Genomic DNA, 72089 nt, shown 5'->3' on the forward strand with positions numbered 1-72089 from the left:
GTCATATTGTGGCTGACCAGACAAACACAAGCTTGGAAGGCTCTACCACAGGTAAGGCACACATTGTCCATATGAACATTTGGAGGGGAAATGTCTCTAAATTTGTGAATCTGATGTTTCTTTTGAGCTGCTGCAAGTCTGCTTTTAGAGCATAGCACCTTCTTTAAGATTCTTCCACCTTTATGCCAGGTGGAACTGTGTCAGTGTCTCTCAGGACACACAATTGATTCGAATATCCTTCTAGGAGACCTTGAGAGTGTCATTATATTGCTTCTTCTGACCTCTCTATGAGTGCTTGTCTTGTGTGAGTTCCCTATAAAACATTATTTTATGCAAATGTACATTTGGCATTCCTGCTACATGACCAGGTCCATCAGAGTTGTGGGCTTTGAAGTAGAGTTTGAATGCCTAGAGGTCCAGCCCAAGAAAAGACTTCAGTGTCTGATCTAGTACCTTATCTTGTTTTGTGATCTTCAAAATCTTCCCAAGACAATTCAAATGGAGCCAATTCAGTTTTCTGACATGGGGCTAGGAGACTGTCCAGGTTTCATTGGCATGTAATAATGAGATCAGCACAAGGCTCTGTAGACCTTCAGTTGGATAGACAGCCTAATATTTCTCTTCCACACTTTCTTTCAGAACCTGCCAAACACTGAGCTAGCTCTGGTAATAAATGCATCAAATTCATCTTCTATGTATACATCTCTGGAAGGTAAGTGAACTCATCCACAATATTCAAAATTTCTCCATTTGCTGTAATTTATGGTTCTACATATGGATGATATGGTGCAGGCTGTGAAGAACCTCTGTTTTCTTGGCATTGATTATCAAGTCCAAATTAGCACAAGGAGCAAAAACTATATTATGTTGCATGTCAGCCTCAGAGATTTCATTGAGTGCACAACTCATGCAAACAAAAACTTATACACCAACTCTCCTCCCACTTTAGTCTTGGTTTGTAGCCTTTTCAAGTTAAAAAATTTACCATCAGTGTGATAAGGCCATTTTAATTCTCATTGAAGGCATCCAACAACATGGATGAAAACATGATAAAAAGCATGGAAGCAGGCACACAACCATGCTTCACTACATTGGTGACTGGGAAAGTGTAAAAGCATCATCCAATATCTAGAAACAATGGAAGCATATCATCATGGAACTAGCATAAAATATTGATGAACTTCTATGGATAAACAGGTTATTACATGATCTTTCAGAAGCCCTCACAACTGACACTATCAAAAGCCTTAGTGATATTGATAAACATTGTGTACAGATCTCTGTTCTACTCCTGACATTTCTACTGGAGCCGTTGAGTAGCAAACACCATATTAATTGTTCCTTTACCTTTTCTGAAGCCACACTGGCACTCTGGTAGATGACTATATTTCAGGTGAAAAATCAACCAATTAAAGAGGATTCTGACAAGAATCTTGCCAGCAATGACTAAGAGAGGAATCACTTTGTGATTGTCTCAGCAAAATATATTTCCTTTTCCAAAAGTTTTTATACATTGTTTTTAGTTTTGACCGTGGGCCAGAATCCCCACTTGCCACTGTAAACAAGCCAGGATTAGTTTGGGTGAAGTAGATAATTTTTATGCCACTTTTCTAGCCCTTTCTTCATGCCAGGAGGTAGGCAGTGGGGTCCTTAAAAAAGTCTGTTCAACCACACCTCAGTAAACAGCACCAAGGGCACTGTTGAATCCCAATGCTGCTTCAATCTGGAAGAAAATCCTATCCTCTGGACCACTTGAGTGTGTAGGGTTGTGACTAAAGTTCCCAGTATGTCTGCTCTTTCTTCTTCATCATTTGCCCATTGCTACAGGATTTTGAGGTAGGTATAAGTCGCAAAATCAATAAATCTGGAAGAGAGATTGAGGCTGACAACTTTGTCAATTTTCATGTGAGGCAAACTGGCAAAACAAAAGTCAAGACATCTGGCAGTGGTTTGGGAAGGTTTGGCGTCTTTGATGTCTAACCTAGCTTTAAGAGCTCCGCAGCCTGTTTCAGTCACTTTCATGGCTATTAGAACACAATCTTCTCATTTGCTCATTCTACCATGTGAATTCTCACTTGTTTCACATACCTAGTCACTGATGGATGTGAGTCCTGTTGGTTACCCTCAACTTGGTTTAGCTTATCTACCAAAATGGTTTACTGAGGCATGGCTGCTGCATATGCTACGGATTCTTGGAGCCACAGGTAAGGACCGAATAAATGGTTGACACCAAAGATAGAAAGCAACACTGAAAAAGGCTTGACAGCCCTCAGACAAGAGACCCTACTCTTCCCTGAACACACATATATGTCAAATGTTTAATAAATGTTTATTGACTGACTGACACTAGCCAATGGGAGAACATGGACAAGCAAAGGAAAAAGATGTTACAAATGAGTTTCCATAACCATTACTAGAGAGACAATGTGCATTAATTATATCACAAGAATTAGCAGTATTTTAGTTTTCCCCAACTCCAGAAGACAAAACATAGCCCTTATTTGTCTACAAAGGCCTGTATCTTCCCCATCATAAAATAAAGCAAATTGCTAGGACAGAAAACAGGTAAAGGGCAGTGAAGAATTATAGGGGCATGAAAAAAAGTCGACAATTAACTAATTAATATAAACTTTATCCAATACTGTCAAATTTAGTACATTTAATCATGAATTTATTCAATTGGAATATATGAATGATATTCTTACATGACGTCCTTAAAGTACTTTTAGGCTCTTGAATCCCATAGGTGTAGGGTAGCAGAAGTAGTTTCCTGATAATTTCATCTCATTATCCTTAGAATTAGTCACCTTGTTTACAATCTGGTGCTGAGTCTTTTCAGATAGCTAGGTTGATCCTTGGTCAAAAGATCCATTTTGACTGCTAGTCCAATACTCAAGCTTTTGAGATTGGCATGACTACCAGGGCTTGCACACCAATTTTATACTCTGAAAATCCAGGACTGCATCTGTGTCACAATGGGACGTTATTGATACTCTTTAGAGTACACTACTGTATGTTACTGTATGACTTAGAAAACTGAATCATTAAGGGTCAAAACATTACCTAATTTGGACATTTATATCTTTGAAAAATGTAGCATTTTGTCATTTTGTTTAAAGAAACAAGCAGTTACATTTCTTCAGGCATAAGAACTCACAAAATTTTCTAGATCTTTTTTTGCTTCCAGAAGAACACAAAGATCATGACCTCCTGGTCCTGACCTCAAGGACCTGTTTTTGGTCTAGTGATATTTGACATTTTTGTCAGCCTTGGATAAAAGTTTAGAAAGTATCCTTATCAAAATATCATAATGTCACTATGACAGGAGGAATATTTATTATACTTTACAGGATCTAAAAGATCCTTGACATATTAGAATATTGAATAAAGTTTATATATTAAGATAAGTTTCCATAGAGATAAATGTAAAATATTACAACAACAAGCAATCAAAACCAAATCATCTTAACAAATAAAATATGGCAGAGGTATGGTTAGATAACAGTTTGTCTAAAATGAGGGAGGGGAAGATGATGGAGTAACAGCAGAGACTCACCAAAGCTCTCCCCCAAACTCCTCCAAATAACCTGTAAAAATGACTCCAAACAAATTCTAGGGCAGCAGAAACCACAAAAGACAGAGTGAAACAAATCTCTAGCCTAAGACAACCTGGAAGGTCAACAGGAAATGTCTGGTGCACAAGACTGAGAGGAGTGCAGTCCAACAAAAAGTGGGCCAACACAGACCCAGCTCCAGCAAACTGGGAGCAGGCCTTGGGGGACCGAATCACTGGAAGCTGTGGTGGTTTTCAGCTTTCTCAACCCACAAACACCAAAGAGAGCTTAGCAGGTTGGTAGGAAAGGGCTCTCTGACTGGTGAGATGGGAGCACAGACTAGCTCTGGTCCCAGTGCAGTTACAGTAGAAGCAGTGGCTCTTTCCAGAGCTCTCAGCTTGCAGAGGGTAAGGGAATGAACAACTGGTCAGAAGGAGATTACAAGGCTCTCTTTCCTAGCACTGAGGCAGGACTCTGTTGCTATGTCTAAACTTGGATCTGGGCTGTAGTCCTGTGTGGCAGTCCTTGGACAAGGAGGACCATCGGCATGACAGAGCTTGAGGTAGCAATGGAGGGGGAACCTTCCTCACGGTTTCAAGGTAAAAAAGAGTGCTTGTGGTCACTCACTGACCAGAGCACAGGACAGGAGAGGAGTAAACACTTATCCTTAGATCTTACCAACTTAGAAGGATTGAAAACTTACAGGTCCCTATAATATCTCTGAAAACAGCTGCATGAAACCCCTGAAACTTGGGACAGTACACCCTCTGGGAAGCAGAGCTTTGCCTTAGCAAAGAGTTAAAAAGTCAAAAAACAGGCTGAAAAAACTGGGAGAACAATGGAAAGTAAAAGAGTCTGTAGAATCTTATTTTGGAAACAAGGAAGATCAAAATATACACTCAGAAAACAACAAAGTCAAAGTTTTTATATCCAAAGCCTCCAACAAAAATATATGAATTGGTCTCAGGCCATGGAAGAGGTCAAAAAGGATTTGGAAAACCAAGTAAGAGAAATAGAGGAAAAATTGGGAAGAGAAATGAGAGTGATGCAAGAAAATCATGAAAAACAAGTCCATGACTTGCTAAAAGAGACCCAAAAAAATACTGAAGAAAATAACACTTTAAAAATAGACTAACCCAAATGGCAAAAGGAGCTCCAAAAAGCCAATGAGGAGAAGAATAACTTGAAAGGCAGAATTAGCCAAATAGAAAAGGATGTCCAAAAGACTACTGAAGAAAATACTACTTTAAAAATTAAAGTGTAGCAAGTGGAAGCTAGTGACTTTATGAGAAATCAAGAAATTATAAAATAGAACCAAAAGAATAAAAAAATGAGGACAATGTGAAATATCTTATTGGAAAAACCACTGACCTGGAAAATAGATCCAGGAGAGATAATTTAAAAATTATTGGACTACCTGAAAGCCATGGTCAAAAAAAGAGCCTAGACATGATCTTTCAAGAAATTATCAAGGAAAACTGCCCTGAAATTCTAGAACCAGAGGGTAAAAAAGAAATAGAAAGAATCCACCCATTGACTCTTGAAAAAGATCCTAACAAGAAAATTCCTAGGAATATTGTCACCTGATTCCAGAGTTGCCAGGTCAAGGAGGAAATACTACAAGCAGCCAGAAAGAAACAATTTGAGTATTGTGGAAACACAATCAGGATAACACAAGATCTAGCAGCTTCTACATTAATGGATTGAAGGGCTTGGAACTTGATGTTCCTGTGATCAAAGGAGCTAGGATTAAAACCAAGAATCACCTACGCAGCAAAACTGAGTATGATGATCCAAGGCAAAATATGAATCTTCAATAAAATAGAGGACTTTCAAGCTTTCTCAATGGAAAGACCAGAGCTGAATAGAAAATTTGGCTTTCAAATACAAGAATCAAGGGAAGCATGAAAAGGTAAACAAGAAAGAGAAGTCATAAGGGACTTACTAAAGTTGAACTGTTTTGTTTACATTTCTACATGGAAAGGTGATATTTGTAATTCATGAGACCTCAGTATTAGGGTAGCTGAAGGTAATATATATAAATATAGATATATAGATATAGATATATACATGTATATCTATTTATCTATATACCTATATCTATATATCTATCTATATCTATATATATATCTACATATCTACACACACACACACACACACACACACACACACACACACACACACATATATAGATGGAGGGCACAGGGTGAGTTGAATATGAAGGGATGATATCTAAAGAAATAAAATAAAATTAAGGGATGAGAGAAGAACATATTCAGTGAGGGAAAAAGGGACAGATAGAATGGGGTAAATTATTGAACATAAAAGTTGGAAGAAAAAACAGTTCTGTTGGGAGGCAAGAAGGGGCAGGTAAGGGGGGATGAGTGAATCTTGCTCTCATCGGATTTGACCTGAGGAGGGAATAACATACACACTCAGTTGGGGATCTTACCCCACAGGAAAGTAGGGGGAAGGGGATAAGAAAATGGAAATGATAGAGGGGAGGAAAGATCAGGGGAGCAGGTAATCAAAAGCAAACACTTTTGAAAAGGGACAGGGTCAAGGGAGAAAATTGAATAAAGGGGGATAGGATAGGAAGGAGCAAAATATAGTTAGTGTTTCACAACATGAGTATTGCAGAAGGCTTTTGCATAATGATACACATGTGGCCTATGTTGAATTGCTTGACTTCTTAGGGAGGGTGGGTGGGGAGGGAAGAGGGGAGAGAATTTGGAACTTAAAGTTTCAAAAGAAGATGTCAAAAAATTTTTTTTTCCATGCAACTAGGAAATAAGATATACAGGCAATTAGGCATAGAAGTTTACCTTGCCCTACAAGAAAGTAAGGGAAGAGGGGATGAGGGGAGTGGGGTGACAGTAGGGAAGTTTGACTGGGGAACAGGGCAATCAGAATATATGCCATATTGGAATGGGGGGGAGGGTAGAAACGGGGAGAAAGTTTGTAATTCAAGCTCTTATGAAAATTAATGCTGAATACTAAAAATACTAAATAAATAAATAATGATTAAAGAAAAAAAGACACTTGCCCCTCTGAAGGAAAGCCATGGACAATCTGCATAGCAAACTAAGAAATCAGAGCTATCACCTTTCCAACAAAGGTCTGTATAGTCAAAACTATATTTTTTCCAGTAGCAATGTATAACTGTTGTTTGGTTGGACTAAAAACTCAGCACTTTAGAATTGATGCTTTCAAATATTGGTACTGGAGAAGACTTTTTAGAGTCCTTTGATCATCAAGAGATGAAATCAGTCAATATTTAAAGAAATTAATTCTGACTATTTACTCAGGGGTCAAATAATGAAGGTGAAGCTTAAATACTTTTTTCCAAATAATGAGAAAACAGAACTCAATGGAAAATACCCTAATGTTGGGAAAGACTGAAGGCAAAAAGGAAAAAAAAAAAGATATCACAGGATGAGATGGATAGATAATGTCATGGAAGCAATAAACATGAGATCGGACAGACTTTGGGAAATAGTGGAGGATAGAAGAGCCTGGTATGCTATGGTCCAAGAGGTCATGAAAAACAACTACAACTAGAGCCAAATTGTGTAGGGTTCCCAAATTCTCTCTTGCAATAGAGAGGGAAAGAAATGTCCTTTGGAAGGGCTTTTCCTATGAATAATTCATTGATTGACAGTTTATGAAGTTTGTGGGTCTCATTATACTTTCAAAAATTGTATATCAAATAACTCACTGAGCCCTGAATTATTCCATCGCTCTTCTTCAACTGCATTTTTCCAAATAAAAAGTGGACATTTTATATTCATTTCCAAATATGTCTGGTTTAAACAGAACCCAAAGGGGGATTGTGATCATGCATTGAGTACTGGTGAAGTATAGCTAAGACTGGCAAAGAGAAAGACATTAAAGATCACAAAGAAAAATAGATTAGGAATGATAGAAATAAATAAAACATTTATTTAAATTGGAAGAGCAACTCATTTTCTTTTTTCACATTATGATTCACAAAATATTTTCCCCTCAGCAATTGTGGAGGATATTTGGCACACCAATATTTTACCCATTTTTCTATGAGAACACTGAGAATCTGAACATTTCCGTGACTTGTCCATGGCAATAAAACTGATAAGTGTTAGGGGCCACATACTAACCTACCCCAGTTCTCTTGGCTTTTAGTACAATGTTCTTTCAACTAATTAAAAAATGTATTTTTTCCTCAAACTCAATATGTACATATATTAGTGTAATCATGAATCATTGTTTGTTCAATGTATAATTAATTTTTACTTTCAAAGTACTATAATTTGGGGAACACAGTCTATATTATGTTAGCAATCAAGGTACTTAAGTTATAAAGCTAATTAAAAGGCTGGTAGGGGAAGGAATTTGGCTAGATGTTAAACTGAGAGGGTATATAAATTACTTCATTTAATGATTCAACATGGTACAGTTAAAAGAGGACTGGATATGTAGTCAGAAGACTGACATTTATAAATTGTCGCTCTTCTTAGTAATATAACATAGGGCCTTTCTAGTCCTCCACTTCCTTATTGCTCAAATGATAAATTTAGACTCAAACTCTATGATCTTCTTGAGTACTAACAGTCTATTGTTTTAAGAATTTAGCTCTAAGTTGGACATAGAAATAGAGAGGTGTATGTATAGATATAGAAATAGACACGTGTATATTACATGTCTACTGTGAAGTTGTATTGGATATGAAAAGTCCAGAATAAAGTATCCCTGCCTTTAAAGAGCACTTAAGGCATTAACATCACTACCATGTCTCCAAAGATAACAAAACTCTCCAGGGTTTTAGAATAATTCTTTCCTCCTAAGACTTGAAATTGTGTTGATTTAGAACCTGAAGTCTAAAAAGGAGAGCATTAAAACAGAAAGCTTTTATGCTAGTGCATACAAAACACTTTTCAAGAAAACAGATTTGTCAATGAAAAACCCTCTCAGTCCTGTGAAGTTCTCCCAAGTGGGATTATAAACACAGAGTATCCTGAAGTTATTTCAAATCATGATGATATTCAGCTTTTAAAATTGGAACCACAATATATTTGGAGTCCAAGCAACTAATATTTAGAAGCTGGAATGTTTGTTTTTCTTGGAATAATTGATTAGTTGGCAGATTGTGAAGTTTAGAGAGAATACACTATGAATTCTTGTATTTCCTAGTGCTGTGCCAAACTCATCATGAGGTTGATTCATTTTCATGTTTATCAACTTGAGAGAGAGATGAGGAAAGTGATTCATCTAAATTGGGGTGGGGGGTAGGGACCTGTGGCCTTAAGGCCAAACGTGGCCCTCTATGTCCTCAAATGTGGCCCTTTGACTGAATCCAAACTTCACAGAACAAGTTTACTCAATAAAAGGATTTTTTCTGTAAAACTTGGATTTAGATAAAAGGTCACACAAAAGGACTTAGAATACCACATGTGGCCTCTAGGCTGCTGGTTCCCCACCTCTGATCTAGAAATCTTTTAATTGGTTTCTCTAAACATGTTTTTCTTCAAATGTTGAAGAATTTGTCAATTACTTGTGCTTCAGAATAATAAGCTGGCACCATGATATTTTAAGCCACAGTTACTCATTAACATTCTGAAATATGTTGTGTACATGTTTCATGAAGATTTATGCAGAGATGATCTAAAAAATGAGGAGAGTTAATATGAAATTCATACCTGGCTTTCAAATGAGGTGAGTCACTTTGAATTTATTTGTTACCTATATATTTCAGTTGTGAAAAATGGTAAATGTCTTGGAATTCCCCAGCATCTGGATAAAAATAAAAAGACAACTTGACCTTGCAGATGATGAGTTACTTGCCCCTGATGTCTATATGGCATTCCATCTGCTTGCTTGTACACAGCATGATATTGCCAACAGGGGGAGCTACAGACAGAAGAAAAATGAGGTGGGTCTTGTTTAGGAGTATAATTTGGCTAAACTGATAATGCATCATATCTTAATGGCCCCTCAGAGTGAATCTAATTGATGATCCACCTTGAATATTCTCTGAGAGGTTCTTTGTATTGGATCAGAGGCAGGCTGGGTGGTTAATCTTGCTTTCCTGCTGCTAATAGAGAAACTGCCATCTGGAGAAGATTTTGGCTACAAGGATATTCTCCATTGTTGGAGCTTCTGTGGAGACCTGAGAAAGTTTCTGATGAGCTAAGAGAAAAAGAGAAAACACTTACATTTGTAAAGTACCAAAAGATCTCAGTACACAAGAACACCAGTAACAATTTTTTTCCACCTACTAAAAGTAAAGAATATTTGCTATGTATTTAAAGGTATCTGGCTATTAAGGGTATGTTTCCATAACAAAACAAAAATGATTCCATTGAAAATAATCATAGACACTATTAAACATTTGGGAGTCTACTTGCCAAAACAAACCCAGTAATTATATGAACACAATTGCAAAACACTTTTCACACAAATAAAGTGAGATCTAAATAATTGGAAAAATATCAGTTGCTCATGGGTAGACCAAGCTAATATAATAAAAATGAAAATACCAAAAAATTATTTTATAGCGCTAGAAAAATAACAACAAATTCATCTGGAAGAACAAAAGGTCTAGCGTGTCAAGAAAAGAAATGCAAAGGAATGTGGCCTAGCCATACCAGATCTAAAACTGTATTATAAAGCAGCAATCATCAAAACTACTTGGTATTGACTAAGAAAAAGAGTGTTGCATCGGTGGAATACGTTAGGTGATCAAGACATAGTGGTCAATTACTACAGTAGTCTATCGTTAGATAAACCCCAAAACTCCAGCTTCTGGGATAAGAACTCATTATTTAACAAAAACTGTTGGGAAAACTGGAAAATAGTATAGCAGAAACTAGGCGTAGAACAACATCTTACACTGTATACCAAGATAAAGTCAAAATGGGTACATGGTATAGACATAAATGGTGAGACTATAAGCAAATTAGGAGAGTAAGGAATAGTTTATCTTTCAGTTCTATGGCGAATGGAAGGATTTATGACCAAACAAGAGATAGAGACCATTACAAAATGCATAATGGATAGTTTAGATTACTTTGAATTGAAAAGTTTTTACACAAAGAAAGCCGTTGCAACCAAGATTAGAAGGGAAGCAGATGTAACAACAATGCTACTTGCAGCTGCTGTGGCTGTGTAAGGCCAATAACATCAGCACACAGGAGGGCCGCTATTTCAGGCGCTTTGATCTGCTTTCCTAAGGAAAGCAACTTCAAGGGGTTAACAATCTTACTTTTATTAAACATACATATACCATTCATTTAGTTCAGAAGGAAAAGCCAGCAACCTGAACTTCAGAGCGAATACAAACAGAAACTACAAACATGCGTTACATAGACTGAGCAAATGACACACACAGAGATCAACAGACAGGCCTCTATCTGTCTCACCAAAGAATTACATAGTTACCAGAGAGAGGGGCACCAACATTTGAGTTTTCAAAGCTGGGGGGCTCTTAACAACAGCTACCCAGAGTCTTTGCTCAAATCACACAACACTCTTCCAGTGAGTGAGAGCCCCAAAACAAAATGTCAACCTAAGATCTTATATTCCCTTCTCAGGGCTAGAGGGCATCACAACCATGGGACTCAAAATCACTCCAGGCTTCTTATTTGCTAAGCAGGTCAAAGACTCTTGATTCAATCAAAGAAAGAAAAGACAACAAAAAGCCCACTTTACTTGCCATTACATTTGAAAGGCAAGACTCATCAAAGGTACTTGATTACTTTAGTTTCTAAAAGAGGAAACAGAAAAGTCCCACCCTAATTACCACAACAGCAGGAAGCTGGGAAACAATTTTTGCAGCCAATGTCTCTGATAAAGGCCTCATTTCTAAAATATATAGAAAAATAAGTCAAATTTTTAAGGATACAAGCCATTCCCCAATCGATAAATGGTTAAAGGATATGAACTTTGAGAGACTTAACTCTTCTCTGCAATGCAATGATCTAAGACAATTCCAAAAGGGTCATGGTGGAAAATTCTATCAACATTCAGAGAAAGAACTATGGAGTCTGAGTACAGATCCAAGCATACTATTTTCTCTTTTTTTTGTTTTTCTTTTTTTTTTGTTTCTTCTTTCTTATGGTTTTTTCCTTTAGTTCTAATTCTTCTTTACAACATGACTAATATGGAAATCTGTCTAATATGAGCATACCTATATAGCCTACATTAGATTGCATGTTGTCTTGGGGAAGGGGGAGTGGAGTGCGGATGAGAAAATTTAGAACTCAAAATCTTATAGAAGTGCATGTTGAAAATTAACAACAAATAAATAAATAAAATAAAAATGAAGCAGAAATTGCATCAAGAGTTGATAATTTACTCATAATACCCCTTCTGGGGTTATTCCCTATAAATTTCACTTATTCTTGGGAGTCGGATCCAAAAAGGGATGACTTCTGTTTTTGGTTCTGTCATAATTCTATGGATTTACACTAACATAGTCACTCACATTTCCCCACTGGTGTGCTTCCATTAAAAATCAGGCAATTCACTTTTAGTAAGAGCACTTTCTAAGATAGTATAGTAAAATATAAATACTCCCCTTAAAAGCCCAGAGCATATATTTCCTTAAATATATACTGATCCATGGGGAGCGTGGGTTCAGACTTAGAATATAATGGTAATGATGTATGTAGCTAGGTAATGATCATGTAGCAGAGCGGTAAGTCACAGCTTCCGATATTGGAAGTCCTTTCTCCTCTTCTAGAATCCACATACAATTACCCTTGTTTACAGTAGTCTCCTCAGATGAGCTTTCAAGGTCTGCACTGTTTTCAAGACCATAATTAGCACTTCTCTCCTTCAGAAGAGGTCATCATTTCTGAAGCTGTCTACTCTGTTAGGAGTCTTTCTCTGTTTCTTTGCATGTCTCCTTGGCATGTCCCTATGATTTTAAATACTCGTTATCTCCTACTATTCTAATAATTATGAAAACAAGGGGATGGTTGGGGGGAGCATGAGGAGTTGCCTTCCACTGGTTTGTTGTCCTCTGCCACAAGAACATGAATCTGTTTGGATAAATCATACCCAAGCATAAAATCCTCATTTCTGTGATTAGAATCCTACACCTTTGAACTAGCAAACTGCTGAACTTCCTTGATGTTCTTATGCATAGGCTCAATGGATGTGCCTGATTATCTCAGCCAATAATTAAAAAAAAATTCCTGTGCCTTTTTGCAATGATCACAATACTATAATCCTCTCAGATTAAGGAGTTATGTGTATATTGTGGTGGAATTGTAAGACGACTACTTAAAATTTACTTTATACTTTGTTATTATGTTCCTGGTCCATTGATTTATGTATTGATTCTGTAACTATACTGATTAAGATGGAGAGGGAAGTCCCTTCCTTACTTTGACTCTATTCTGAGCCCTGCATCCCTCTCTTTTCTAGAGGTATCTCATTTAGTTTGCAATAATGTTAGAAATGAATGAAACCTCCCTTCAGGATTAAATAATTTTGGTTTTATAAATAGGAGTTAGTATAATTAGACAATTTCTTCCATATATCATAGAATACAGTAAAATAAAAGAGCACAGGACTTTTTTCAATTATTGTTTGGCTAAATAGGTGAGACATATAACTATGGGTTGAAGATCTCCTATGCATTTATCATACTCCCACTTGTAATTATTTTTGTTTGTGATTACTTGTCTCATCTGTCTGCTATGTAAGAAGATCCTTGATGAAAAGGACTGTCATTTTTCTACTTTATATCCTTAACATCTAATATGGTGAACTGTGCACAGTAGCTCCTTAATAACTATTTCCTAAATTATATTGAATATTGAATGGCAAAGGGTATCAGCAGCTTCTTACTCTTATCTCTGCCCAGTGTTGTATTTAGTAATATTGTACTAACTGAGACCCAGTTATCATTATGGGCCACATGAAAATGTGAGTAACTGATAGAGGTCAAAAAGAAATATCTAGCTATAGCCTCTTACATTCTTAAATTGGGTACTATCTCTAAATGTTCTGGTCTTCTTTTGGCCCTATGTCTGTCCAACAAAGAATACTTTCATGTGCCATAAAATGCATAAAAATGATATCACAAATAACAAAGGATGAATAGAGTTCATCGAAGCTTCCTAAGCCTAAAAAAGAACAGTAAATTGAATAAAACTACTTGCCTCCAAGTATTTATTCACCAGAGCAATCAACAATGCTAGGTCAGAAAAGAATCTACAGAGAGTTTACTAGTTCTACTAAAACCTCATAAGTACTAATTTTCCAGAGGTAGTGACTTTTATACCTCTGGATACAAGGAATCTAAACCAATAATTCCAGTGTTATTTTCCCTGGTCCAAACAAATCCTGATGATGGTCTGGTAAATGAGCCCAAACTACATAAAAAAATGTGCCATGTGTCTGCAAGTTCCAATTAAATGCCACCAATGCACCACCCTACAACATCCATTGGTAACAACCTGACAGAGAGTAATATTAGTTTTGATGAATAAGCTTCAGTACTTCCCCCAGCCCACCCAATTAGCTTTTCTTCTAATATCCTCATGATTGTTGACTCAGAAGGAAATCTCTTTCAGTAGCTGTATTCTTAACACTTAATTACTGCATGTAGTTCCAGTTTCTTGGGTTAACCAGTTTTGCTATTTTGTATTCCTATTCTCCAGTAACATGGCTGAATTTGGATAACCAGTTAAACAAAAAGAGTAAGACCAAATCTGTTTCTGACCTTTTGGTCCATTTTACTGTCTCTTTTTTCACTTAGAATGATAAAGGAATGAAAATATACCTCTTGACTAATTGGTTAAAATGGACCTCTTATGAGGAATTAATTATTGAAATCTCATTATCCCTTTTTAGGAATTCCTTCTCTGATTCACATAGCTCTAATTTTAAAAATATTCTCATTAGCTTTTTATTATACATTAACTCATTCCTGTACATGACCAGAAAATAAAAAATAGATAAAAGGTTGCATAGTCATGTAGGAGAACTGAAATGTTACTAGTGAATGATTTGTTCTTTTGGTATTGAGGAAATGACAGGAGAACTAGAGAAAGATACCATGTTGGACAATGTACTACTTTTGGATCATGTGGACAAGAACTACAAATGAGGGACAGTTATGAATAGATTCGGATCTATATTAGAGAGAGTATCCACATTATGCAATCATAGATCCACTGACATGTCAGTGTAAACATTTGCTTTGTTTATTTTCCAGGAAAAAAATCATATATTTTAATTTTTTTTCTTTTTTGCAATTTCATGTATTATCTCATTTTATAGTGGGTATCCAAAGCAGGGCAATGAGAAGAGTGAAAGGCAAAAACTTCAGAAGTATTAGATGAAGAAATGTTGAATTTTTAACCTAGAGGAAAGAAAATTTAGGAAGGAAAAGATAGCTGCCTTTAATTATTTGAGGTGTTGTCCTGTAGAAGAGGACTTGACTTGTTCTATTTGGCCCTACAGAGCAGAGCCAGGAGCAAAGGTTGGAACTGAATCTGGAGGAGTATTTAAGTTTGATGTCAGGAATTTCTTAACAATTAGAACTACATGATAGTTGAATAGGCTCCCTCCTGAGTAGTAGATATCCTTTCAATGGACATCATCAAGCAATATCCAGATGACCACATACCATATGTATTGTGAAGGGTGATTATTTTTCAGGTATGAGTTTTAGTAGATTGCCCTCAGGACCCTTTTCAAATTGAGAGTTTATGATTCTGTGATACTGATGGGGAATCCATCAGAGAATTACTCATTTACCCCTATAGAATTTTTGTTGTTTTATCTTTGTTGTATGTGGAAGCAAAAAAAAAAAATGGTCCAAATATTTAATTCACTGAATACTTAGTTCAATATATAAAATTCTGGTGTCCAATAATACAATAAACTCCCCAATAAGAAAGCAAAAGCCTCATCACTGTGGGCATTCAATTAAGAGGGTTATTGTTGAGAACATCAATGGTTCAGATTAAAGTTGGAGTATTTAGCTATCCTAAAGTTCATTTTAAATTTCAGATTTTGCAATAATATTATTCTAAGTTGTAGAAAATTAATATTTTGCTATATCATTTGATAATTAATATTACTTTATATGCCATCCTTTTCCCTATTTTGTCAAAACCCCATCTCTTAGTTTAGCTCAGAAGGAGACCTCTCCCAGTCTGAACTCAGACTTGGTGGAGGAATGTTATCACTGCTATCCCCTAGGGCATCTGTATGTTTACCAGTTTAAATTGGGAACCTAGCTTTTGTTTACACCCACAAACAGAGAACCAGTTTGGGTTAGGCCCTCCCCAGGGGAGGACCGTTTTGTCCTTCATCAGATTTAAGGGTAACTTGGTCCTCAAGGGGAGGCCAAATTGGTGGGAGTGGAGGAACCCTATTGAGATGGTTTTTATTTCTCTAGCCAATATTACTAGAGAAAGCTAGTGTCTCACAAAGCAACTAGCATTCCTTAAGAGTCAGAGAGGAATATAATCATCCACTTCTAAAGGTTAAGCTACTTCCCCAGCTCCAGACTAATCTTATCATTTGGGGATTAGTCCTGCTCTGCTTCCCCTCACCCCCATCATCAAAGTAAAGTGAAGACCTGTGAACTCTTAAAGTACCTCCCCATTAGAAATGTCTACTAATCAGAGTTGCCTTGCCTTTGGCAGGGGAGGTCCAAAGGATGTACTATCAATCCAATCAGAAAAAAAGAAAAAAGACACACCTAGGCTTAAAAGGACCAGTTAGCTCTCACTCTAGTTCTTTGGTCATTGACAGAGGTCATTGGCACAATTTCTTGGTTACTGCTATTGTTGTTCAGTTATATTTCAGTTGCGTCTGACCCTTCATGACCCCATTTGTATTTTCTTGGCAAAGATACTGGAGTAGTTCGCCATTCTTTTCTCCAGCTCATTTTATAGATGAAGAAACTGAGGCAACCAGGTTGAACAACTTACCCAGGGTCACACAGCTAGTAAATATCTCAGGCCACATTTGAATTCCTCAAGATGAGCCCTTCTGACTCCGGACCCTGCACACATGGCTGCCTAAGTAGTACTGCTATTTTAACCAATAAATTGATCATGCTCAAGTAACTGGCTTTTGCTGGGGTGTCCGTGTCACCCATTTACAAACAATTTACAAGTTAATAAATGATATCTTGCTCTGGAGAGCACTGTACTTTAGCATCATTTTAATTTGTTACAAAACTGACATTATGTTTCTGGAAATTTCATTAGCAATCATATTTGTTCTTTTGAATTACACTTGATTCCCAGAATTATAGACTTTTAGAGAAGGTACTCCAATTTCCTCATTTTCCAATGAAGAGATAATACCTGGAGACATTAAATTACTTGCCTGAAGTGACAAAGTTGACCAAGCCAAAACTAGAAGCCAATTCTCTTGTTTCCATTTTCCAGTCTAGTATTCTTTCAAAAGAAATTGTACGCACTTTTACATAAATCCATAGTCCTGCTTATAAACACTGTGCAATTGATTTTCTCACAGATTTGTGAATAAAATTCATAGTGTTTAAATTGTCCTCTATAGAACTATAAAGCAAACTTATATAACTCAAAATGCATCCAGAAATTTTATTTCAAGTGCAGAAATAGAATAATTGGCATAAATATGGATTTCTGGAATATACTGCATGAACAGAAAAAGAAAACATTTCAATTGAATTGAATTTTAACCTAAGGAGAGGACTGTTCTTTCTTTTCCTTCTTCACAGCTTTTTTTTTTTTAATTCTGGCAAAACTGCAACACTGAAAAGTCTTCAAAGCATTTTAAATTTTAGTTTGAGAATGCTTATGTTCTACATCTGAATTTTTCTTTTCTTTATATGAACTGCTCTGAAGTATCAAATTTATTGAGAAGAAATTACAATTACTCATAAAAGAAAAATATATTTTCAAAAATTCCAAGAATGATAATAACTTAAACTACATGTAAAAAGCTTGAAAAAAAGCTTTTACTAAGTGCCCACATAAAAAATTGGTAAAAAGGTAACAGGCAACTTGCAAGAACTTATTATTTTTCAGATCTATTTTTGATGCACTGTTTTAAAAGCAGGATAAGCTTTGCTTCTCTGAATGTGAATGCTGTCTTTAGCATCATTGTCAGATATATTAAAACAAAGTGTTATCTTAGAAAATTAGAGTATGAGATAATGATCATATCAATTGAGAGATTCATTGATAGGGATCTTCAATAGATCTTTTTCCTTACTACTGTCATATTAGTCACAAAAATGATAAAATCAATAATAAAACAACTTAGAATTCTAATTTTGCTAATATACTTGAATTTCAGAAAAAAAATTTCATAGTTCCTGTCTTATGAGACACCATCAAATATGTTTACAATAATAATAGCTTAAAAAAAACTTGGCACCAACTTTAAAAAATAGTATTTCTCCTTTTGATTTCTCATTTAATCAATTCTTCATGTTTTTAATTTAAATTTAATGATTTTGGCAGTCAGGGTCTGTTATGTTTTCCCTTATGACCACGGTATAAGATTTTTAAGTTGAGTAATGTATGGAGTAAGGGGATAGGAAAGTGGTTCTGGAACACAGAAAAGAGCAATTATAGCTGTAACATCTCTGTGTTTCACCTTGGTTTCTAATTTTTTTTTAGAAACTTATCCTAACCAGAAGAGTTAATGAGTCATAGATAAATTATATGATTTTAATAGGGAAAAGCAAAACAAAACACTTATCATAGGCTAATTTAAACTTCATAAATAAAGAACAATTGTGGCAGGAACTTTTTATAATGTTATTAGAATAATCTCAATGAGGGATATGGAGACAAGGTGGCAGATAAAAGGTGGAGATTCAACTTAACTCTCCCAAATTCCTCTCCAAACAAGGTTATGAATGAATTCTGGAGTGGCAGAACCAACAAAAGCACATGGTGAAACAATATTCCAGCTCAAAACAATTTACAAGGTCAGCAGGAAAGGCCTGGCTCACTGGGGTGATAGTGAAGCACAGGCCTCTCCAGGGTACTTTGGGCCCAGCAAGCCAGCAGCAGGCCTTCAGGTCTAAAAAGTCCAGCTGTAGCAGTTTCCAGAGCTCTCAGCCCACAGATGGTAAGGGGGTCAGACAACTGGTCAGAAGATTATAAAGAAACCTTTCCTGGCACTGGGGGTATGATTCAGTTCTACTTCTGTCTCTGCTTCTCTCTCTCTCTCTCTCTCTCTCTCTCTCTCTCTCTCTCTCTCTCTCTTTCTCTCTCTCTCTCTGTTTTGTCTCTTTCCATAGTTTATTTCTTGGACAAGTAAAATATTGTACAATAGTTAAAATTCTGCATTTGGAAAAGTCTTCTTTTTAATAAATCCAAGAAATTAGATAAAAAGACAAATTCCATCTCCATTAATTGAGAAAATATTCAAAGCATTTCTTAATAGTGATGAGTCAAAGCCCTCATTTTCATGATGGTATTGACATGATTGCATCAATTCCCTTCTTTATTTTTTATAAATATATGATTTAGAAACAATCCCTGGATCTTGACCCTCCCCATTCAACTTTTGGTGACCTTTCCAAATCAATTCATAATTAGCTACTTTCTATTCATTCTATTTCTATTTTTTCTCATATATTTATATGTACATGTTGTCCTTGCCCTTAGAATGTGATCTTTTGGGGTGATTGTTTTATTCATTATATTTGAATTAAAAACATCTAATACCATTCCTAACACAGTAGAAATTGAATTGATTCTGTAGCAGGAGCTATAAGCCAAAAAATTTCCTTCAATCTCTTTATGTCATTGACTCTAACATTTTTGATGTTCATTTTAATATATGTTTAGTAAATGTACCACCAGTGTAATTCTAGATAAATCCATATTTTAAATTGATTCCAAAAGGTTTTTCTACCAGGCCTTCTTTCCCTTCATCTGCATTTTTACTGTTCAATATAATTAAACAAAGTTCTACTTTGCTATGATAGCTTTGAGAATGTTTGAGAATTCAAGTTAACTTTTTCTCCTTCCTTTTTGAATATTATTTAGCTTCATTGAATTGGGTCCATGTACTACTGCTGTCAGTTTAATAGATTGCTGACATTGTGTGACAACTTGGAATTCACAAATCTAAAGTGGAATGGGATCAAATGAAAGATGAGTCCTGAGACTACTTGTTGACAGAATTGGGCCAATCTGTAAATGAATCTGATCTGTTTTCAAAGGTATTGAATTGATGTCTTTTCAAAATTAGGTCATTAGGGGAAAAGTCAAATCATTACTGATGCTGACACTTCTATTCTTTTGTTATTCTGAGAGTATCTCGAGAGGGAATTTATAAAGGAAAGCTATTCTCTAGGCTTTGAATTGTGAACATTTAAGAGTTATTCAAATATGTGAAAACAGAGCATGAATTACTGTGGCATGATTAAAGTACAAAATGAGTGTTACATAGCTAAGCAAGGTCATGATAAAAATGTTCAGAAGATAATCTACTCTAGTTCTATTAAACTCATGGGTATTTGGAGCTCTGTCAAAATGTATATTTTATCTACAAGATTATACAGAATATCAGGCATAATGATAACTTGTTCATTTATTCATTCATTGATTTATAAAGTACATTCACTTGCTAATCATATCTGGAAGTAATGAGCCTGACTCTACAACCACAGATGAAGGGTAGAAAGTGAGCTTGTACAAATCCACAGAGCGCTACTCTCATTAGGTTTCTGTTGGGATGGTCCTTTTTTCCCTTGTATTCTACAACTCCTTTCATGCGGTGGGGTCTTTAAGCCAATGATTCCCTCTCTCTCTCTCTCTCTCTCTCTCTCTCTCTCTCTCTCTCTCTCTCTCTCTCTCTCTCTCTCTCTTTCTCTCTCTCTCCCTCTCCCCCTCTTTCTCTCACCCCCTCCCTCTTTAAAAATATGTTTTGCTTCTCACCACCACCTACCCCAATCTGCCTTCTCTTCCATCAGAACCCCACTTTTCTTTCCCCCTTCCCTCCTACTATACCCAGCCAATTCCAAACAGAGTAAAGTTCAAGCTTTCCTTTCTACTCCAAATCTTCCACTCCATTGTAAAAGTTTTTTCATGTTACTTTTATGTGAGATAATTTATCCCATTATATCTCTCCCTTCTCTCAGTTCATGTCTTTTTCTCCTCCATTAATTTAATTTAATTTTTTGTTTTGTGATCATCCCTCACAACCATGCCCTCTGTCAATATATACTTTTTCTAACTGCTCCAATAAAGAAAAATATCTTAGGAGTTACAAGTAACATCTTCCCATGTAGTATGTAAACAGTTTAACCTTAAAGCTCTTATGATTTCTCTTTCCTATTTACTTATTTATGTTTTAATTGAGTCTTTGTTTGAATGTCAATTTTTCTATTCAGCTCTTATCTTTTTTATCATGAATATTTAAAAGGCCTCAATTTCATTAAATATCCATTTTCCCCCCAGAAGGGTTTACTCAGTTTCCCTAGCTAGGTGATTCTTGGTTGTAACTCTAGATCCTTTGCTTTCCAGAATGTCCTATTCTAAACCCTCCAGTCCTTTCATATAGAAGCTATTTATCTTGACTGTGTCTCCATGATACATTTTTTTTTTCCTCTTTCTGGCTTCTTGCAATATTTTCTCCTTGATGTGGGAGCTCTGGAATTTGTCTATAATATTCCTGGGAATTTTCATTTTGGGATCTCTTTCGGGAGTTGAAATCCTATGCTCTGGTCTATAAGGAATCACAAGCACTATTTTCTACCCTGGAACTGTCCTGTACCTGCTTGTCTTCCTTCTCATGCTGGGAATAAGACCCAGAACCATGTATGGGCAATGCAACAAAGTCCTTCACCCAGTGCCAGCATAGGATCTCCGTTAATTTCTTTCTGACCAGTTGTCCAATTCATTTGCCATCTGTGGGTTGAGATCTCTGAAACGGCTGATGTCAATTTCATTGTCCACAAGGCCTGCTTCTGGCTTGTGCTTGGTGTGATATGCTATTGGCTGCCTGGTACAGGGGCCTAGGTCCTTGCCTCTGATTTGTGTGGGACCTCACTGCTGGCTTGTTCCTGGGCCTGTGATCATACTACTGACTTGTTCTTGGCACAGGGGCCTTTGGTGGCTTGCATCCAGTTGTGGGGCTTCACTGTTGGCTTATGTCAGATTACAGGGCCTCACTGTTACCTTGCTAAGGGTAACCTGCACTGGTTTATGCTCTACTCTCATTACAGGAAGACAGATCCTAATTGTGGACTTCTAAGTTATCACGACTTGAAAATTGTTTTGCCCCATCCTTTTGTTGGCTTTGCCACTCCAGTATTCATTTAGAGGCATATTTTGATGGTGTGTGTGTGTGTGTGTGTGTGTGTGTGTGTGTGTGTATGAATTTGGGAGATCTAAGGTGATACCTGCTTTGACTCCACTATCTTAGCTCCTCTCCATAGCTGTACTCCATGACAATTGTTTATAATAAAAGCTAACACTTACATGATACTTTAGAAACCTTAGAAATAGGTATAATTATTAACCCCATTTTACAGATGAAGGATGAGAGAGATTAAGTGACATACCTGGGGTGACACCTAGGAAGCATCTGAGACAAGAATCAGACTCAGGTCTTTCTAATTCCAAGTTTATCACTTATTGCTACACCACTTAGCTATTTATTAGAGAGATGTAGATGAGAGAGTTAAAGCAGATTAGAGGTAACTGGAGACGATCAGTGTGAAAAATTGGGCAAATCTGTGGGATATTGTAGATAATAATATTCAGGAACTGATTAGGAGGTAAAGGACACCCAAGTTTCTAGTCTGAATAACTGGCAAAAATGTGTATTCTGGAGGCTATAACATTTTTATATATAGTCCTGAAAACAGATTTCTGATTTTTTTTTCTATTTTTATAGGAAAAGCTGGTATTTCTGAACAATCATTGGCAGAAACAAGCAGCGCAGGGAGGCTGAGGACTTGGTTTAATATTAGGGTAGTTGAGGATAATTGTAACTATATATAGAACATTAAATGGATTTAATATGATATCAAAGTGTGTTGGAGAATTGAGTAAAAGTCTGCAGTATTCTACTTAATATAAAATAAAATAAAAATTTGACTTGTAGTTAGCATATATTTTAAAGATCAAGAGAAAATTTTATTCTTTCTAGCTTCCCAGCCATCTTGGTGGCAGGTCTTTGGCTGAGGGTCCTCCCACACCACAGGCAGGAAGACGGTGGCCACAAAGAAGACAAAAAAGTCGCTGGAGTCCATCAACTCGAGGCTCCAGCTGGATATTAAAAGTGGCAAATACGTGTTGGGCTACAAACAGACCCTGAAAATGATCTGACAAGGCAAAGTCAAATTGGTCATCTTAGCCAACAACTACCCAGCCTTGAGGAAATCAGAGACTGAATATTATACTATGTTGGCCAAAACTGGCATACATCACTACAGTGGCAATAACATTGTATTGGGTACAGCATGTGGGAAGTACTACAGAGTATATGCACTGGCTATCATTGATCCAGGTGATTCTGATATCATTACACACATGCCAGAACAGACCAATGAAAAGTAAACTGTACAAAAGTGTACTTTAGTAAACGGGCCAAAACTTCTTCTTTTTTTTTTTAAAAGAGAAAATTTTATTAAACTCACTATGTATAATAAATAACGCAGATGATGGAAGCAGTGGCATCCCTTTCAAAGTATGCTAGCAAAACATAAGGCTATTTCTCATATATTTTAATGTCATGAAATCTGATAAGATTGGAGTTACAGAAAATATATGATGATATATGTGAATTCAGATTCACATTTAAATGTAAATTTTATTTACTTATTTTAATTTTCTTTTAATTTATAATTATATTTGTTTATATAATAGAATATGTATAATTATATTTATTTATAATTTATTATTATTACATAGATAATTTTAAATGCAAAATAATGTATTGGTTATACTGGATGGTATATATTTAAAATTTAAAAAAATAAATTAATAAAAGATAAGACAATAGAGATCGATGATGATAAAATAAATAATGTTTAGATAAATTAAAAGTAATATAAAACCTTCTCATTGCACATGTGTATAATTTACATAGACACATTTTTCACTGTATATATATATGTATACGAATATGTATTTTTCACACATTTTGGTTATATAATATAAATATATTCCTTTCAAAAATTTGAAACTTTAAGGGAATGGGTTAAATTAGGGTAAATTCAAGATGGAATATAATCAGATCAATGCAGTGGTAACTTAGACATGAAAAGACCTTAAATATGCATTTATAAATTTTCATTGGTGCTATACCTTCACTCACTTCCCTTTTTTTCACTTTTTTTTCCCCAAACTGATAAAGAATATCCATACGAGGGGGAAATGAATTAAATAGAACTTGGTAAGTGAAAAAGAGACATGAAAACAAATTGACATGTGAAGTCATATTTGATATTAATATAAAACTTGGTACACCCAATTCTTTGTGACTCAACCCTTTGTCTATGTCATAGTCACAAAATCAAGTAATACGTGATGAATTTTACATGTGGTTAAGAAATCACCTGTTGATAAGCCTAACCAAATTTTATGTTCCCATGTCCAATTTTCTAATGTCATATTAACTAATTTACAAATAAATATTTCTATTTTCCATTATATTTTGACTGTTAATTGTTGATTCTATTCAACGTAAGTCACCTAAATATAACTTCAAATCTCTGCCCACATTTTGCTGAAATATAAATTCTATAAAACATAATCTATTCCAAAAAATCAATTTATTTTCTAACTTCCTTCATTTTAAAACCCTGGAATCTGATTTCTAGCCCTTTCTGCAAGTTCACCAGACATAGTCTTTTTTTTTTCTTATTTCAGTCTTCAGGCTCTTAGAACTCTACACAATATTTGATTGTTTTGCTGTTCCATTTCTTCTACATTATGAGTTCTTTTTCTTTATGTCTGTATGTCAACCTTTTGGCAGTCTGGTGAGATTTATTGACACCTGATAAAACATATTTTAAAAAAATCATAAATTAAAAAAAATGTTCATTGCAGTTAGAGGTTCATGAAATGATGTATTCTTTTGCATCTATGCTCCTACCTCCCCCATCCCCCAGAAATATCTTTTAACAGACTTTAAGCTAAGAACCCTTTTTTTCTAAGTCTACTATTCCCTCAGCTTCCATCACACAGATCAGTCTTGTTTCCTTTAATGTCTAGACTCTATCTGAGTACTTCTTGGTTTCTTTCACTGGCTCACAGAAGACAGAAGGAACAAAATGCACCAACTAAAAGCATTCATATAATTAAGATAAACTTCAGGCAAGCCTGAAGACTCTTCTGAATTAAATCTCCAACATCAAGTCAAGTTCTTCCATCAAAATTTCAAATAGCAGTGCCTCATGATTCCTGATACCAATGAAAAATGGCCTCAATCAGAACTAGAGGATTTGCATATGCATAATACAATTTGAGTACTAATGCATTTGACCACTAGGGAACTCTTGATATAATTATGTTAATTTCCAATATGCTTCCCAATGTTATTTCTATACCAATGATTGCTTACAGGAAAGTTAATTTATTTCATTTAAAATGAGGTATAAAAATAAATAGGCAAAGCAGGGTAGTTGAAACAAGCTGTACTGTATTAGAAAGCACATCAGCAGATTCCTCGATGAAGATATGTGACAGCTTCTGGTAGAACTAAAACCAAAGCTTTGCTTTTTGTTTAAATGGCTTTCGGAATAAAGTTATCACACTAAGATATATATTAGAAAGCTATATAGGCCATGTTCACATGTAGCAAGTGAACAGATTGTACTGTGTGAGTTCATAGCAGCCATCTTAACAATTGATGTGATAGCATTCTGATCAATTTGTCTGAGGCAACAGGAATTGATCGTGCAGATGGACAAAATGAATGGCTTGGCTTTCCACTATCCAGTGCAACTGCCAGGTATAGACATGGCCATCATTAAACAATTTCTATTCTATTGGGAAATCATTAATAACTAATGATACAGAGGACACTTGAGTCCGAGAAAAATAGCTAATTTAGAGAATCACACTTTGTAAATTTCCAAGGTTACTAAGACTCTCAGTGTCTAACTATTGTGAATTGATTCCACAGAGGTATTTTAACTCAGAGATTAAATTGTCTTCTCCTCCTTAAAGTATGAAGGCTTTTCTTCCACTTTCCATCTGTGTGCTCTTCTTGTGGACCTAAATGCAAACAACAGGGAGTGATATCCAGGCTTATAGAATTATAATCATGAATTCAACAAATATTTATTGAGTATTTATGATGTGCCATAAGAAAGGTACACACATGTGTGCATGCACACACACACACACACACACACATATTTTTTTTAGAGCGTAGGTGTCTCTCTAGGTTGATGAGTTCATAGAGAGATAGATAGAGTGAGAGAGTGAGAGAACACAATGAAAAGTGAGTGATTATTGTTTTTGAAGACTATGTATTTGTCTCTATGGTTATGGAAACAAGATCTTAGGATCACAGATTTAATTTTTTTTATGATTTATTATGAGTAAATATAAGATCTGTACACCTGTTTTATATACCTACATACCTGGTGTCACATAAAAATTTCTTGGGTGAAAAAAGTTCTCTAGTGGAAAAAAATTAAGAAGACCTTAATTAAACAACTTATCCTATGCCATACCAATCAAACTACCAAAATTATATTATAGAACTAGAAAATAATTATAACTAAACACATCTAGGAGAGCTAAAAGTCAAGAATATCATGGGAATATATGAAAAAAATGTAAAGGAAGGTGGCCTAGTGATATTAGATATCAAACTGTTTTACAAAGCAGTGATCATCAAACAATTTGATACTGGGTAAGAAATAGAATAGTGGATCACTGGAATAGATTAGGTTATGCACTTATGCACACAATAAAGAGTAGTAAATGACTATTGTAATCTATTGTTTGATAATCCCAAAGATCTAAGATTTTGAAACAAGAATTCACTATTTGACAAAAACTCCTGGGAAAACAGGAAAGCAGTTTGGCAAAGATGGTATAGATGAGTATCTTACACTGTATACCAAGAAAAGGTTAAAATGGGTAAATGCTTTAGACATAAGGAGTGACACCATAAGCAAATTAAAGAGCATCACAGTTTATCTATCAAATCTATGAATAAGGGAAGAATTTTTGACCAAACAATAGATAAAAAGCATTATTAGATATAAAAAGGATAATTTTGATTATATTAAATTTAAAAAGTTTTTGCACAAACAAAACCAATACAACCAGGATTAGAAGGAAAGCACCAAACTCAGGGAATTTTTTTTACAAGTGTCTCTAATAAAGGCCTCATTTTTCAAATATATAGAGAACTGAGTCAAATTTGTAAGAATGCAAGTCATTCCCCAGTCAATAAATGGTCAAAGGATATGAACAGGCAGTTTTCAAATGAAGAAATCAAAGCTATCTATACTTATATAAAAATGCTTTAAATCACTATCAATTAAAGAAATGTAAATTGAAACAACTCTGCGGTATTAGCTGGCACTTGTCAGAATGGCTAATATGAAAGAAAAGGAAAATTATAATTTTTGGAGGGATGTGTGAGGGATGTACTATTGATGGAATTGCAAACTTATCCAATTATTCTGGAGAACAATTTGGACCTATACCGAAAAGGGCTACAAAAGTATGCATACCCATTGACCTGGTAGTACCACTACTAGGTCTGTAACCCAAGGAGATTTTTAAAAATCAGAAGGACCTATTTTTACAAAAAAAATATTTATAGCAGCTATTTTTGTGGTTGCAAAAAATGGGAAATTGAAGGGATGCCCATCAATTAAGGAATGGCTGAATAAGCTGTGGTATGTAATTACAGTGGAAGACTATTGTGCTATAAGCAATGATGAGTAGCATGCTTTCAGAAAAAACCTGGAAATACACTAACTGATGCAGAGTTTAGTGAACAGAATCAGGAGAACAGTGTATACAGTAAAAGCAATATTGTATGATGATCAGCTATGATTGACTTAGCTATTCTCAGCAATGATGTCATCTAAGACAATTATAAAAGACTCATGAAAAATTCTATCTACCTCCAGAGGAAGAACCAGCAATGTCTGAATGCAGATCAAAGCATGCTGTTTTTCACTTTTTTATTTTTAGAGGGTTTTTTTTGCCTGTGTTTTCTTTCACAACATGATTAATATGGAAATATGTTTTTAATTATTACACACGTATAGCCTATACTAAATTGCTTGCTGTCCCAGGGAGGGGTGAGGCCAGGGAGAAAGGGGGAGTATTTGGAATTTCAAATTTTTCAATTCAATTTTTTTGAATTTTTCAATTCAATTTCAATTCAAATTTTTAATAAAATGCTATGAACTTTTTTTTACATGTCATTGAAAATATTTTCAAAAGATAGAGAGTATAACTGCCAGAAAGAGGAAAAATCTTCCTCTGCAAGCCTGCTGCAGATATAATTGACAGATGATAAACTAGACACATTTGATCTGTTAACAATCACCCTTTCCATTCATCTCAGAAGTGCAGACTATAGAGAAAATTGTGAGCAATACTAATCTGGAGGAAGCAGGATGTAGAGACATTGGGTAGAGAAAATGTACCAAAGAAGACAATTCAGCTTTGACAGGTTTTTGTCAAGGCTCCCATTGAAGATGATCACCCTGAGATACAGGAATTGGAGCTAAGGATGATATAGCATTCCTTCTCTGATCTTGATCTGGTGCTTCAGGATCAACAATAGGACAAGTGGTAACTAGGAAGTCCTATGATTTTGTGGCAGTTATCCATTTAAAGATAAGGATCTTGGAAAAGCATTTTACCTGCATTAGTGTAAGAAATCACTTCCTTATTTTGCTCCCACTATGTATTATTTTGTATATCATCACCCAAGTTCCACTTTTTTGGTTGTGATTCCTAATGAAATATGTCTTCTTTTTGTGTAGTGAGAGAAATGAAGAAATCAGATTCTTAGGTTCTCCCCTGGTCTATGTTTGGCTGTGAGCGCTGGGAAGATATGGGGATATGTTCTGAGAGTTTAAAATTCCCAAGGGAGTAATTGGGGATAAATTATGGCCCACAAGTTATGGTAATTAAGTACCTATCATATTGGAAACTTCTGAAACTTTCTGTATTTCTATTTCCAAGAAACTGGGGGGGGGGCGGGGTAAGAGGTAGACAATCATTTAATCTCTTTATTTCAGTAATGTGTGTATAGATCACATATGTTCAAAGGATCTTTATCTCGATTCTCATTCTCATTCCCAGAACAAGTTTACATCTCTGGCTGTAGTTTCTAGGTGTATCCCTTGAGAATCAGGGGTTATTCTCTAGTGCCTCTATTTAAGCTCCTATCAATACATCCCCCATCCTATTTGAAATCAATTAGGCAGTCAGCCTTAAATAGCTTTTATAAAAAGGGTATTTACTAAGGGAGTATAGTAAGAATTGTTTATATAAAACATCACTCTGAATGTCTATGACACATTCTTACACAAGAACTTAAAGAGTCCAGGGGAAAATGGTCTCAAACTTAGACCATATATGCGACAAAGTGATAACTCATATCTCCTGGTTGATAGAATTACTCTCCTGTTTATGGGAGCGCTCAAGAATTTAAGCATTATTAACCTATGTTCATAATATCCTTGCCTCCTGATATGAATGCAGCAACCAGTTGCCATCTCTTCGGGGGTTTTACTATGATGGGAAGTAAAAAAATCCACCGGACCCTCCAAAGCTCAACATGTCTTCCTCTGTCCAATGTGGAGAAGAGAAGAGATCCAGAATCAAAATCACTCCAGTAAAAGGCTTTCAAATACTTTTCATATTTAATCTAAGGCCTGGGATTAGTTAAGACAAGTTCTCACATATTATATATGAGCTAAAATTGTGTCAGATTCATAGAAACACTTATTTCTCTAAACTATTTTTAGATAATGTTTTAAATTCCCAACCAAGAACCAAGTTCAAATACCAGCTATACTAATTAACTACATATATCACTTAGAGCAAGTCATTTAATTTCTCTACATCTTAATTTCCATATCTGTTAAATATCCACATTGGATCACATGATTTATAAGGTCCTAATCCTCTGCTTCGAAATCCTATAATTTATGTTATGTTCCTCTGGCTGCAGATAGGTTAGACTAGAGACTGATGATGGTCAGTTGCTGCAGGTCACATGACAGGTTAGACTAGAGACAGACTGATAATGGTTGGTTGCCATGGGTAATGTGACAAATAGTAGAATGCACAGTGGCAACCCTACATTTTTCACAGGCCACCTGAAATCCTTTGGTGGGCCACAAGCTCCCATGGGCCATATGTTGCACACACTTGATTTAGTTAATTTATTCTCTTTTAAAAATGCCATTTAAGAAAAGAGGTGGCATTTAAGGGTAGTCATAGAATCCATAGAGGGGCAGCTATGAAAGCAGTATCTGTAGGAGATTATTCAGGCATTATTAGGTAATCTGCAGAGTGCTAAAATGGGAAAGAAATGCACAAAGGGAAAAAATGTACTGGCTTATGATGAGGCTGAAATGTTAAAACTTCAGTGCAGACATATTTGAAAAGGATTAGAACAAAGTAATTTGAAAAAGTCTTTGATGAATGTGAAATGGAACATTTGCCAGGAATGTAAGACTGAAAACAGAACAAAAGATAAACCTGAAGGGGAGAATAAAGGAAACTCTTCAATCTGGCTGTGTTATAAATGTGACCATCAGAGGTGTGGCAGAGATTCTCAAGAACACCATGCTTTGAAGCATTATACCACACCAAGATCAGAACCCCATTGTTTGTTGCTTAGTTTGTATAACTGGAGTGAGGTGTTACTTGTGTAATGAGGAGGCCTGATATAGAAGCCCAAGTCGATTGGGCCAACTTGTGGATAATATAGAAAACAAATCAATGCCAAAACTCCAAGACCAACATCAAAAGATCAAGGGAAAATAGAAACTGAAAACAAAGAATTAGAAAAAGACAGCAAAAATGAACAGGAGAGAGAAAAAGCAAAACATGATAAAGAAAATTCTCCGTTGAATTCTACTATTCAAAAAGACTTTGAAAGGTTTTGGAAATTTGGGGAGTACATGTTTTTTTTAATGCAGTTATACAGAATTTGTTACAGATTGTAGTACTAAGAGAACTACTGAAGGTTGTAAAAATGTCTGGAACAGCTGTGGATATTGAACTACCTCATTTATCCCTAACAGAACCTCCAGAAATAAACTTTGAACTTCTAGGTCCTCTTACTCCAGCCATGTGCCAATTTATTAATGAGATGAATGAAACTAAAAGGGGAATTGTGGCATTTAAAGAGCTATTTTCTCAAAGCAGTGCAATTTAAAGGTTCTCAGTAGCAACATAGCCAGGAACTGCTTTGGTATCTACTAGATGGGATGAGAGAAGAAGAAATATAGAGAGTAAACACTGGTATTTTAAAGCTTTCGGCAATTCTGCTGAAAAATCAGATGAAGAACTTTAACAGAAATAAAATAGCTCAAAAAAGTCAATAGCAACCTTTGTGGATCAAATATTTAGTGGAGGACTAACTAGTACAATCCTATGTAAGGAATGTGAAGCTGTCTCCTTGGTTTGTGAATCTTTCCTTGATTTGTCTCTCCCTGTTCCAGATGGTCAGAATGGTAAGAAAAACAAAAATGATAAAAATATTTTTAAAAAAGGAAAATGAAGTTAAAGACAGCAAGAAAGAAAAAAATAACAATAATTATATGAAAGAGAAGAATAATATTCCTTCTTGTACAAGGAAGCACCTACAGCAAACAAGCAAAGAAGCAAGCGTAAAAGCAACCAAAGAACCAACGAAGGCACAAAATAATCAAGAAAATGTATTCTGGTCAAATGATATCTGTATCACTGATTATCCTGAAAAACATCGGCACATTAAAAATAAACTTTACAATAAGAAGAAATGGATGATGAATCCAACTGCTTTTTCACAACAGCAAGCAAAAGATTGTTGCTTAAATCAAAAAGATGGATGACAAAGAGAATATCATAGAAATTTTGTCAAAAAATACAAATTATACAAAAGAAGACAATGTAAAAATGTGAATGATACAGGTGACACTGTGAGTGTTTCTTTTACCATTGATTCTTCTAGTAAGTTAAATATCTCAAGAGAGTGATGAAGAAGATTTTTAAAATCTCAAGTTGGGTGGACTTCTTCAGCTTGATCAAATAAATATAGGGATTTTAAATGACACTTATCCCCTTGGGACAAAGATCTATGAAGTTGTAAATGAAGTTTTAGAAACTGTTTTTCTTACCTTAGGAAACAGGGAAGCTATGAATGTTGATGAATGTTCAATCTATCATTGTTTATATCAGTTTACTAGTAATGAGAAACTCCAAGCTGCAAACAAACTGCTTTGTGATGTTTGTTCACAGAGGCAGCATAATGGACCAATGACAGGTATTAAAAGTGAAAAGAAGCATGTCTACACTAATGCCAAAAAGCAAAAGCTGATTTTTCTGGCTCCTCCAATTCTCTCTCTTTATTTAAAGAGATTTCAACAGGCTGATTTTAATCTGTGCAAAGGTAACAAGCGTATAAAATTCCAGATGTGATAGATTTGGTTCTTTTTTGTACCATAAAGTATGAGTATGTAGTTGAAGGAATTACAAAAGTGTACTATTCTTCATATGAGGTGGGGGCATTATACTGCCTATGTGAAGACAAGAATTTCAAATAGTCATCTCCATAATCTTGTTCTTGATGGAACTAGTCCACAAGAATTTGAAAATGAATCAATGAAGGAGAAGTGTTTTCATAGCAGTGATACACATGCACAAGCTGTGCCTGCTACTAAGGTTCTAAATTCATAAGCTTACCTCCTATTTTATGAGCAAATTGATTAATCAGAAAAAGAATTCCACCCCACATGTTTCTTTGGTTTTTAATTTACTAAAAGATACAGCAAAAGACAACTTGAATCATGTTCACATAAATTTGAATATTCCATAAAAACCATGTGTCCTGGAATGCTGCAGGGAAAATGTTAAACAGAATCACAAGTGGCAAATGTTTTGTTTCTGCGTTTCTGTGTGTGGTTGAGAAGAAAACATAAAGATATCATTTACTGGAACAATAATTTTTAAAATGTCATTTAAATCAATACAATGGATTATATATTAAATGAAATGTTATTTGTTAGAATTTGAGAAATGCTTGAAAAATACCATAAAACATCCTAATTAATAGGAAACGTTTGGTTATTACTTAGGAGCTTTTTATTTTTAAATTGAGGTTGCATAATCCTTAAATTTTAGACTCCTGATACTGTCAAAGATTTAAAAAGAATAAATACACAAAGAGATATGTAATATATATATATATATATATATCATATAGTACATATTGTATAGTGTATATTTGTGTGGTATATAACACATACATACATATACATGTGCACAAACTTGAATTGCTTTATGAAGTATGTGGAAAAATACCTCTAAACTGGCATGAGTCCATTAACATAACAAAATAAAAAGATCTTTCATGACCCAACATGCTGTCCTCTTTTTTCCTCTTTGAACCTGGCTTTCAACTAACTCTCTTCCTGACATCCTCATTCCCTCTTCCCTAACTTTTAAAGCATTCCCTCTTGCTACTACATAATTTTAATGTTATTGCCTTCCAGAAATGTCTAACTGGATATCCAGTACACATCTTAAACTCAATGTATCCCAAACAGAACTCATCATCTTTCCCCCTAAACCCTTACCACCTCCTATCTCCCCTATTACTGTAGAGTATGACACCATCCTCCCAGTCCCTCAGGATCACAACTTAGGAGCTAACTGGATTCTTCACTATTCACCTTCCATATGCACACTGCTGACAAAGTCTGTCTATTTCACCTTTGCAACATGTCTTCAACACCTGTTCCTAACATTGCCACCACTCTAGAACAGGCCCACATCATCTAACATCTTGACTAATGCAGGAACTTGCTGGTGGGTCTACCTGCTTCAAATCTCTCCCCACTCTAATTCGTTCTCCTTTCATCCATTAAAATGATTTTCCTAAAATGCAGATCTGATTATATCACACATGCCCCACCACATGTATAGACTCAGTAAAATCCAGTGTTTTCCTATTTCCCCCATGATCTAATGAAAAATGCTCAGTTTGGAATTCAAAGCCCTTTCTAAACTAGACCTATCCTATCTTCCAAGTCTTAAACTTCTGGATGTTCCATGAACAAGGCACTCCATCTCTGGGCTCTAAGCATTCCCTCTGGCTATGCCTTATTTATGACAGATTCTTCATCCTCCACTTCAACTACTGACCTCCCTGGATTCCTTAAAGTCCCAACTGAAATCCTATCTTCTACAGCAAGACTTTTCTAACCCTTCTTCATTCCCGTGCTTTCCTTCTTTTAGTTATTGTCTATTTATCCTGTATATGTTTTGATTTAAACATATTATTTGCTTGTTGTCTCTCGCATTAAATTACTAGCATTTTGAAGGTAGGGAATGACTTTTGCCTCCTTTTATTTTCTCTAGTGCTTAGTCCATTGCCTAAGTCATTGTAGGCACTTAATAAATGCTGATTGATTAATTTATTAATGTTTATTATATGACATCCAATTTATTGTATATAAGTTTAGAAATTCTCTTGGAGAAACTCTCTCCACAATGAAGATGAATTTTAGAAAGTTGTCAAAGGTCACTAGAAGTTGATTTGGCTTGTGATCTCTCAGTTATACATCCCTTAATAAGTAAGCTTTAGCTCTCTCCTTTCTACTTTTTCTAAATTCAGGTAAACATACTGTCTTTTAGAGACTACACTGCACACACACACACACACACACATACATGCACACTCACACACGTATGAAGTGTAAAAGCTACACTACATCATCATCATCATCATCATCATCTTCTCCTTCTTCTTCTTTTCATATAGAGCTTACCATGTGCCAGCACTGTGCCAAGCACTTTACAATTGTTATTTCATTTGATCCTCACAACAAACCTGGGAAGAAGGTGCTATTCTTATCCCCATTTTATAGATGAGAAAACTGAGGTTAAAAAAAGATGTTAAGTGATTCACCCAGAGTCACAAAAATAGTAAGTTTCCTAAGCCAGATTTCAGCTCAGGTATTCCTGACTCTAGGCTCAATGCTCTATCTATTGAGCCATGAGACTGCTTCTTTTAGCAATTTGCATTGCCTCTCAGCAAGTTATATTGAAACAAAATTATTTTTTTCTATTTTATTAGGCATAAAATATTCATCTGTAGTATTGGCAATATTTTATATCATTTGAGAATCAATATAAATTGTCTCCTTTACCTCCAACTGCTTTTCCTATCCCTTTAATCATTAAACTTTCCCATTTATTTTAAAGAGGCAGTGTACAATACATGCATATACTATATATTATATACAAGCTGTTAACACTTGCAGTATATTGCTAAGTCACTTGAATTAAAGAAGATGGATTTGCTCTTCCTCTGGTTCTATATCTGTTGTACAAACTAGAAACTTAGGGATAAGGGACAAGATTTTGTCAAATGACATATAAGATATTTTAAGAATTATTTTTATGTTTATCTGATAATTATCAAACAGTACATAACAATGGGGTACACCAATTTCTTGCCAAAGAAATTTTCAGCTTCAGTTCTGTTCACTTAGAAGCAAAAATTCTTTCTTCATTGCAGGGCTGCTTTTCCTGCTATTTGATAGATTCAATAGGGAACTTCATTAGATTTCCTGCCCAAACTTAATTACTGGCAAGGGGTGTGTGTCAGACCAACTAGACAATGTGCTGGTGCAGCTTGACATCAATCCAAAGTGGAGGCGACTTTGGACATCAGAGTTAAGCAACAGATTTTGCTGGGTGAAATCTGATGTCTTGTTCCATCTCGCTGCCCTTGCCATTTTAGATGTTTGTGGAAGCAGCAGGTTTTGAAGCTGGTCTTCCACTTTGCCAATGCTCAAATGGCACCGTTGTCTCATAGCAAAATATCCACTATAGAGCAATATTACAAGGGAAGTTATTGCAACTTAAAAGTTGCCCACTGAGAGTATATCATTAGACAATTGTGAAGATGCCATGGGATTCAAATAGACCGAAAAATACTTGTTAATTCAAGTATGAGTGGATTATTCAGAAAACTGATAGAATGTATACAGTTTGTAGTGATTCATTCTGTACTCTAATGTATAAAAGCATTTCCCTGATTTCTTCAGTGTGGCTCACCTTTCCCCTGGCATATAATGCTATTCCTTCCATGATTTATTAGACAGTCTTTATGAGTTTTGTAGTAAAAAAAACAAAACAAAATTCATTACCTGGGTCCAAGCTGGTAGTGGGCTCCTTCCAAAATTTTGCTGAGGTAACAAATGGTGGTCTATCACTAGCTTTATAAAGTAAATATTAATAGTTGTATTTAACTGGCCTGACCTTTGACAACCTTTGCTTTTAGCTTCCCACCAAGGTGAGGGATTAGAATATATTCTCCATACTTAGACTTGTGCTTACACTTATACCTATGCAAAACCTATACCTATAACTGTACCCATACCTATCCAATCATAGAAAGAATGATAACTGAAACTGTGATTCCATTGCTACAGTGAACCTCTAGATGAAATTTCCTCAATCACCTCAAGTTGACATTATCTCTTGGAATCATTAAAAAACAAACAAGCAAAAACCTTAGACTTAAGGGGAAGGTCAGAGTTCACTTAGTCCAATCTCCCAAACAATACAGGAATCCTTTCTATAACATTTTCATTAAATAGTGGTCTTTTTTTGAATACTGCCAGCATACAACAAGGGCACACTATTTTGTGAGGTACTCTACTACATTGTTGGGCAGTTTAGTGATACAAGAGAGGAATGATGAAACAGTATATGTATGATATCTATTAAGGTGATAAGGAGAAGAGGGAAGAGAAAGGAGGGGGAGGGAAAGGAAGGGAAAGGAAAGGAAGGGAAGCCAAGGAAAGGGAAGAGAAGGGAAGGGAAGGACATAACAGCAAAGGGTAGGACAGGAAAGGAAGGGAAAATAATTATTTATTGCCTGGCTTACTAGTAATGAACATTTCTGTTATTTAGGTTAGCCCATAAGCAATGACAAATAGTAGAGCCTAATTTGAAGCCAATTTTGTCCAGCTTGGAAATAGTTGCCATAGTCTATGTTCCACTGACATAGTCCTGAGAACCCAGGATTGACTCTACAATTCTAAGAAACATTTAATAATGGACAGCTTGCTAGATTTGAAATCAGGAAGACTTTTCTTGTGCTGTTGGAAAATCATTTATACTTTCTGAACCTTGATTTCCTCATGTGCAAAAATGATATTATAACAACCTCAATGCCTACCTGAAAGAGCTGATGTCAGGCTCAAATGAAATAATGTATGTACTGTGTTTTGCAAACTTTTAAGGGTTATAAAAACATTGACTATCACCATTTACTGCAGAGAACATAAAGGATTATACTTTTTTTAAAAGAACTTTGAGAGTTACTGACTGCAATGACAAATGTTTATCCTTGCCTGAGTAGCTGACTTACTCTTAAAGACTAATTTTGGTACTGGTTAGAAAAGAGTAAATTAATTCACAAAGCTATTTCCAATTCGACAGACATTGATTGAATATCTCCTCAGTGCAAGGTACTGTCCTATATGTTGGAGTTTAAGAATAAATAAGAGTTTGACCTTGTACCCAAGGGGCTTAGCCATGAGACATATACACAATTACTGATGACACAAAGGAAAATTTGATACTCTAAAAGAAGGATGAGCAAATTTTTTATAAGATTACAGAGAAAGGAAATATTATTTCTCTCTAAGGAATCAGAGAGGGCTTCATGAAGCATGTGTCATTGAATATGACTTTGAATGCTGGATTTCAATAGGCAAATAGAGAAGGTATGGAAAGGCAATTTGAGATGGATAGAATATTATGAGCAATCAAACAAATGCCAGTAGGAAAGCACAGAGCATGTTTGAGAAATTGCTTGGTTGAAAAATAGAATGTGGGGGCAGCTAGGTGGCGCAGTGAGTAGAACAGTGACCCAGGAGTCAGGAGTACCTGAGTTCAAATCTGGCCTCAGACACTTGTCACACTTACTAGCTGTGTGACCTTTGTCAAGTCACTTAACTCCAAATTGCCCTGCCTTCCCTCCTGCAAAAAACAAAATGAGAAATAGAGTGCAGCCAGGGTCCTATATGAAATAAGGCTAGAAGGGTCTATAGCAGTCAGATTATTTTAAAGACTGGAGTTTTCTTTTGTAGGTAATAGAGAATCATTGATGGATTGGGAACAGAAGAGTAGCAATTTCAGAGCTCTGCTTTATAATTATTACTCTAGCAGCAGTACATAGAATAGATGGAAATACTTGATGAAGAATAGCTATTAAAATAGTTAATACTAGAAGTTCATAAGGGCCTACACAACTGTATCTGTTATATCAAAGGAAAGAAAAGAATAACCATAAATTTACATGATTCAGTTTCTGATTGGGAAGGGTTGAGGTAGACTGAGGAAGAGAGAAAAGGAAGAGTCTGAAACTATTAGGAAAATGATAATGTCATTAACATTAAAATTTCTCTAGAGGAAAGAGAAGAGGACAAAGAATTACTGCAGACTAATGCGTGGACTAACATACTGCTGAAGGAATTTGAACATTTCTGTGTCAATATTCCTCCTACATACAAAAGTAGGAGTTAAAAGAAGTCACACTATGAAGGCTCTCATAAAGTTGTAAAAGGAGTTTGCAGACATGGTTTCATCATGTGGACAAAGATATGGGCGGGGGGAGATTGGTTTAGGTCATAATCAGTTTGAGGTGCCAATGGTATATCCAGATGGAACTATGGAACAGTATCTCTATATACATACATACATACACACACACACACACATACATACATACATATATATACATATGTGTATAAATGCATATACACATTCATATATGAATATGTATGTGTATATGTGTATACATATATGTGTGTATGTATCTGTGTATATCAATGTGTGTATGTGTGCATACGTTTGATCTTTGGAAAAAGTATTGAAATAATAATAAAGATTTGTGAGTCATCCATATAGAGGCAATTGTTTAATCTCTGGTAGTATATGCAATTTTCAAGGAAAAGAGCCCAAATGATAAAACACCAAGAGCTACCTGCACTTAGGAAGTGTGTGGGGAGACAAGAAATAGTAAAAATTACAGAGAAGTAGTCAAGAAATGTCTGTGATTAAAGAAGACAAAAGACAAAAGAGTTCCACCATGAGTTGAATTATACAGAATGATTGAGGGAGAGGACATCTGAGAAGAAGCCATTTTATTGGATGTTTAGGAATTCATTGGTGATTATCCAGAGAATAGTTTCTATACAATGGTGATGAAGAAGCCTAATGATAAGGGCTTACAAAATGAATCTTGCCTCACCCCATAACTGAACAAAGTAACTGTTGCCTACTAATAAATTTATTATTATTATGTTCTGCTTAGCCTTTTAATCCCCAGCAAGTGTTTGAAAAATGCAAGTGGTATAAAAATATAACCGATATTAATTTTGTATGGACTGGCACAACATGACTTCAAGTTCTTTAATAGGTATCAGACACTCTTTTAATAAATCAACTTCTACAACGGGAGACTTCTCCCTAAATCATTTTATGGTGACTAACCTGTTTCTTCCACACACATCTACAACCTCAAACCGAAATTGCATTATAACTCTGATGATTTTCATTCTTTATTTTTTTTCTTCTTTATTCTCATACTTGTCTAGTTTTAAGATACTAAGACTCAAGGACAAGTGGGTAAGTAAAAATTGACATTTCATGAATTAAAATGGCCAGATATTGTTGTTTCATATTTGTAAGTTAGCATTGTATAAGGGATATTTTAGAGTTTTGCCTTTTTTATGTGCATCCACATTTCTACAGTGATACCTAGTAAAAAAGCTTCTGGGGATATTTACGCTTACAAAATCATCCCAGAAGCTAACTGGATAAGCAACATGGTTCCATTGCTATAATCTTTGCATTCTTTCTAAATAAAATTCTGAGAAAATTAATTTAAGAATAAAGGACTTAAACTGCCAGAGCAGAAGAAATGCAATCAAGGGTTTTCCTTCTGGTTTCTTGGCACCAGGGGTGTTGTTTCTTTAGTAGCTAGTCTGCTTCAAAGTAAATAAACAATAATTTACTTCCTTAGATTGTGTCTATAATCCAAAGGTTTTCATCCCAGAAAATATAGAATTGAAAATTGTGAACCTCATGAGTAACATATGTTATATTGAGCCTTCAAAAGAGCTCTCACTGAACTCCACCACAATTAAGGACAAGTCAGCAAGTGATCAGTAAGCACCTATTGTTGGATACTGTGACATGTGCTGTTCCTGCTTCTGTTAAACTCAGATTTCAGGTTTAATAGGTAGTTACCCGGAAATGCACAGTGCTAGTGTTTCTTGGTGTAGGCTAAAGAACCAAGAAATCAGAGGATACAAAATATCAAGTGAATCAGGGCCCTTTGTAGTAGGAAGGATCCTCTGCCAGAGGTGTCACATTTTATTTCCTTAAGAATAATCATCAGGTTCCTCTTTGGAGTACCCACATTTACAAAATGTCTAAATTTGAAAGCAAGTTTACCTAAATAATAAAGAGCATAGAATAAAGTTGCACGCAAACATAAAGAAATATTTTGGGAGGTGAATCACTTCCCAAAAGTGATCTCAAAATTAAAACTCCATGGAATATTATAGCTAAATTCCAGAGCTCCTAGGTCAAGGAGAAATTATGGTAAACATTCAGAAAGAAACAATCCAAGTATCATGGAGCTCCAGGATAATACAAGATTCAGCAGCTTCTACATTAAAGGATCAGAGGGCTTGGGATATGATATTCTGGAAGGCAAAGCAGCTAGGATTACACCAAGAATTATCCACACAGCAAATCTGAGTATAATCCTTCAGGGCAAAAAAAATGGATATTCCATGAAATAGAGGACTTTCAAGCATTCTTGATGAAAAGACCAGAGCTAAATAGAAAATTTGACTTTCACATACAAGACTTAAGAAAGCATACAAAGGTAAACATGAAAGGGAAATCATGAGGAACTCAATAAGGTTAAACTGTTTGCATTCCTACATGGGAAGATGATACTTATAACTCATAGTAACTTTCTCATTATAAGGGTGGATAAGAGCACATATAGATGGAGGGCACAGGTGTGAGTTGAATATGTTGAGAGATCTAAAAAAATGAAATTAGGGGATGAGTGAGACATGTACTGGAAGAAAGAGAAAGGGAGAGGTAGAATGGGATAAATTATCTCACATAAAAGAGACAAGAAAAAACGTTTATAGTTGAAGGGAAGCATGTGGCACTGAGGGGGAGTGAGTGAGCTTTCTTCTCACCAGAGTAGGCTCAAAGAGGGAATAGCATACACACTCAATTGGGTATATAAATCTATCTTACCCTAAAGGAAAGGGAGTAGAAAGGGATACAAGAAGGAAGGGTAAATTGGGGGAAGCAGTGGTAGTCAGAAGCAAAACACTTTTGAGGAAGGACAGGGTGAAAAGAGATGATAGAATAAATGGGGGTGGGGTGGGAATTGGATAGAGACAAATACTGTTATCAAAAGTAACTGTAAAAAAATTGAAGCAACTTTCTCTGATAAAGGCCTTATTTCTCAAACATATCAAATTTATAAAGTCAAATTTATAAAAATAAGTGCCATTCCCAATTGATAAATGATTAAAAGATATGAACAGTTTTCAGATATAGTATTCAAAGCTATCTATAATCATATTGAAAAAATGTTTTAATGCACTATTGATTAGCAAAATGCAAATTAAAATAATTCTGAGGTATTGCGTCATATCTATTAGATTGGCTAATAGGACAGAAAAAGAAAAGATGAATGGTGATGGGGATGTGGGGAAAATGAGATATTAATGCACTGTTGGTGGATGTGTGAATTGATTAACCACTAATTTGAAACAATTGGAACTATGTCCAAAGGGGCATAAAACCATGCACACCCTTTGACCTAGTAATGTAACTACTGGGTCTATATCCCAAAAAAGGCAAAAAAGAATCTATATCTAAAAAATTATTCATAACAGCTCTTTTCTGGTGGCAAAGAATTAAGAATTGTGGGGATGCCATCAATTGGGGAATGTTTGAACAAAATGAGATATGTGGTTTGATGGAATACTATTGTGCTATTAAAAAAATGATGAGCAGGATGATCCCAGAAAAACCTGGAAAGACTTAAACGAACTGATGCAAAGTGAAATGTACTGTGCACAAAATAACAACAATATTTTAAGATGATAATGTTGTAAATTGCTTAGGCATTTTCAGCAATACAATGATCCAAGACAACTCTGAAGGACTTATGATGAAAAATCCTATCAATCCCCAGAGAAAGAACTAATGGTGTCTGAATACAGATTGATGCATACATTTTTCACTTTATTTTTCTTGAGGTCTTTTTTTGGGGGCCATGTTTTCTTTCACAACAGGGCTATGATGGAAAGGCTTGTATGATTACACATTTATAACATATCACCTTCTCAAAGGGGGTTGAGGAGGGAGAAAGGGAGAGTATTTGGAACTCAAAGTTTTTTTTTTAATTAAGATTTTTATTTTTAGTTTACAACACTCATTTCCACACGACTCTGAGGTCCAGATTTTCTTCCCCCACCCCTCCCCAAGACTGCATGGAATCTGATATGTCTTATACATATAACTTTGCCTTTAACTTATTTACACAGTAGTCAAGTTGTAAAGAAGAATTATGACCAACGGAATGAATCATGAGAAAGAAGAAACAAAAACAAAAGAGAAAAACAACAACAAAAAATACAGAAGGAAAAAAAGGAGAGCAAAAGTTTGCTTCAATCTGCATTCTTTCTCTGGATGTAGATAGCTCTGTCCCTCATGAGTCCTTTGGAGTTGTCTTTGAACCTTGTATTGCTGAGAAGAGTGAGGTCTATCAAGGTTAGTCATCTCAGAATCCATATATCCGTGGTTGTGTATAATGTTCTCCTAGTTCTGCTCTGCTCACTCAGCATTATATTGTGTAGGTTTTTCCAGGTTATTATGAAGTTCTTATCTTCCCCATTTCTTATAGTACAATTATATTTCATTACATTCATATACCACAACTTGTTCAGCCATTCCCCAATTGATGGGCATCCCGTTGATTTCCAATTCTTTGCTATTACCAAAAGAGTCACTATAAATATTTTTGTACATATGGGTCCTTTTCCGTCTTGTGTGATCTCTTTGGGATACAACCCTAGAAGTGGTGTTGCTGGGTCAAAGGGTATGAACATTTTTATAGCCCTTTGGGCATATGGAACTCAAAGTTTGAAAAATGAATGTTAAAAATTGTTTTTAAATCTAATTGTAAATCAAATAGTAATACCCCCCAAAAGGTCTTGTTTTTTTTTTTCCAATGGGCCACTGCCCTTCCCTTGAGTTGCTATGCAGCCCCTATGACTGAAAACACAATGATTCATAGAACCTCAACAAGAGAAAAGCACTGAAGGTCTACTCTTCTACATTAGGACTCCTTTGGTTTCTCTTCTACTCCAACTCCATACCTTATTGCTCCCCTGCTTCACAGCTGCTGCATTTTGCACACTACATACCAGCTGTTTGTTACCTCTCATTTCTATCACTGCAATTCTGTTTCACCTTTTTATTAGGTCGTTTTTGATCCTAGCATCACTATGCCTAAAGTCTATTTGAATTATTTTTTCTCTTCACAGAAATTAATTCTATTTTTTTGTTTGTAGGATTGTTTTCAAAATAAAAAGAATAATTAATAAAAACCTCCAACCCCTTTTACTGCCTACATTTATTGACAAATGCCTCTCTAATTAATGAATATTTATGGTAAATCAGAATCCTTCATAGAAAAGGAAATACAGAGCAAACGCATTAAACATGTATGTCCCAGTAAGATTTAGAGTTTGAGATGGTGAGCAGTGAAAATATTTGAGATGGGTGTTACTAGTTCTTTAGAAAAATAGTTGTGATATCAGGTTGATTAATGGAGGAAGAAGGAAAACAACAAAGTTAGCTTTCCATTTTTATATAAGAAACGTCATATCTCTGATGTCGGTGATATTTAATCTTTTGCATGTCAGTGATATTTCTATATCAGTGATATTGACTCTTTTGCACTTTCTAGGGAACCTAGGGATGTGAATGGTGAGGAAGCAATCTTTTGTTTCTTCTCCCACATCTGCAGCTTAGGATCATTGAGCATTGTGATTGATTGAGTAAAGGGAGAGAGAAAAAGAAACAAGAAAGGATTTGTGGCTATTTTAATGACTGATTTTGTAAATTTATTAAGATTCTCATAAAAATACTGGCCTGCTCCCATAATTATAGGATGCACTTTTAGAAATTTTCCCAAAATAAAAGTTATCACTCTTCTACAGAGGTTGACATTTGTTCCTGTGGAGTTTTACGTTAACAAAAGAAAACAAAGCTTCAATTAAGTTTGTATGTGGACAAATTTAACTCTTCTGAGCCAGCCCCCATTCCTTCAAGCATCTTATATGTTCAACACATGTTTGAATTCGTTCAGGGGGATTTTTTCCGGCATATTTTGGTTTATTACATTTATGAGATGATCCAGTGGACAATACTGGAGGCTAAAATAGGCCCTAAGATATTTCAGTCTCTTACCTTCAAAGTACAAAATTGCCTCACAACAATTCTGGTAATTACATCTACTTGTCCTACAACTCCTGTCCAGGTTAGAGTCCATAAGTTTGATTTAGATCTCACCATTACTAATGAGTAAGTGATATGCCCCTTATTTGAGCTGCATTTCTCATTTAGTCTTTTTGCCATTCATGCTCTCTTTGAACATTTACTTTCCTGTGTCCAAAGCCTTCTTGAATGGCATCTGTATCAAATTATGCCAAAGACTGCTTCTCTAAAGTTGTTTTTTTTCCTTTTTTTTTCCTCCTATGAGGACTGAGTAGGGCAGTTTGAATTGCTGCTCTTTGTGCCAGAACCTGTGAATCAAAGTGGGAAGTACAGTCTACTGCAACGGCAAGGACTTATGTCCCATTTCTGAATGGTCCTATATCATCATACCTTCTCAGATCCACAATACTCCTGATATACATTGGAGAAAATTTTGTATTAATAGATAATTATGTCAGTGTGTGGTATTTAATCAGAACTCTTTAGTCTACAAGCAGTCATACCCCACTGAAAAACTCAAGAGTCAAGTTAATTGTTTGGGAATATGGCCAGGCAGTGAAAACACACCCAGATTCAGTCTCAGACTTTGGATTCTTTCTTTTGTGACAAAGAAGACCAAAACATACAGCCTAAAGAAGTCAACAAAGTGCAAGAGCCTACACCAAAAGCCTCCAAGAAAAACATGAACTGGTCCTAGGCCATGGAAGAGCTCAAAAAGGATTTGGAAAAGCAAGTTAGAGAAGTAGAGGAAAAAGTGGGAAGAGAGATGAGAAGGATGTGAGAAAACCATGAAAAACAAGTCACTGATTTGCTAAAGGAGACCCAAAAAAATACTGAAAAATACACTGAAGAAAACAACACCTTAAAAAATAGAATAACTCAAATGGCAAAAGAGCTCCAAAAAGGCAATGAGGAGAAGAATGCCTTGAAAGGCAGAATTAGCCAAATGGAAAAGGACGTCCAACGGACCACTGAACAAAATACTACCTTAAAAATTAGATTGGAGCAAGTGGAAGCTAGTGACTTGATGAGAAATCAAGATATTATAAAACAGAACCAAAGGAATGAAAAAATGGAAGACAATGTCAAATATCTCATTGGAAAAACCACGGACCTGGAAAATAGATCCAGGAGAGATAATTTTAAAATTATTGGACTCCCTGAAAGCCATGATCAAAAAAAGAGCCTAGATATCATCTTTCAAGAAATTATCAAGAAGAACTCCCCTGACATTCTAGAGCCACAGGGCAAAATAGGAATTGAAAGAATCCACTGATCACCTCCTCAAATAGATCCCAAACAGAAATCTCCTAGGAATATTGTTGCCAAATTCCAGAGCTCCCAGATCAAGGAGAAAATATTGCAAGCAGCCAGAAAAAAACAATTTGAATATTGTGGAAACACAATCAGAATAATCCCAGATCTGGCATCTTCTACATTAAGAGATCGAAGGGATTGGAATACGATATTCCATAGGTCAATGGAGCTAGGATTAAAACCTAGAATCAGCTACCCAGGAAAACTGAGTATCATGCTCCAAGGCAAAATATGGATTTTCAATAAAATAGAGGACTTTCAAGCTTTCTCAGTGAAAAGACCAGAGCTGAATAGAAAACTTGACTTTCAAACATAAGAATCAAGAGAAGCATGAAAAGGTAAACAAGAAAGAGAAATCATAAGGGACTTACTAAAGTTAAACTGTTTTGTTTACATTCCTACATAGAAAGATGATGTGTATAATTCATGAGACCTCAATATCATAGTAGCTGAAAGAAATATGCATATATATATATATATATATGATTATGTATATATATATAATATATATGTATATATAAGTGAATGTACATGTATATATATATATATATATATATATATATATATACAGAGAGAGAAAGAGAGAGAGAGAGAGAGAGAGAGAGAGAGAGAGAGGGAGGGAGGACACAGGGTGAGTTGAAGATGAAGGGAAGATATCTAAAAGAAATAAAAGCAAATTAAGGGATGAGAGAGGAACATATTGAGAGAGGGAGATAGGGAGAGATAGAATGGGGTGGATTATCTCGCATAAAGGTGGCAAGAGGAAGCAGTTCTATGGGAGGAGGGGAGAGGGCAGGGGAGGGGAGAATGAGTGAATCTTGCTCTCATCAAATTTGGCCTGAGGAGGGAATTCCATACATACTCAATTGGGTATCTTATCCAACAGGAAAGAAGAGGGAAGAAGATTAAAAAAAGGGGGGGATGATGAAGGCGAGGGCAGATGGGGGTGGAAGTAATCAAAAACAAACACTTTGGAAAGCAGACAGGGTCAAGGGAGAAAATTCAGCAGAGGGGGATGGGTTGGGAAGGAGCAAAATATAGTTAGTCTTTCACAACATGAGTATTGTGAAAGGGTTATACATAATGATACACATGTGGCCTATGTTGAATTGCTTGACTTCTTAGGGAGGGTGGGTGGGAAGGGAAGAGGGGAGAGAATTTGGAGCTCAAAGTTTTAAAAACAGATGTTCAGAAACAAAAACAAAAATCATTTTTGCATGCAAGTAGAAAATGAGATACACAGGCAATAGGGCATAGAAATTTATCTTGCCCTACAAGAAAGGAAGGGAAAAGGGGATGGGAGGGGAGTGGGGTGACAGAAGAGAGGGCTGAATGGGGAACAGGGCAACCAGAATATACATCATCTTGGAGTGGGGGGGAGGGTAGAAATGGGGAGAAAATTTGTAATTCAAACTCTTGTGAAAATCAATGCTGAAAACTAAATATGTTAAATAAATAAATTAATAAGAAAAATAAAATAAAATAAAATTATGAATGATCTCTAAATTTTCAAATCAGTGGCCTTTTCTTAATCCTCATATCCTCAATCCTCATTGGCTCTTTTGATCCCATTGTTCTCCTTCATATTCTCTTCTCTCTAGGTTTTCCTGACAATAGTGTCTCTCCTGGTTATTCTCCTGCATAACTGGCTGTTCTGTCTCAGTCTCCTCTGCTGGATCAACATTGAAGTCGAGTCTGTTGATTATAGGTGTCCCATGGGGCTCTGTCCTATACCCTCTTTCTTTTTTTTTTTCTATATTATTTCACTCGGTGATCTCATCAGCTTCTGTGGACTTAATGATCAACCTTATGGTAATCATGCCCTGTTTTTCAATTTTCTACCCAGATGATCTTTGGAATTCATTTAACATTTTATTGGGTCTCAGTTTCTTTATCCATAAAAGAAGAATGTTATACTAGGTGATGTCCTAAGTTCCTAAATTTGTGATGCTGTGAATTAGTCATTCTGAATAGCGTCTCTTCATTTCTAATCCATCCTTCACACAACAGATATAGAAACACAGCACCTATTAACCTTTACCTGGACTGGTGACCCAGCATATATTCTGTAGAAAAGAAGGAAATAGGTCCATTCAAAGACATTCCTTCTTAAATCTCATGGAAAGTAAGAAGGAAAAATAATATTGTATGCTTGCTCTTCTCACTTTCTCCAAGTTGAAATCCTGTAGGACAGGAGATGTTGGATAAGGACACAGAATACAATATAGAGAACCTTCATTTGAAGCCCATTAAGTTTTACAATTTCTAACAGCATTACTAGCAAGTATCATCCTGATTCTCTCATTTACATAAAACAATTTCTCCAAATATGATGTGACATTTATGTAATTTTTCTTCAACCACTATCCAATTTTCATAAATGTGAAACCTTGCTAAATGCTTTTCCACTCATGAGCCTGATATTGTCTGTTGAGATCTTTATTAGGTGCCATCTTTTTCAATGTCCTATAGAATAAATATTATGCATAATCACATTCAATTTTTACCCATATAACAAATTCACATTCATCCATGATGAAAAAGCAATCATTGTTGTTTACCCAAGTGCTCATTTTATTGAACATTAATTGGTTTTCAATTATAAAGCCATTTATCAAAAAGACTATATTTCATTTTCATTCATCTAACTGACTCCAGTTCTTTCTCCAGTCCTACCCTTCCCACATATTGAATGCATTAATTTTGATTTTCTATTTGAAAATAATAATTTGGAATGAGTACAAATCACCTGTGCCAATCCTGTGAGTATCAGGTGGTCTCAGATAATTTTCCCATTTATTCTCAGTATGTTAGATCTAATTTTAAATAAACAAAGGGATTATTGAAGAAGAATCATATTTCATCTATAGTCTTATTCAAATAGTATCATGTGAATTTTTAATTTAAGAATATAAATTAAATCACTTACTTGAAAAACAATCATCATTTACTCATGTGCTAAAAATAAACAGGATTTCCAGGCTTTGCTAAACCAATTTTAATTAATTCTTCAGTAGTTCTAACAGTTTTTAGACTTGCATTGTTTGGTCTGTGATGAGAATTGAGCTTCTTCAAAAAATTTATGGGTTATTTACTAAAAATAAAAAGTAGTAGTATAGCAGATAGCTTTTTTAAATTAACATTATGGACCATGGCCATAGAAATGTGCTTTGTGCATAAAGGATCATCTCAATAACATTGATTTCTGAGCAATTGTTTCTAAAACTTTATTAATTGTTCATTTTTTAATGTGGCACATCCTTCACTATATTTTACAAGACTAACATCCTGGAAGCACCAAACAGGTAATTCTATTTTGGTATTTTTTTTTCCAAAAGAGTAGCAGATAGAAATCTTCATAAAATAACTTATATACCCAAAGCAACAGAAAACAAACAAACAAACATCAAAGTTTATGAAGGGTTAGAGGATAAAAATTAAGGGAGAAGAGAAGAGTGGGAGAACCTGTTACTAGGGTATGAAATGCCTGGACATGGGGAAAAAACTTAAGAATGTAGTCAAGGCCTCTTTGTTTTAGGTAGCATGATAAAGAACACTTTAGAGTAGGCAATATAAGGAGTTGAAGGTGGGATAGTTTCTGGACCAAAAGGTTATTTATAATTATATCAGTAAGGCAAGATTCATGACCTTGAGGATGACCATGAGCATGCCTGTATGGTTCAGAATCACAAAGTATGAAAAACTCTCTAGTTAGAAGACAGAGGAAGTATTTATTTAGACACCAGAGGATTCAATCCCTAGACCAATAATCCCAATTTGATATAGCAATAATTATATTCCAAAACCAATAAGCCCACCTCAATGTAGAAACAAGGAAATTATAACACAGTATTATAGAAAAGAACCAAGTCATCCTGTAACTTTCCCTCCTGCTAGGGGCTTCCCACGAATACTCAATCACAAACCCTAACTCTCTGCTTGCCTGCATCCTCTCTTGAATTTCTGAAAGCCCTTGTAGTTCTCAGAGTCCTTGAAGTCTCCTGGATTCTCTGGATTCTCAGTTGTCCAATATGTCTATGCTGTAGATTCTCAGCTCTTTGATCTCCGCAACTCTCTGTTCTGCACTCTCTGCTCTGCAGTCTCTCTTGACACTGGCTCTCTCTCTCTCAATGTCTGCTGCCTCAATGTCTTCTTGATGTCTGCTTCTCAATTCTGCTGCTCTTACACTCTGGGCTCTCCTTATATATAGTTTTAGCCAGCATCCGATTGGCTAGTACTCAGGGCATATACAATTGGCTCTGGTCTTAGTACCTCTCCTTAGGGCCCTGAGAGCTTCACAGGTCTTGTGACCTAACTAGCAAAAGGGTGTGGGCCTGGGGCCTAGCACCTGGTATGTAAAGAGTTTAAGTAAAGACCCTATTGAAAGGGTGGAGTACATGTTTAATCACATTAACACCACAATAATATAACTTTTTATTTGGAATTTTTGTATATATAATGTTTTATTTTCTTTTGTGTGTGTGTGTGTGAATCTGGAGTCAATTAATAGCACATAATTAAAGCCATATAGATATGGGAGAAAGTTGACTGAAAATGGGACTGGAAGAGAGAGGGAGATAAGGGTTGATTATGCAAATCAGGAACCAAAATATTAATCTGGTAGCAGTTGATGGTAGAAGATAGCACACTTACAAATGATAATAGCAATTCAACTCAATATCAATAACAGCTGTTAGGAAAATCAAGCATCAAGGAGGCTATTCTATACCCTCTGACCCATTGATACCAGTTCTAGACCTCTATCCCATCAAGATCCAAGAAAGAGGGAGAGAATCATATTTAACTATAACTATAACTAACTATAACTATAAACATATATATATATATATATATATATACATACAATGTGATTATAGAAATACTTCTTGTTATAGAAAAAGACTGCAAACAATATGGGTGCCCATAAATTAGTGACAGCCGAACATTATAATAACTTAATTAAATAAAATATCATGCCATAAAAGTGATGAACATGGGATGCATTTAGCAATCTCATTTATGACATAACAGAGAGTGAAGGGAAAGAAACCAGAATAACTATATATATAATGACCATATTATAAAGAAAAAATATCCTTAAGAAATCTAACCTATCACCACTCTGCAAAAGTGATGATGAAACGTGTGCTATCCTACCTTTGGTAGAAAGACGATAGATTATAGGTTAAGATTGAGAACATAAATTGCAGAAATGGCAATTACAACAAGGAATTGTTTGGTTTGTCTTCTGGGGGTGGGGAACCTGCAGCCTCAAGGACACTTATGGCCCTCTACAATCTTGTAAGGTAGATAATGTAAGTATTAGCATGTCTTTAACTTCTCTCCCAGAGATTTAACTATGGAGACTTTGTAGGGGTTGGGGTGGAGTGACCATGTGGTTTTTCATGTATTCATTATAATGAATGCCTAAAGTCTCCTGAGATTTTTGTCTGTGGAAGGAAATTCTGTATAGAAAAAAGAAAATTCTACATGAAAAACATGATATCAGAGACCTGAGAGGTGACTTTAATTTGAAAATTAATTTGAAAATCTAGAATGATGGCAAAAATTACTTGATTTTAAAAAGTGCTATAATAAGATATTTCTGCCTACTTCTTTGTAGAGGTAAGGGACTGTGGGTGTAGAACATTTCATATATTTCCAGACTATGTAGATATGATGTTTAGTTTTGCTGAACTGTTGCCTCCCCCCTCTTGTTTATTCACTGTGGATGATTCCTCTTCAAAAGAAGAGAAGGATACATTAGTGATTGATAAAAAAATAGAAAAAAAACAACAATAATATTTGCAGCAAGATGACCTAGTTTTAAATCCTCCCAATCTTGTTTCTGACTTCTATATCATTTGATAAATCACTAAAACTCTCCTATCTATAAAAAGAGAAGATTGAACCAGATGACTTCCAAAATCACTTCCAGTGTTAAATCTGTGCCTCCATGACCTCAAAGAGAACTTTGCCCAGTCTAAACAAGAATTATCTCTAGAAGTTGAACAAGTGGTCAGTCACATTTGGTGGTAGCTTTTTCCTCCTTTTGGATAGGAAAGCAAGCTTCCATCTCTAATTTTCCATGAATATTAGTGTCTGGGAATGTCCAGTTTGTCTAACATGAAGTCACCTCTGAGGAACCTTTGGAGCATTTCCAGATTGTCTAAGGTAGAGGCCTAATCACCATTATCTAGCTAAAATTTATATAGTGCCTATTTTGTACCTGGCATTGTGCTCTGTACTTTGCAATTATTATCATTTTGATCCTCACAAGAACCCCAGGAGGCAAATGCTATTATAATCTTCAGGTTATAGATAAGTAAACCAAGACAAAAACAAGGTTAAGTAACTTGCCCACAGTTATACAACTAGTAAGGGTCTGAAGCTGAATTTAAACTCAAGTCTTCCTGACTTCCAGCACTAGGCCACTTAGCTGCTTCTACTACATGAATGGATGTAGCCTTTTTTAATTGGCTTTCTGGGTCTTTAAGAACTTGTGAGACTGAATTGGTTATAGCTGAAGAACTTCTCTGAGAATTAGGCCTGGAGGTATTTGGCTTTGTTCTATATTGTTTGTCACCCACAGTTTCTTTATTTCTATTCTGTGTTGTTTGTCCTCAGTTTCAGGGGCAGGAGGTGATCTTCAGGACCTGAGATTTTTGAATTGTGATGACAACCTTGGAGCTAGGATTGAAGGCAGGATTGTGTAGTCAGATACTCAGGCATGGAATCTCAAGAGAAGCCAGGATACCTGAGACTTGAGCCTGAAGAGGGATTTTACTTGTACCTGGGACTGTGCTCAATGGGAACCAAGTTAAGCAATGAAAAACTAATCCCTTTCTGTTTCCCTGAGGCTAAGGTGGTACAAAATGTGTGTGTTGGGGAATTATGTCCACATAGTTACTCTATGTGGACAGAGGGAAAGGAAAGAAAGAAAGTGAAACAGAGGGTGGAGGGAATAGGGGAGGGAGAAAAAAAGAAAAAGAAAGGAAGGAAGGAAGGAAGGAAGGAAGGAAGGAAGGAAGGAAGGAAGGAAGGAAGGAAGGAAGGAAGGAAAGAAGGAAGGAAGGAAAGAAGGAAGGAAGAAAGAAAGAAAGAAAGAAAGAAAGAAAGAAAGAAAGAAAGAAAGAAAGAAAGAAAAAGAAAGGAAGAAGGAAAGAAAGAAAAGAGAGAAAGACAATGAAAGGAAGGAAGGAAGGAAGGAAGGAAGGAAGGAAGGAAGGAAGGAAGGAAGGGAGGGAGGGAGGAAGGAAGAAAGAAAGAAACAAAGAAACAAAGAAAAGAGAGAAAGACAATGGAAAGAAGGAAGGAAGAAAAGAGCAAAAGAAAGAGAAAGAGAAAAAACAAAGAAGGAAAGATTTTGGCAACATGGAGACAAAATATTTATTTTTAAAATATTCTAATTGAATTTGCTTGTCATGCACAGGCATCACTTTTTTAAAGTGGGAATAGATCTTAAGATAATTTAGTCTCAAGACATCCCTTTACAGATAAGGACAATAAGGTCTTGTACTAAGTGAAGTATTTAGCCATCCGGGTAACAGAGGTAGGGTTTGAATCAAAAGCCTCTGATTCCAAATCCATCACTTTTCACTGCCCTGCACTGTCTCTCTATTAAATAATTTCAATTTTTGAAAGTATTTTTGAAACACCTACCACTGTTGACAGGAAGTATGAAGATGCATGGGAAACATTCTCTGCCACATGTTGCAGCCTCCCATTTTTGTGAGATCTTAGCTCAAATGACCCTTATATTTTAAAATAAAGTTTTATTATATTTGAAAATATGAAACCCATTGAGGGTGAGATGCTACAAAAAATGTGTCCTGACAGCTCTGGATTTGCAATCTCTTCTGTAGATCACATCTCTCTGTATAATCCTGACAACAATCTCATCAGTTATGGGTTGTCAGTAATATACACCTATTTTGTAAAGTGAAAAGCACAATTTAGTTAGAATCTGTTGGTAACCTCCAGTCAGGAGTCGTGGAATCTTGGACAAAGTCATTTAATCTTTCTAATCCTTAATTTGTTCATTTACTAAATGGGAACATTAAATTTGGGACAATTTGTCACTCAATATTTTTTTGAAGACAACATATCTAAATGCATATGAAGTCATTTGTAACCATAAAGAACTGTGTAAATGTGCTCTATTATACAGGGTGCCCCAAAATTTAGAGTAGTTTTGAGATAATTTTACAGTATTGGGGGGCCCTTGCATTATTATTTCAAAAATGAGTAAACTGACTATCAGAGAGCTCAAGTGACTTGAACAGGGCCACTTAATAAAGGGTTGGGTATAGCAAGGGTATTTTTAAGCTCACTATAGAAATCACAATAGAAATCTTTCCTAAAGGAATTCAGTTATCTAAATGGTGAGGCACTTTATTTTTCTAATGTTGTATGAATAAAACATACCTTTAAAGGAAAAGTGATTAGTATTAAGAATGTCCTTTTGCTTTCTGAAAGACATAGTTAAACACAATTCATGCATCAAAGGACCTGCAACACAATAAATGCTTCAAAACTTTTAAACCAATCTACCTTCTGAAATGTATCAGTGCTCCTCTAATAACTTCAGCCTGTGCAGCATTTCTGTGAATGGGCCTTGACGATATTAAAGGATTTGGATTGTCAGGCTGTTTTACATGCCTTTCTATGATTTACCAGTCGAGTCAACAGCCATTTCAGTTTTCTCTAGCTGTAAAATAGGAAGTGTGTGTCCAGGGAACATAAATCTGCTGCAGCTTTTCTATCCAATTTCAGTTGCTCTGCTGCCCATCGATTCCAGTTGTGTCAAACTGTGCAAGAACAATGGAAATGAGTATTAAGTTGGGACTGCCAAACTCATTTCACACAACAGTAATCACAATAATAATCAAAATAATATATAAGCATCCATGAAAATAGGCAGAGTTTCATCTACCAGAACACTAAAGAAATTAGACTGGGCTTCAATGAAATCAGGCAACAGTTCCTAAAAGACATCTGTTATACCATGCCTCTGAATTGAAAATTTATTTTAATGAGCAACTTTACATTTCGTGGGAATAAGTACATTAGCTTAAAATGTTTTTTTCCTCAACCTAATGATTTGGGGAATAACTAAAGAGGATGGGCAGAATGCCATAAGGGCAAGATTGAATAGGGGCCAGAGGAAAGGGTGGAGAAAATTCATATGGAAAATTTAGTGGGTTGAGTTTTTTTTTTAAGTAACTGGAAATAAGATTTTACTATATTTATTCAAGACAATTAATAGATAAAACTCCATTATCAGCCTAGACCTCTACTGTAGCTGTTGTCAGATGTCACCAGGGAGGTAAAGGAAAGTGCTATCATTCCAGTTGGGCTCTATGGGGTCAGCCAGGACTTGGATACAGGCAAAATAATGTACTAGACAAAATGAGACAGCGTTCTTTCATTTTTATTTCTGTTTTCCCCTCTTTTTCAATGGCCCTATGTAAAAGGACTTTGATGTTGTCCCTATGACTCACTAGAACTTATCTGCCCTTCTACAGACCCCCAAACCCAAAATTCTTTTATTTTTCTCCCCATGCCTCAAACAAAATATTCCTATCCTTAATAGCATTTGCTAAGGAACTTATTTAGGTTATTGACCTAGGATGACCATTGCATTGTTTCAACTACTTAATCGATAAAGGGGAAATGAAAGTGGGGAGAGGTATATTCTTGTTGTTACTCACCTTGTAGTTGCCTGCATAACCTACCTAAATCTGTCTGGCCAAGTCCAGAGTTTGGCACAGGGATAGATTTGTTTCATTTGAATCAAGCAAAAATTTTCAAAGCATCTATTGTGATAGGCATTGGATTAAAATAAAATTTTTATAAAATGTAGGATTCATGCTATTTTGGAGCTATCCATGCTATTCTGGACGAGGGATAAGAAACATAGATAACTATGAAAACAATTATATATTTGTACATTGTAGAAAAGCAAAACAAAGTTATGGCTTTCATGTCATCCATTTCCTTTTTCCTAAGAACATAATATATTCAAGATGTGAAAGAAGCAGAAGGTATATTTGAAATCTCCTACATGGCCTTTAGAAGGAAGCAACAGTGACCCCCAAAGGGACAGAAACTTTTCTCATCAATAGAAAGGGTCATCCCCACAGGCTAGAAGACCCTGATCACATCACTGCTATGCAGTCCACTAACATACCAGCTGAGATAATGAAAGCATATTGACCAAGTGAGTAATTCCACAATATACTGTAAATTGGTACAAGTCAAGGCTCAGATCTATTTAATCTGATTCTTATATTGAATTCAGAAAAGTATGGAATGAATGTTGGCACTGTTGCTGATGATCTAGGTTGACTTTATGCTCCAATCTGTACAGAGTAATCACCACTGGAAGTCAAGGATGGCCCAAGAGGCTTAACAGAAGACTTTAGTTAAAAGTGATTGATAGTGTCCCAGGGAAATGCTTTTTTTTTTCCTATTGAATAATCCATAAAAGACTCCAGGGGGTGAGGTCCTAGCCAAAAAGTTTTTGTCTGTGTAAATATATGAGAAGTTTTCTAGAAAGGTATCTATGAATACAGTTAAGAATATTTCTGTGATAAGAGAAGTATTCTACTATAAATGTTAAAATACAGATGTAATAAGTTAGTATTAAAATGAATATGTTAATTAATGCAATAATGATTAATACAATTGTAGTCACATGGTATAACAATTACAGCAAAAACATAACGCATGCTCAAGGACAGGGGACTCAACAGAAAGTTGAGGAAACCATGTGAAATATGATGTGACAAAAAATGTCCAAGGATCCATTGATAGATGCTGCTGCCAATCATAGCAATTAATGATGTAGAGATATGTAAAGAAATCATTTATTATGCTTAGAGCATAGGCATCACTATATAGAAAAATCAGTGAGCCCTGAGCAGCAGTTTTAAGCATTTTTATATAGATTTCAATTATGTAAGCAGGATGGGTACAATGGAATTTTAAGGCAGCAGAAGGGAAAGATAATGAATTATATAACAAAGAACAGGTGGCAGAAGTGGGATATCTCTAGGTAAACCAGTATACACTAGAAATATAGCTGCTACATCAAGCTGGATTTTGCAAACCGACAGCAAAAACTAAGACATTTACACAAGGACTATAGTCAATGTCTTGCTTGATTTTGCTGGCTCTAGCTAATTATGTGACCTGTTCATCTTAAGCAAATGATGGCAAGAAAGTGAAGCCAAAAATTCCCTTATTATATAAGCCTGTTTTGGTGATAAATGTTATAATAAATTGTAAGAGAGGCAGTAAATATGTGTGGTAATGATGATTTATTAATGTGAAAGGAAGACAGAGATAAATGTGTCACCACTGAAATTCAACAGTCCTAAGGTTTTACTTTTTGCTATAAATATAAAATGGATATGGCTAAAGATACCGATTGTTATTACTTGGACTGGACATGTGATTTCATTGGTATGGGGACACCCATTCCTCTATCAGTGCAGGTAGTTGTCACCTTTGAAATTTAAAGTCTTGGAGAATGTGATTCTCACCCCTACCTCACAAACAGAATATCAGTTCCTTGAAGGCAGTTTCTTCTTTCAGTTTTGTCTTTGTATCCCAAATATGGTAAGCCATTTTTTAAAAAAAAAATGCTTATTTTTGTTGTTTGACAGGAACAGTTTCATAGTTAAAAATCTATAGTTTCTCAGAATAGTGACTCTAGGAGGAGGATATTGAGTGTTTACCTCATGCCCTTTCAATTAGTTTCCGCTTGCTTCAAAATAACAAGGACTTATTAAGCCCCTACTACGGGCCAGGTGAAACCAAGGTACAAAGAACTCACATTCTAATGGTAAATTCAACATATAAGCATCTATTTTCAAACAAGATCAATACAGAATAAATTGGAAGCAGTCTTGAGCTTTTCTTCTTTACTTTTTTGGTGTTGCTTCTTTTTTAGGAGCACCTCCTATGGTTCTTAATGTTTGCAACTTCACCAAATTATTTTAACATTTCTATAAATAGAAATGTTGGGAAAACTCTCTTGGTCTCATATCCCTGTGACTCCCAAAAACGTTCTTTTCAAAGTCTAAACTAACTTCACCCAACAATCATTTAACCCCATTCCCTCTCCTGTTCTCAACCATTTTATGTGTCTTTACATATTTGGACAATGTATTTGAGATCATTTCTGCACTACAGAATTCTAATATTCACTAGTATTCTCTCAGGATGCTGCAATGTTGAATGTAAATGAGACATATTTTAGTAGAACGTGTGTCACCTTGACAATCTTTGTGTAAGGAAATGTAGGGAGTTATGTGCACTTAATTACTCCAGACATTCAATAATATTTTAGCTATTGCTCCAGAAATCAAGGGGTTTATGCATTTCCACACTTGCCCATCTCTGATTTAAAACAATATATACTTTAAATTATGCTCATTATTGCCAGTGGTGTTGTATCTGAAGTTGAATTTTCCCAATTTCTCAGAAGTGACAGTTAAGTTATATTCTCAGCATGTTCAGCATGCTTAATGAACTCCTTGGGGAAGCCAGGATATCTGTAACACAATTAACTTCCCATTCTTATGTAAATGAGGAGTTTCAGGTCCCCAATGGAAGCCTGCTTTTTGGCTACAGTTAGCAAATGTATGCTATTAAATGACACATGGAGCCTTGAGCTGAAATTTAGACTTCACTAATTTGTGCTATGACATGTGCAAAGTTGCTTTGGAGGGGATGTGAAACACAGTTGTTTAAATGTATCTGATGAAATAGGGATTATCACCCTTGGCTAAACTGTCATCAGCTGTCTGATTATCTTTGCCAATTTTTGCTCCTAACAGAAGAACACGTTGACGCCTCGTTGGCGGGCAATATTTTTGTTAATATTATGTTTTGTCACAATGTAGTAGAGGTTATTTATTTCAGTTGGAACAAGTCCAATGGAAAGAAAAGATTTCCTTCTATGTTAATTTAGTCGAATTTTTTCCTCCTAACCTCTTTGCAAAAGAGCACACAGAAACAAACAACATGGCTTATAGGTAAGGATCATGGCACTATGTTAAGATAAAAAAAAAAAGAAAAAAAGAAAAAGAAAAGAAAGCAATGTTAAAGCCTACAAGTCTGAAGACTACTAACACTAAATCATTTATTTTAGAAGTGATATTTTTTCAAGTTTAGGAGCCAGTAAAAAGAAATATGAAATTTAAATATCAAACCAAAGAGAAACTTGTGATTTGAGCTCTATTTCTTTTAGATTCCAGCAAAGAAGGGAACAAACAAAACTCTTTCCCAATTTAGAGAGGAAGAAAAAAAAAGTAAAACCACCTAGCAGACAGATTAAACTTAAAAGTCTTTAGACATCAAATAACTCTTACACAGCAGGCCCTTTCAATCAATTAAAAGCAAATGAATCAGAAGTGTGTGGATTGCATTTCCCTTAGTATAAATGTGCACTTTAAAATTAAGGGAAAATGCCTGGCTAAGTGGTTTTTGAGTGTTCTTGAAATCAAAAAACTTGAAAAAACATTCAAATTATTTCCTTAAACTAAATACTTTGATGGGTCCAATGAGCTGACATAGTGACAGTTAGTATGTCCCTGTCCTACCCAGGTTGGCTTTCAGGTCCTCTATATTTTTTCTAACAGAAATTAGAGGTTAGCTGGATTCCAAGTCCAGTGGTTTTCCCAAAGCATTATCTATATGGCTCCATATGCAGGTCCTCCCACCTTGGAAGCTAAGCAAAACCTAAAAGGGTTAAATAAATACATAAAACTTCCTTTAGTTCTCTATTCTCTATATTACTTGAATGTAACTTTCAGTACTCAGGGTCCTAGTTCTATGGGAAAAACAAACAAATTATCTCTCTGAAATGTAAATGTAATGTTTCATGCCCTATAAGCTGCTAATTCTTTGGTCCAGTCCTACCCTAGGTGCCTCTCCTATGCTCTCAACAGGTAGTTAGTTAATCACTACTGTGTTAACTATTATGGCATGTCAGCAGAGACACAAGGTATTGGTGAGAAGCTTTTGTGTGCCACGCAGTATTGTTTTTCTCCCAATGTTAAAAGTAACCCATATTTCCTATCTACAAGGTGTTCCTAAAGTCAGGATACATAGGCAAAATGCATATTTTGAAGAAATGAAATGAATTAAAATTTTATTTAATTGGAATATTAACAAATAACATCTTGAATTTGATTTCCATCATTTGTGAGGCAAAGGTTGATGCACTTTGCAAGATTCACATGAACTCAACGCAATAACTCCACATCACCATCAATTGCCTATGTGTCCAGATTTTAGGAACACCCAATATGATCACTTGCTCATCAAGCAAATATTGATCAAGTTCCTGCTGTGCAATGTGACATTGGCCTCATGAAATACATAGTATAGTCGGATTTGATTCCATGATCCTTATGGCCATGGGCTAGATCAGTGTAAATATTCCCGGGCCATAAGTATCAGCATAGAAGTCTAGCTAAGAATGTTATTATAAAGAATTTCAAACCTATAGAGAACATGATGGGTTGCTGCAGTAAGCTCTTTAAGGGAAGGACCATTTTTAAATAATTGTCTTATTTCCTGAACAGATCTTAACCAAGCTAGTCATGTTATATGTTTCCAATAAATACTACCTATTGTTTAGAAACAGAGGTAAAAATATAAAGTCATTTATATACAATTATATTTGAAGTTATATATAGGATTGTTAGGTTTCTAATTTGGAGACTAAATGTGAGTAATCAAACTTAATGACAAACTGGTCCTATTTGATTTCATATCCTGTCCCTTACGCCTTCTCTTCACACATTTGTTTCTGCCATTTTAATGTGATTTTTTTTCAAACTGGATTGATAAGTTCCTTCAGTGCTTTATCTTAACCTTGAAAATTATTTTCCAATTCTTCCCTCTATGCATTCTATATTCCAGCTAGACTGACCTACTTACTATTCCCTGAACTCAGCATTCCATCTTCTATCACCATGTCTTTGCTTATGTAACACTGTCTACCATACTTTCCACTACACATAGGCCAAGCATGTTACATTTTATCCTCACCCCAGGGTTCTCTACATTCTGCCCTTAGTTTCTGCTCCCACTGATGAATTCCCTTGAGTGTGGGGGTTGAATCCACTGGTTTCATTTAATGACTTAAAAGTTAGATTTGCTTTTACAAAGGTACTTTTAATTCAAAGTTATAATAATAAATATACAAACATACTCCATATACCATGTTAGTCTTTGGGGAGAAGAAGGAAATTAGGTCAATAACAGCTCATTTCCTACATAGCACAGTCCCAGTTGCAGAAATGATCCACCCCCTCTACTTGGTCTCAAGGTCCAGGAATGCTGGCTTCTGAGAGCTTCCTTGTCAAATTGGATGACAGCAATATACAACCTGCAATTCTGGTTCTGAAGTCACCATAATTCAACTCTGGGTGCTGTGGCGATTATCAGCTGTACCAGAATCTAAGAAGTAAAAATAAAACAGAACAACGAGAAATCTCGGTCCTGTTTCTTAGAGCTTAGAGATTAAAGGGAAAGCAGAGAAAGGAAGGTGTTCCTATCTCAGTAGTTCAACTGATGGTACCTCTTCACCTTCTGGAAAGGAATGTGCACAGATGAAAGTAGCAAGTAGGATTGTACAAGGAAGGCAGTTTTAAAGACAGCCTGTTCTATTTACACAGGTAATGGAAAAAGCCTTCTTCTACTGATATCTTCTGCCAGAAGAAGGGTGCCTCCATATTAAGTTGGCTAATTACATTTATATTCTCTTCACCCTGCCTGCCCACCTCCTTCACACACACACACACACACACACACACACACACACACACACACACACTCCACCTTAGCCCTCCAGTCCCTTGAAGGCACTCTTTCATTACCTCTACCCTGGCAGCCCTAGCCATGTTCAAGTTCAACTCACATGTCATTTCCTGTGGGAATCTTTTTCCAATTTAGCTCCTTGTTAGTGTTCTCTACCTCTTCACTTTATCATGTATATACTTTCCTGTTTACATATTAAATCCTTCCATAAGAAGATTTATTCCTTGAGTACAGGTACTGTTTTTCATTTCATTTCATCTTTTTTATCATTAGTGGTTGAGGAGCAGCAGTCTTGTCTGTGGATAAAAGAGCCAGTCTCATTCAGCAAAACTTGAGTGCAAATATTGCCTTCATTCCTGAGTCACATAGCCCAGGTAATTCATTTAAACTCTAGGTAGTTCCAGGGAGCTTTCCCTAACTGTAAGCTGCATAGCAGGTGATGATCAGCATCAGTTGAGATAGTTTCTTCATTGAGAACCGATTATGCCAAAGATATAACAAGACCAATAAAAATTAAAAGAAAAATCTCTGGCCTAGCACTATGCTTTCAACATTATAGGCACCAAATAAATGGTACTTAAATTGTTCAAACATTTTAAAATAATTACTACGATGCACAAATGTGTTTGCGTTTCACTAAAATGGTTAATATAAACCTAAGTATTATCTATAATTGCATTCTTCCTTTTCTTGCTATCACAATTTATTACTGTCAGGGGACTTACCATCAGGCTGTAACAGTCAGAAACATTAAATAACCATCATTGCATCTGTTGTGCATCAGGATTATAACTATGTGGAAAGGAGTATCTCTGGAATCAAATATTGATGGCTTCAAAAACTGATGCCTTTGCAATACAGTATATTGTAGTGAAAATGACATTATAGAAAAACTGGTAAAAGAAAGGAGACAGAAAGCACTGATGACTGATACAAATAAAACATCTTTAAATTAATTGAAAAATTATATATGTATATAGCTATGCATATTTCATGATAAATATAGAAAATGCTTTATTTTTATAATTATCAATCAATTTGTATGTATTTATATTTATATCATCATGATGTTCAGGAGAAAAACAAAGCAAAACTTCTCTTTATAATTACAGATAGTCAGCTCATCTTTGTCTTATATTCTTAGTGACTTGACTAAGGAACTGAAAAGTTAAGTGATTGGCCCATGGTCACATACCTAGTTTATTTCATAGGAGTGACAAGATTTTAATTCCAATTTTCTCTGACTTTAGAGTAATGTTCTTATTTATCATGTTATGGTGCCTCTATTATGTGCATACATACATAAGTATACATAAATGCGCATATATTATTTATTTTGATTCTCCTTTTCCAAAAAAATCAAATTTTATGTATGTTGTTCTGTATATAAGAAAACCCATTTGGAAAATTATGGTACATCATGCCAATTCAGCCTAATTTTGTTTCATCTGTAAAAAAAATAAAAATCCAGCCTTAACATTTTCTCATGGACACAGTGGCATTTATATTTTAAAATTTTAGAATACAACTTCCATTAAGTTATATGGGCATGAAATGTTGCAAGCAAATTTTAGGCACCCTCTCACCTAACCCCTAATGATCATATGTCCTCACAGAAATACTCCAAATAAAGCTTTCCAAGCATCAGGACAGCTTCTCCTCAGAATATCAAGTAATTAAAAGTTATCCTAGAGCTACCATACTATTTTCTTTCCTCTTTAACAACAGGAAGGAGCTGAAAGTGGGAGAGAGGAGGGAATGGTGTATACCTTAAACTATAAAATAAATACACACACACATATATTTCTATAAAGGCAATACATTTTGGTTGCTCACCTGGTATGACGGTATTCTTTTGGCCTGAATTGCTACTGTGCAACAAGAGAAATGGCTAAGACATTTAGCTGAGGATTGGTAGAAGCATCTCCAGTTCAGCTCCCTTGGAGCCTCAGCTCTGAGTTTTGTTACTTCTCAAACATGAGGTGAGAGATGTATAGCTTTTCTTCGTCAACACTTTTTCCAAAAACTTTTTCCTCATTAAAATGCCAGCTCACCCTTGTTGTTTCCTCCATGTGGGCTCCATGCCAGCCTCTGCACCCATTACACAGATCTCTCTTTTTGACCTCTGACATTGTCTTGGGCCAGAAGATTGTCTCACTCTGACTTTATGTTGGCTCTGCTATTCCAGAACTTGATTTGAGTTGTTATTTTAAAGCAGGTTGGAGGGGAATGTTGGGAGAGCTCCGTTAAGTACTTTTCCTACTTTTCCATCTTAGCTCTGACACCATCACACTATTTCAAAGAAAATGAAAGTAGTACCAGTACCTTAATAAGGTAGTGATGCTAAAGGTAGGTAAAATGACCAAAGATAATTGATGACATGTGGAAGGTCATGACACTTAAGGGTGGTATAGCATGTTCTCTGCATTAGGAAATGATTGGCCTAGATGATACATAAGGCCCATCTCTAGGATTCTATGATTTTTTTTATTTGTTTCCAGTCAAACACAAAAGCCAATGACCAAAGTATATCCATAATGAACTTCTGTCAGGACTTTGACTTTGACATGAACTTTTCATAATGTCTACCCCCTTTCTGCTATAGACTATTACTATGACAGAAATCTGGAACTAAGGTAGAAAGAGACATAGAGACTACATTCTGGAATGGGGGAGGGGACTATGAGGAACAACAGTTTGTAGCAATGGATTTTTATGAGTACTTCCATCATCTAACCTAGAGAATGAGAATAAGATGTCTCATAAATCAGACCAACCTATATATGATACTGACCAGTGTATATGTGCTGTAAGTTATTCACAAGAGTAGAGATGAGGAGCTAATAAAGAGTAGGAGAGTTGTGACACCTTCACATCTTGCTTCCCTTCTGTCTAAAGTGGTGAGTGTGGGAAATCATGCGGGTATCTATTCAGCTATTGTCATGGCTTATCCTGTTACAGAGGCCCCATATACTATATTATAACAGTTAGGCATATAGTCAGTGAGCATGTATTAATAGTTTCCTACATGCTAAGCATTTTCATAAGCGCTGGGGACATGAAGAAAGTTCAAAAAAAGTTATTGCCTCAAAGGAGCTTACATTCTAAAGGGATAAAGAACCTCTAAATAATCAGGCACATTAAACTATAGTCATCTTAGTGGGGAGGAGCTTCAGAAGATGGAGTGAGGTTGGGGGTGGAGAGACAAGGAAAGACCTGCAGCAGAAGGTGGCATTTGAGCCTCATTCTGAAGAAAAGACAAAAATTCCAAGAGGGAAGAGGGGATGAAAATCATTCCAGGCATGGGAGACATCCAATGAAGAAGGAAAGAGAGAGAGAGAGAGAGAGAGAGGAGACAGGAGAGAGGAAAGAGGAAAGAGAGAGAGAGAGAGAGAGAGAGAGAGAGAGAGAGAAAGAGAGAGAGTATTGTTTGAAGAACATCAAGTAGACTTGAATTTCTAGAATATAAAGAGATATAAAGAGGATATTGCTGGGTAAGAACACTCTAAAAGTTAGAAAGCAGTAGTTTAAGAAGAGCTATGAATTCCAAAAATTGGACTTAGGAGTAAGAAATGATAATGATGTTTTCAGGTACATGCTAGGCATTCTTTTCTTAACAGGATATTTCAATAGCACAGGCAGGAGGTTGTGAAAGTCTGTTCCAGGGAGGTGGCACTGTCAGAAGACAGAAGGTGGTGAATACAAGAGATGCTAAGAAGGTAAAAATGATAGTACATGACAACTGATTCAACATGGTGGGTGTAGAGGAAAGAGGTACAAGAGAATGAAGGGTTATGATAGATTCATACATAAAGATTCCAAAGAGACATTTAAAATGCAACCTGACCTTTAAAGAGAATGGATGGTTAGGTTAGATGCAAGGTTTTAAGAACACAGCAATGATTTCTCCACTATTAAAAAAAGTTAATCACTTGTTAATTCTAGGACTCAGTAGTATAACACTCAATGCTAGCCTTCAGAGAGAAAGATGATGTTTAAAATAATTTCTTAAATGACACTGCATATAGATGTATATTAGGTGCTATTCTGACTAAAGCATATAGACATTCATATAATAAAGACTGAACAGTTAGGTCAACAAAAAGACAATTATCCAGATTACATGTCTGTATTAATTAATGCAAAGAGAATTTTTTTCAGTGTTGTAGTATTGAGTGATAGTTGTGGGTTAGGACAGGTAAAGGAATCTAGTGGAGGGTGGTTCAGACAAGTAAGTTTTAGAAATTGAAGGATATCCAATTCTGCTCCCTCCTCAGTTCCTTGAGAGTCCATTGTAGGCTCTTTTGGACAGTTATTTCCCCTTTAGCTATCTTCACTGATTTGCACCTCTCTACTCTCTCTTGCCACCTGTAATATATCTACTGTATATGTATTTCCCTCTCTATCCTCTACCCCTACCATATACTCCCACAAAAAACTGATCAATTGTTACCTGGAAGTCAATGTGAAATAGAGGAATGACTTCTTCTTCTTGGAGTTAGACATCAGTTCAAATTTTATTTCCTCTACTTACAATTTGTGGAACTTTGGACAATTCATTACTCTTCTGTGAGATTCAGACTTCTCAGGTAGAAGATGGAGTGGTTAGATCAGAACAACTCCAAGTTCATTTCCAGTTCTAAATCTATGATGCTATTTCATTCAGTCAAAATAGCCACATGAAAAGACATTGTACACAAACCTATATAAGATGAAATATATTTTAAAGTGTGAGTTACTGACAGAAAGGAAAAAAATACTGGGGGCATGAGAATAAGGCTTTTTATTTCCATTTTTTGTTAGTCTTTTGTAATACTATGAGCTTTTTGGAAAGCTTTACACTTGAAAAAAAAATTCCAAAATTAAAATCTTTTTGAAATTGTTCTTAGCAATCTACAGGGAAAAAGAGTTTGGCAGAGTCTTAGCAAGGTGCTGTTGGCATTAGAGGTACAAGAATTAATTGTGGCTAAGAAGCAAACTATGAAATTACCTGTAAGAGCAATAAATCTATACGTTTTTTTCTTTGAAGGGGTTAGTGATGTTCATAGCTGTGCACTTCTAAATTAATATAGCTATTCCATACTTCTAAAAGAGAAGGGGAAAAAATTTAGTCCAATAGAAAAAGCTAACTAGTTTTCCATGTTCTTTATCATTTAAATGAGTTCCCTGCAAGGGGACAATATTGGCATGATTTTTCTTTTCATATCAAAAAATACTTTTTCTTAAGTGGGTTAGCCGAGTCCTTTAATATTTAAAGTTATTTATTGTCCAACTCAGATTATGAAATATATCTTAATATCTTATAAAAAGTATTCTCCAATTATACAGTCTTAAGCCATAAAAGCCTATATTAATGAAGTAAAATAACACCAGAGGAATCCTTTACTGAAATTCAAAAAAGTAAGAATTACCTTCAAATAAGACTCTCTTTCTTGAATTGCTATTTCTATCAAAGGCACCCAATAAACCAAACCTTTGTACCTTCATATAATCTTTAAATTCTTAATCTTTCTGTCTCTCTGTCTGTCTCTGTCTCTCTTTGCCTCTCTCTGTCTGTCTCTGTCTCTGTTTCTCTCTCTCTCCCCATACAAAATCAGATGTCATTGGTTTTACTGTGCAATATCTTTCTAATCAATATCTTAATTTCCATTAAAACAGCCTATATAGCAAGTGGGATAGATATAAGAATTATCAATTCCATATTACACTTTAAAAACAGACTGAAAGACCTTACTTTTCATACAGGTAAATCTGAAGTAGAATTCCACACTGTATCACCATGCTTCTTTTTGTTATGACACTGAGGAATGTGACTTGTAAATTTAAAAATAAAAACCTCAGTCATGTTCAACTTTCCTAATCCCATCCACTGAGCAGCAGTTATTAAACATCTGCCATATAGAAGATATCCTGTAAAGTGCCAACAATTCAGAGAGAAACCAATGACAACAGCAAAGTGCTTGCCTTCAGGAAACTTACATTCTCTGTTTCCTTTGCTTTCTATATTCAATCAGGGACCAAATCCTATGAATTCTTTCCTTATATTGTCTCTCCTATGCACTTCCTTTATTCTATTCCTATTCGTAACATCAAGTTCAAGTCATTAAAACTGGACTACTACAATAGTTTCCTAATTGGTCTCCTTGCCTCCCAATTTTCCCTCCCCTTTCAATCGAGGTTGTATAATGCTGCCACATAAATCTTATTAATTACTCTTTTAATCATGCCATTCCCTGCTCTAAAGCCTTCACTGATTATTAACTGCCTACTACTTAAAGTTCCAACTCCTTAGCCATGTATTAAACCTTATCTTTTACAAGTCTACTACATAAAAATCCCATTCCAAATACAAACAAAAATTGAACAAAACAAAAACCCACATTCTATTGACTATGCCACAAATTTAATGTTTCTTCAAAACACTGGACTATCAGTTGTCCTCTGTCAGAAATGTACTTCTGCCTAAGCTCAGGCACATCCTCCTCCATGAAACAATGACTTCCCTCAATTCCCCTCCCAGCCTCATCCGTACCTCTATCTGAATGTCTTTCCTTCCTCATTTTTTTCCCCAGAATACTTTGGAACTATATTGTTTTCTCCTAGCACATATTGACTTGTAGCAAATGCCTTATCCTCCCTTACTAAACTATAAACTCCATAAGGGCAGAGATTTAACAATCTCTAATGCCAATATAGCACCTTGCATTAATTAAATATTTTTCAAAATGTTGAATTTAATGCTGAATCTTTGCTCATATAGAATGGAACAGTGGGAAAAGAGCTAAAGTTGAACTTGGTACTTGTGTTTAAATTTCAACTCTACACTTATTACCTATGAGACATTGGGCAAGTCATATAATTTCTCCAGATCTTAGTTTCTCATCTGCAAAATAAAGAAGTTGGATTAATCTCTTTGACCTTTAAATCTGTGATCCTATGACATATTAGTTATAATTTCCTGTATTATACTTTTATTCTTATCCCCCTATATAGTGCTGCATCTATAGTAGGTACATAATAAATGCTGGTTGGTTGATTCTAAAATCTTCCTTTCCAAATAGGCAAGTACCACCCATACTCCAAGGCTCACCACAAACCACAGTTCTTTGATTAACCTTTGTCTATCTATTATGATCAAAATGATCTCTCCTACTTCTTGATACCCATAGCATTTATTATTAGTACTTATCATTTGGCATTTATCTCCTTGTTTTTAAAATATGCTATCTTACTGTATGTTGCTTGTCTTGCTAATTAGATCATAACTTGAGAAAAAAGACTTTGTTAATTATTACTGTGCTTTTCCCTTTGCACAACCTTGAATTTCTTTTTTTTTTCTGTCTCTGTCACCCTCTGTGTCTCTGTCACTGTATCTCTTTCTTTCTGTCTCCTGATGAATTAAAAAATGGAAGAGGGAACATACTAAAGAACATTGATTTAAGAATAGGTAAGCATTGATTGAACTATGATGTATATAGGGAATAAATGATGTACATATGGATAAAACATTAAAATACTATTAGGCAAATAAAGCTTTTCAATAAATTGAAATGTGTATGTATTTACACACATACATGTATATGTGAGGACCATTTTAAAAGAATCCAATCTGGACCATGCTGACAGACTAACAGGTATTATTTAAGGACAATGAACTGATCGACAATGTGCATTAAGCATGCTCAGTCTTGTTTGACTCTTCATCAAACAATCCCAATACATCAGAAATCATTCCAAGGCCATAGATCTTGAAGTCAAATGATTATGCATCTCCAGGTTCAATATTCATTTTAGTACTTAATTCCAAAAACAATAAAATCGATGAAACTGTCCTTTGTCTTCTGGAATGGAAATCAGGAAAGATCTTCTCACTTGGATATATCCATAGTGAATTCATCTAATCACGCACATTTAAGAACATACTAATCAATTTTTTAAAAAGAGGAGGGGATGATTATATTGACCTTTTGAAAGAAAATTGACACCTGAAATTTGATTGATGTAGAGAATAAGTTGTGTGAAAACTTCATCTGTGGATAAAAATGGCAACTCCTTTGCAACTTGAGGTCTGAGAAATTTATCTACAGTACTGAGAGCTTAAGTGACTTGCCAAAGTCAAGGCAGCATATATGTATCAGGACTTGAATACAGGACTTCATGACTACTTGATCAAATTCTATTATTTTATGACACTTCTTTACATTTGCCATATAGAAAGAAAGCCAATGTTTTAAAATGCATTTTTCATCATCAAGGTGAGAATATTTTAAAACTTCAAAATATTATTGCTTTCATCAGATTTTATAGCTTTATTCTACTATGTTCATTTTGAGATACACAATTATAAGAAGTTTTAAAGAAGTCAAATAAATTCAAAAGTGATAAATCATTTGAATGAAATATTCTGAAGGAAAATGTTTAAAGAATTGAGATAAAAGGGAATGGAATATGAAAAGATAAAGAAGCTAGAAACTGGGCTAAGCAGAATTTCCTTATTTCCTCTCATTTGCACTTTTCCAGCCCTGTCCAAGCAAATCCTTTACTTATTGTAGTTTTTTCTTTGTTATGCATTGTAAAGCTAGCATATACATTTGTCTGTACCTGTCTCTATGTGTGCATATGTACATAAAAAACTCACATAATATAGTGTATATGCATAATGCGTATGTAGGAATATAGAGACAGTCATAGATAGATAGACATAGATATGTACACATATGGTAATAGCATTTAAAATCAGAAGAAACCTTAGAGATTTCCATGCACAGAGTCCTCTTTTTCACAGATGAAATAACTAGGACCCAGGCAGATAAGTTATTTTCCTAGAGTCACATTTTGTTTAGTCTTTTTCAGTTGTGTTCAACTCTTTGTGACCCTTTTTGGGGGGTTTTCTTGACAAAGATACTGGAGGACTTTGTCATTTCCTTCTCCAGCTCATTTTATAGATGAGGAAACTGAGGTAGGCAGGGTTAAGTGACTTGTCCAGGGGTCACACAGCTATTAGAACTCAGGTCTTCTTGACTCTGTTCCCAGCACTCTAACCACTGTGCCACCTAACTGTCTAGAGTCACATTAGCCAAAAAAGCCAATATTTAAACTCAAGTGTACAAAACTTTAATCCAAGTTGTCTAAAGAAATTTTCTTTGGATCATATCTTCTTATTTCCGTCATATCATAGAAGAAAAACAAGAGATGCTCTCCATGTGATAAACCTGGATGAAGTAAATGTCATATAATTAGTACCTCATCCATTAAAAACTCCTTGAGTCAATAACAATGAAGATATAAAACTAATGAGGTTTCTAAGGTAAAATTAACTCATACAAGGACTCTCCTATCTAAAATGGGTCAAAAATGTATGTACACTTTTAGTGGGCATAAAGCATACTAAAATTATTTTAACTTCAAATAAAGTCATTGGGAGTATGGGGTAGGGGTGACATATTTCTGATTCACATGATCCATTTAAGAATAAATATTGTAATGGCACAACAACTGTAAGAGAAACAATAATCAACTCTTGGTCTCTATTCCCCCCATAAAGCATTAGAATCAAGTAAAATACACTGTTGCTATTATTGTTTTTCTGAATGATTTTGTATGGTCATCAAAAATAATCTTGGAATCTTCCACTTAACACAAACAGCAGGAACTAAAAGCAAGAGAGACTATCAACATTAACACTTTCATATCTTAAAAACTATTTTCATCATGACTGTTATTAGAAGACTCTAACGAGCTTACAAAGAGTTACTTTTTAAATCTAAATTGCATCTTTTAAAATAATAATGCTTACCTGCAAGCTTGGCATCTTTCATTTGAGTCACTTTTTGAAAATTTTGTGAATTTATGCTCCTGGGTTAGAAAATGAAGAGGTTTGCTTTTAAGTCATGTACTCTGGTAGAAATGTTACTCAATAGTTACTATAAGAGGCACATTGTAATAGGTATGAGTAACTGACTGAGGATTAAAGAACTTGAGAGAATGAAAAAGTTTATTTGACATTGTACTAAATGGATTTTGTTTGTTGACCCAGATCCCATAGGAATCTAAAATTTTGAGTGGGGAAAGACTTCTGAGTCCATTTTAGTCCAAATCCAAACTGAAAAAGAATTTCCTTCACTATATGCCTAAGTGGTCTTTCCTCATGTGACCTGAATACTAAAAATCACAGAATAAAAATTTAGAAGAGAAATAGGTCAAGTAATATTCATAGTTATAGCTAGAGGGAGAGTTCTTACCCAACAAGGGAAAGAGGCAATAGCACAGGCACATACAGGCACACACACACACAAATTGATAATTTCATACTTCAAAAAGAGTATGCAGAAAAAGTTGTGAAGCAACAAGGATGAGAAGGGGAGTTAAGGAAAATAGCTTTGTATGAAATGTCTCATTCAAAATTTTTAATGGATTAACATTAATATTTAAAACAAAGTGCCATTTCACAATGGATACATTATCAAAGTATATGAATAAGTAATACTCAAAGGAAAAATTCCAAAGTGTTAATGACTTTGTGAAAGATTGCTCCAAATCTATTATAGTAAGAGAAAGGTAAATCAAAACAACTGGACTGTTTCATCTCACACTCAGTAAACCAGCAAAGTTAACAATGTGAGAATGAGCAATG

At 35.3% G+C, this 72089-nt stretch overlaps 1 pseudogene; it reads left to right on the plus strand.

Moving 5' to 3' along the window:
- Nucleotides 1–30042: 30042 nt before the first annotated feature.
- LOC118845279 lies at nt 30043–32440 on the plus strand (annotated as a pseudogene).
- Nucleotides 32441–72089: the final 39649 nt, after the last annotated feature.

This window comes from Trichosurus vulpecula, chromosome 4 (genome assembly GCF_011100635.1).
Source record: "Trichosurus vulpecula isolate mTriVul1 chromosome 4, mTriVul1.pri, whole genome shotgun sequence".
Classification (NCBI taxonomy): Eukaryota; Metazoa; Chordata; class Mammalia; order Diprotodontia; family Phalangeridae; genus Trichosurus; species Trichosurus vulpecula.